The following is a 72,089-nucleotide window of genomic DNA, read 5'->3' as shown; positions in this document are numbered from 1 at the left end:
AAATAGCAATTTCTATGCCGAAAAGGGTAAGCCAATAAATCCCACCCTCATAACTCCTGTTACAAGTCAGCCTTGGGCTGCAAATGTGGATTAGCAGTAGAGTGATTACCTAGATTGCACGAAGTACTGGGTTCGATTCCTCAGTAATACAGAAACAGAAAAAGCCAAAAGTGGCACTGTAGCTAGCCTTGAGCAAAAGAAGCTAAGGAACATGCCCAGACCCTGAGTTCAAGCCTGATGACTGGCCAAAAAAAAAAAAAAAAGTGAGCCTGGTGAGACATATTCTTCTGGGACTCAGGAGGTCCGAGGTGAGAGGTAAGAGGTAGAGGGCAGCTGCTGGTGGCTCACCCCTGTAATCTCAGCTATTCAGGAGGCTGAGATCTGAGGATCACAATTACAAGCAGGAAAGTCTATATGAGACACTTTTGTCCAATTAAACACCTAAAAAACCAGAAGTAGAGCTGTGGTTCAAGTAGTAGACTGCTAACTTTGAGCAGAAAAGCTAACGGATAGCATCCAGGCCATGAATTCAAACCCCAGAACTCACACACACACACACACACACACACCAAGATAGAGCATTTGCCAGTAAGCCTGCACAAGTTCCACCTCTAGAGAGAGAAAGGAAGGAAAGATTTGCTCCAAGAGGTGATATAACCAGTGCCAAAATTCCACAGGAGTTCTAAGGCTTGGAAGAAGACAGAGAGCCTTAGACAGAAGGTACAGAATGGGCAAAGGTCCTGAGGTGTGGTGTAGAGCAGGTGGTGTGTGTGGAATGAAGGTTCTGTGGCTTCAGACAAGTCTGGCAGGACATTCAAGGATGGGTCAAGATTTGTACTTGAGTCACAGGTATGAAAGAGGGTGGAGTCCCAGAATGGGGCCCAGAGAGAAGATTAGCTTTTCTTTTCACCATGGAACCCAGCCATCTCCTGTGGCTGGAAGCCTATTTTTCACAGCTCCTGACCCTTAGGCCTCCTTTGCATTGAGGAGTCAAGGCAAATGCAGGGACCAATACTTGCTTAAGTAAAGCTTCTGGGCTAGGAAGGTAGCTTAGTGGTAGAGTGCTTGCCTTGCATGCATGAGGCTCTGGGTTCGATTCCTCAGCACCACATATGCAAAAAGAATAAAACAGGAAGAGGTATTGTGACTCAAGTGTTAGAGCACTAGTCTTGAGCTGAAGAGCTGAGGGACAGCGCCCAGGCACAGAGTTCAGGCCCATGACTGGACCCACCCCCACCCCCCAAAAAAAGAAAGAAAAGAAAAGCTTCTAACCCAATGCCATCAGTGGCTCAACGCCTTTAAATCCTAGCTTCTCAGGAGACTGGGATCAGAGACCGCGGACCAAAGCCAGCTCAGGGAAGGAAAGTTAGTGAAACTCTTCTTACCAGTGAACTACCAAAAGCCAGAAATGGCGCTGTGGCTCAAGTGGTAGAGTGCCAGCCTTGAGGGAAAAAGTTAAGTGACTGGAGCCCAGACCCTGAGTTCAAGGCCAGTAATTGCATTAAAAAAAGCTTTCAGGAGCTCCTTGTCCACTGTGGTGAATGGCTAGATGAGCTGGGCATCAGTGGCTCAAGCCTGTCCCCCTAGCTCCTCAGGAGGCTGAGATCTGAGGAGCATGGATCAAAGCCAGCCCGGGCAGGAGAGTCCGGGAGATTCTGATCTCCAAGGAACCACCAGAAAACTGGAAGTGATGCTCTAGCTCAAGCAATAAGCTGAAGAGCTGAGGGGACAGCGCCCAGGCCCAGAGTTCCAGTCCCATGACCAACTCCCCTGGCCTGCTTGGAACTCACTTTTTGGCTCTAGCCAGAGTACTTTCCAGTGGGCCCCTGAGTTTCTCCCAATGTCTAGGTGTCCTACAAGTCTTGAGAGCAGCCCATTTGGAGGCCTTTGCTTACAGAGTGGGCCATATTATCAGAGAAGTGTCTAGCCTTGGGGAACGGAGGTCATCAGAATGGCAACTCTCATGGGTGCAGTGTGGATCTGAGAGGTAAATCAACTTCTTGGACCACGGTTTGGGGCAAGGAGGGCCAGAAGCTGCAAGATGGCATGGCAGGTAATGCCAGCTCATGCAGTATCACAAGAGTGCAAATCTGTCAGGCACACCCCGAGCGGGTGTTGAGCTGGGCTCATGAAAGAATTGTGGCCTCACAAATCCACAGCCAGCTGGCTGCTGCTTGTAGCAGTTGCTATCCCAGGAGTCCCAGGGCTCAGAGCCCTGCTTTCCTTACCAGTGCTCAGGGGCAGATGAAGGTCTGCAATCGTTGGCCTACTATTAAGGAGCATCCGTAGTGTCCTTTCCCTTGGCCCTGTGGCCCCGTGCACGGATGGAGGGGCAGGTTCCATTGAACTTGCTGCCATGACGCAGACCCCTCAGCCCAAGAAGGAGTTAGGGAGAAACCACTTGAACTGGCTTAAGAGTTTACTACTACTATGCCTCAGGACTTCCCCCAGTTCCGGCTCAGCTCATCATTACCACCTTTCTGTGTGTGGGTGCATCTTGGTATTAGGGCTTGAACTTAGGGCCCAGGCTCTGTCCCTCAGGTTTTTTCATTGAAGGTTAGCACTCTACCACTTGAACCAGAGCTTTTCTTTCAGCTTTTGGGTGCTATTGGGAGAGGAGAGTCTCACACACTTTTCTAGCTGGGCTGCCTCTGAATGGCAATCCTCAGATCTCAGCCTTCTGAGTAGCTAGGAATATGAGAGCATGACCTATTAGCACCTGGCCACACTGTCCTTCTTGGCTAAAGACAGAGTGCCTCTCTCCCAGCCTAGCACCCATGTACAGTTACCCCTCCTACCCCACCCCTAATCCTCCAGGCTTCACAGGAATCATACCCTCCCCTGAGGACAAAGAAATAGGATCAGGTTTGAGCTTTTTGTTCTCCACATAGTCAGGGGATGCAGGGAGCTGATGTGTACTGTAGTTCAAGTGGTAGAGCACCAACCTTGTGCAAACCAACTAAAGGATACCACCTAGGCTCCAAGTTCAAGTTGGTAAACTCACACAAACACATGCACACATGAAAATATGCACACACACACACACACACACACACACACACACACAACACACACACAAATATCCTTAGCAGGGCCCAATGGCTCATACCAGCAATCCTAGCTAGTTAAGAAGCTGAGCTCTTAGGATGGCATCTTGAAGCCATCCCAGGCAGTAAAAATCCGTGAGACTCTTCTCTCCACTAAACTACTAAAAAAGATGAAAGTTGGGCTGTAGTTCAAGTGGTAGAGTGTCAGCTTTTAGCAGAGGAAGCTCAGATACTGTGCCTAGGCCCTGAGTTCCAGCTCTAAGATTTTTTAAGACACCCTTTGCCCCCACTCCACCCCCAATCAGGTCATAAATCCAGATTTTGGTCACCTTGGATCTCACTTTCATTCCTGCTCCTTTCACAGCACCGCCACAGTGGCCGGTGTGTGGCCAGCACTGGATTAAGAAGTGAACTTACAACAAGGGGGGCATAGCCAGGTCAAGGTTAATGTCCCAGAACATTGAGGTATTGGCCATACTAGTCTCTAATCCCCCCAGTTTCCTGGACCTAGAATTTAAAGTGTGTGCATCTGTATTCTGGGCATCCAGAATTGTCTAGAAGGACATGAGAGGCCAAGCTGGGTGGGAAAATAGACTTTGCTGCAACAAGGTACGTTGACATTTCCTAGACACCGACAGATACTTCCAAGCCACCTTTACCTCAAATCCCATGTAACCCTGGATCCTCCTTGCTTGGGCAGCCTTCAGTCAGCTATCAAGCTCGAGTTGGCCAGAGCCACCACAAATTCTACTTCCCCCACGCCACTGCCAGCATGCAGGGAGGGACATGAGCCAGAGGCCCAGCTGAGGAAAAGGACAGGACATCACATGACTAAGGCCCCCCCCAGAGGCAGGGGAGAACTTATGCCAGCCAGCCCTGCTGACCCAGAATCCCCTGGAGGCGCAAAAGATTTGGACAGGCCAGACTTGGGCCCCAAAGAAAAGCTGGAATCCAGGCCCCTGGCAATGTAGGACTCATTGTTGACCCTGATAGGGGGCTAAAGGGCAAGGTCAATGTGGAGGAGGAGCACCATCAGAGGTCAGAAAGAGGCAGCACAGGAAGGGGGCAGAGGAAGATGAGGGAAATACACACATACACACACACACACACACACACAAACACACACACACACACTCACACAGGTAGCCCAAGGCCTCAGCAGTCCCTGAGCACACTGAACATCCCACCCCCAAGAAGATGGCATTACTATCCTCACACAAACTGTAGACAAAACTCAGGGCCTCTCACAAGTCTGGAATGGCTCATAACATAGCTTGGCATTTCCTAAGTGTACACACCACTATGCAGAAATCTCAGCTACCTTATTTTTGGTTGTCAGTCATGGGGTTTGAACTCTGGGCCTGTGCGCAGTCCCTCAGCTCTTCAGCTGAAGCCACAGTGCCACTTCTGGCTTTCTGGTGGTTCATTGGAGATAAAGTCTCACAGATTTTCCTGCCCAAGCTGGCTTTGAACCGCGATACTCAGATCTCAGCCTCTACCATCTCACACCTGCTACCATTCATCCAGTCCCTGCCTGCCACAGGCCACGACCTCTGGAGTTCTTGGTAAAGCACTGCCCACTGTGCTGTGTCTTTATACTGCGGCAAACCTGGGGAGTTCTTAGAAATGTCTGTACAGTGAGGCCAGCACCTGTTCTCCCAACTACAGCACCCCTACTACTTTACCATCTCTTACAAATTTTCTTTCTTTCTTTCTTTCTTTCTTTCTTTATTTCTTTCTTTCTTTCTTTCTTTCTTTCTTTCTTTCTTTCTTTCTTTCTTTCTTTCTTTCTTTTTTTCTTTTGGGTTGAGGGGTTTGAACTCAGGGCTTGGGTACTGTCTCTGATGTCTATTTTTCCTCAAGGCCAGTGCTCTACCACTTGAGACACAGCTCCACTTCCAGTTATATTGGAGATGAGGCTCTCGTGACAATTTCCTGCCTGGGCTGGGAAATGAGATCCTCTGGATCTCAGCCTCCTGAGTGTTCAGGATGATAGGCGTGGGATGACAGGCATGAGCCACTGGCACACAGATTATGGTGTCTCATCCTTCAGAATTTCCACCTAGTCCTCCTCTAGACACTACCACCTAGACACTCCTCTACCTTCCTCAGGGACAGCAAAGGGAGACTGAGAATTTGGGTAGGGCCATAGGCTTTAAAGAGCCCCCTCCACATCACTAGCCCTCTCTAAATTCCCATCTGCCTCCTCTGGATGGACTGGTCGTCCAGGGAAGATCAGACCCACTAGTAGTTCTGGGGCCTGCCTTGTATCCCCTCGCCCCACTCAACAGGTACCTGCGGATTTCTGGGGCCAGCTGCTCCATATCCTGGTGGAAGACATTGGGAGGGTTGCTGATAACTGGGTCCAGGGGTGCCCAGGGAAGAAGAGTGTCCAGCTCCCCTCTGTCAAAGAAGGAGACACAAAGCATGGATGGATCTACTAAGAGCTTCAGGGCATAGCCATCCACATTTCACTAAGGTCCCTTGGAGAACTGTATCGGGGCAGTCTTGTACATCTATACCAAGACTCACACAACTGTACCAAGTCTCTCACCTGCAGCCCTGGCTGGAAATGAACATGCTCTGCTATGCTGTCCATCATCTGCAGCACCTTTGCTCTCTGTGTTTCCTGTCAGATCCTCCTTCTAAGGCGGGACCCCCTTTTCAAGTGCTACCTCCAAGAAGCCCATTACGATCACCTTGGCAGAGCTGGAGCCTCTCTGCTCTGCAGTCTGCCGGCTTTGTCACACTCTGCCTTCTGGCCAGTGTGGGTTGAGAGTGCACAAAGGGGCAGGACTGGGTTCCACTAATGGATTTCTGAAGGCCCTGATACACCACCCAGAGACAGGTGATTTATCACACTCCGCGTGAGGGCACTCGAAGCCCAGGCAGTCTGTGGTCATAAGACAGGGACATTTCTTTGTGTGAGCTTGCACTGAGGATCTGGGAGCAGACTCTCTGAGTTTTATTGCTCAAGGCTGGTGCTCTACCTCTTGATCCACAGCTCCACTTCTGGCTTTTTGGTGGTTCCATGGAGAGTAGATTCTCACGGGCTTTTCAGATTATGGCTGGGTTCAAATAGTGATCCTCAGATCTCAGCCTCCTGAGTAACCAGTATGACAGGGATGCGCCTGAGCCCCAGGTGACAGGCATCAAATTATTTTTTTTTGCTCCTGTTTATCTCCAGTCAACTAGGAAGCCCAAGTTAAAATAATCAGTTACTGGGGATCAAAATTCTCTCCTAGATCAGTTAATCCAAAGAACTAAAGTGTCTTTGGAAAAGGTTAGTCTGAGTTGGCAGGGGTATTTGTGTGTGTGTGTGTGTGTGTGTGTGTGTGTGTGTGTGTGTGTATGTGTGTGTGTGTGTGTGAGTGTCAGGGATACCTACCCTTATATCTGTGGTGCCTCATCCTCCCAGCAGGGAGTGCATCAGGATCCTGACCCCAAGGAAGGTGGATGGGCGAAGGTACTTAAGGTCATATCCAGGGGGATGATCCGAATTCTGTCCTGCAACCAAAGCCTGGACAGATAATGGAGAGAAGGAGAGGTTTAGGGGAACATCAAGGGAAGCCCCTTACCTTTGGGTAGAAGTACCAGCCAGCTAGAAGACTGAATCCATCTTTCTTGGTAGTCAGATAAAAGGTGTACACTGTTCATTTTATTATGATTGTGTGAACCCTAGGGCTTGGATCCAGGGCCTGGGTGTTATCCCTGAGCTTCTTTTGTTCAAGGCTGAGGCTCTACCACTTGAGCTACACCACCACATCTGGCTTTTTTGTGTGTGGGTTTGCGAGGGGGCGAGGTGGTTTATGAGAGATAAAAATCTCACGGACTTTTCTGCTCGGGCTGGCTTTGAGTCACGACCATCAGCCCTCAGACTCCTGAATAGCCAGGATGATGGGTGGGAGTCACAAGCTCCTGACGGCCACCATCCATTTATAATCCCTTAGGCCCAGGGCTGTGCCACCCACACTGCCCCTCCTTGTTGGGAGTGGGAAGCAGACATGAGTGTGTTTGATACTTCAACAGCCTACCTATCTTTGAGCATTGTTCCGGGTCAGTCTGATGGCGGCTTCCTCCTTATCCACAGCAATGACTTGGCTCTGTCACAAGAACAAATGTCCCCCAGGAGGTGTCAGGTCTGGGGTCTTTCCTCTGCAGCCCGCCCCCCTAACAGAAATGAGAGTCTTTCTTGCCCAAGCTGGCTTTGAGTTGAACCGTGATCCTCAGATTTCCACTCCTGAGTACTTAGGATGATAGCCTGGCCAAAGATACTTTTCCAAGCCTGTCATCCTATCCCCTCAGGAGACTGAGATCTGAGGACTGCAGTTGGATGCACCCTTCTCAGCAATGTCCATGAGAACTCTTATCTCTAAACACCCAAAAAAGTTGGAAGTGGAGCTGTAGCTCAAATGGTAGAGTGCTAGCTTTGAGCATAACACAAGGGATGGGACCCAGGCCCTAGTTATAAACTTTTTCTAGCATAGACCCACCCAAGAAAGGGAAGCAGGTGGGCACACGGGAGCTCAAAGCTCACACATAATACTCCAGACTCACAGAATAGACCCCCATTCTCTAGATTCTATGTCCTAGATTATGGCAGTCTTAGATGGGACTGACCATGCACCAAGTCAGGACGTTCAAGTACAATCTCATACTGAGGATCCCGTGACCTCATCAAGGACTCAAATCCTTCGACACTGGGCAGTCAGTTGAGGTCTAGTTATCCAGCCACAAGATATGGGATTGAAAGGATTTCTTGGCCAAGGGATGCAGACTGGAGGGCTGTAGGTCCCTCTCTCTCGGGAAAGAGAAAAGGCCTATCTATCCCAGGAATGTTCCTGGGTTATGAGTATCCTCAAGGAAACAACCCTGCTCAGAGCTCAGTACCTCTGGTTTTCCCACCAGCCTCTACCCAGCCCTGTCCCACCTTCAGTCAGCCCTCTCTGAATCCTAGATCTGCCATCTAGACTTAAGGTTGAGCCAGCAAAGGGTCCCACCTCTATCTCTGAGAATGGCAGTCATAGGGCCCTACAGTCCCCTAGAGGAAGTCTTGGGGCAACATGGGACTGATTTTCCCCCTCATTCTCTGGATGTCCTGTGTCAGTGGCAGGCTTATGTCTGTCTCTGGTCGAGGAATGAACACTGGGGGTGTCATCTTCAGATTGAGCCAACAAAAGTCCCAGTCCCCAAGGATGTACCACACAGGCATCCAGCAGTGGATGACAGCCAGCTGGTCAATGGTGAACCCAAAGTGCCAGGACTTTTAACAGCCATGTGGCTGGGTCAAAGTCTCAATCACTGATGGTCTAAGTTGTTAAGTGAGGTCATGGCTCCAATGGCCTGACACACCTGACCTGGGATTGTCCTCCCTCTTCATCTTCCTGCTTATCCCTTGCCACCCACCTCTTGACACTCCCTCAGCCTATACTTCCCTATCCCTTGGACAATTTCTTCTTATCTGACTAGAAAATAAACTCGGTGGGCCAGGGGAGACTGAAATTTGGTGACACACCCTGAGCCCTAGGGTCTCCCCAAGGCTGTTTCCCTCTGCAGTTGGCAACCACACAGCTCTGGATGTCATGAAGTTGCTGAGGGGTCAGTGGCTTGGTCTTACATACTGGCTTTAGGCTCTGAAACTGTCCCCACAGAGACTGTGAATGGCTGGCTCCCTTGATTCAAGGACTCCAAACCAAGGCTTGCATGTTCCGTTCTTCCTTCCTTTCCTCCTTTACTCCCTCCATCCTACCCTCCTCTTTCTCTTTCCTTTCTTTATGTCACTCCTGGGCCTTGAACTCAGAGCCTGGGTGCTGTCCTTGAGCCTTTTTACTCAAGGCCAACTCAAGGCTTGAGCCACTCATCCAATTCTGGTGTTTACTTTTTGGTAGTTTGTTGGAGATAAGAGTTTTACAGGCTTTTCTTCCTGGGACTTAAGCCTCAGTCTTCCTATCTCAGCCTCCTAAGTAGCTAGGATGACAGGTGTGAAGCACCTGCATCCAGCTCAAACCAAGATTTCTTCATGTGCTGTGGAACCAGCACTGGAACCTTTCATTGTCTATGACCGCCTGGACCTGGCACTCACTGTAATGGTTTGTTGGATAAATAAATGAGCATCTCTCTATGACAATATTACAGAAAACTCCCATCCAACTCAGGTAAGCATCCTGGGGGTGGAGGTGTTGGTGGGGAAGGTGTCGAAGCCTGAAGTAGCTCTTCCACAGTTCTCCCTCTTCCCTCGTCCTGCCCTCCTGGTGCCACTGCACTTAACTCTTTTGGCTCTGAGGATGTGAGCCACGATGTACTCGCTGGATTCTGGGGCCTCTGCGATGCCTCTCTTCTCAAAAAAATTTGTCCAGAGGCTAATCCACAGTTTGGCACTCAATTCTGCCCTCAGGTCTGAATGAGGCACGTGAGGTGAAAGCCTGGCTCAAGGGGCCTCCTCTCCTCCCCCTGGGGCCAGATAGGATGGTCCACCACATCCGGCCCCCAAGTTTCATGTTGCAGAGAAAGGATCCTTGAGGCATCCCGGTTCTCTGAATCTCCCAGATTCTAGTGCAGGTGCTGTGAATCATCTCTGTTCACATCTGGCAGGCTGGGGATGGCAAGGTCACTATCTCTGCTCCCCATGATGTCCTTGACTGTGGTGGTCACCCTAGAGAGAACCAGAGGAGAATCAGCAGCTGCTGGAGGAAGGTAGTCAAAGCAGGATGTTCATGACAGGAGACGATCTGGCTTGGGAACTCTGCCTGTGCCGCGTTGAACATTATTGTTTGGCAGCTGAAATGGTCCATCTAATTTGACCCAGAATCCCACTCATTAGTAGTAATTGCCAGCTTAAAGAAAAATTCCTGGAAAAACTGGCATTTCAGTTAAAGGCTTCCAAAGTCAGTGGTTCCCTTTTCCTTCCAGACAGCCTACAGCAGGTTTCAGAAACTGGCATTCAGCCAGCACTAGCTAACTGACATGGCCTGATACCGTGCAGGCTTCAGCAGGGGAACGCACTTGCCTACCACTGACCAGCTGGAAACAGCCCAGGCGGGACACAGATTGGAGTCTACAGGACTCCAGGGAGGACTGCCCACCAGTGCACTACCCTAGGAAGGAATCCATGCCACCAGTGGGGGCCTGGAGCCCCCTGCCCAGATGCCCAGGGACACCGCCAAAGCACTGGGTAAGGTTCCCCTCTCATCCTTGTTTGTGGTGAACCATCTGCCATATCACACCATTCGCCACCCATCAGACCCTCCTAGCTTCACATCTTCTGCTCTACTCCCCCCATCTCATTCTCTAATTATGTTTGGCAGACACATTCCCAATCCTTGAATTAACTCCAACTCTACACACCAGAGCAGGGTGTCTGGCTGTATGAGTGTGGCTGTGGTCACACTTGCCTCACCAGCCTGAAGACAGAAGGACATGTGTCCACACTGGTCTGTGATTCACACAGACCTCCAAGGGGAGACCCACACAGGCCCAGCAGCTACTGTGAGCTACAGGAAAGGAGAAGAGAGAGGTGGAAAGAGGTGGGAAGGAACATCTACTGAAACCTTCATGTAACAGTGAAGGAGAAAACGAAAATTGTGGCTGGGATCATACTTGGCATTGATGACAAAAGAACAATACACATACACACAAATAAAATGCTTTTGCTCTTTTTAGACATGGTGACTTAAATATGTTTCCATTGTTCTCATCTCCCTGCTCTCCCAACACATACACACACACACACACACACACACACACACACACACACACATACACACACACAAAACACAAACACACACACAAATCCAGACCTGTGACAGAAGACTGGTCCATGCAGCACCTGCAATTTGCCAACTGATGGCTCACCTGAGCACAGTCATGCTGTACAAGATGAAAGATGATCTCTCTTCCTCCCTCCCTCCCTCCCACCCTCCCTCCCTCCCTCCCTCCCTCCCTCTCTCTCTCTCTCTTTTTCTCTCTCTCTCTCTCATACACACACACACAAACTCAGAGCAGTGCCTCTCCTGAGTTTGTCAGTTCCTCATCTGGCACAATGTACAAGCTGGGGCATGGGGTTCCCTTGTCAGAACCAGGGGATCCCACCAAAGCGGAGCACCACTCTAATAACAAAGAACCACCCTGACTCTCCCTTTCTCCAGGGCCAGAATCTTCCTCTTGGGAACAACAAACCTTAACTCCACATAAATCAAAACCCTAGGCCAGGATGCTGGATAAAGGAGCCCTGAGACAGGTGGCTCCTCAGAGCCAGGGCAGATAACAAGCAGGGGTTTATGGTGCCCCCAGAGGGGTGTCTGACCTGGGGTGGGGGTGGTGTTGGGGAAATGGATGGGGTCCTAAATGTTACATACATGGATGGACTTCCTACTTCCAGCCTGCATGCTTCTGGGCAACTTGGCGCATTCTTGGGGAGGATGAGGAGACCAGATGGACCGGGAGCACCAGCAGATTCTGGCAGAGCTGGGAAATGTGATCACCCTGTGAGAACTGACAGCTGGGGTGGGGAGAATAGGCTGGGTGTGTGGGGGAAGGGGTGTGTTCCTCCCAGATATTCATTTTCTATCTGACCCCCAGTGCCCTCACATCCCTAGTGCACTCTTCTGGGACCCTCCTCAGGTGAAAGGGTGACCAAGCATAGAGGACAAGGGCTCACACAGCGAGGGGGTCTATCTTCTGCATCCAACACCACCACCCCCAGAGAAAAGGAAAAGACCTGAGAAGGCAGGTTTGGAGATGCTGCTCCCCACCTCTGACTGAACCCACCATGTTCCCACCAAGGTGAGGAAGGGTGCAGATGGGTGGCTGTGTGGCTCCATTACTCCAGGCCAGGAGCTCTCTGGCGCCCCCTCCTAACCCAACCCTCCATCTCCCCGTTTCCTTGGACACTGACCACTAGGGACATGAGAGGGATCCTCTGGTTGCCACCCACACCCACCCCCCATCCCTGGGGTGCATTTGCGGCACTGTGGGATGCAGGGGAGGCACAGGTGGGACAGGAGAGGGGAGGCGGGAGGCACGGGTCCGGGTCCGCAGAATGGGGGAGGCTGTGAGGAGGGGTTGAGGGGTTCGCTGGGCAATGGGGTGCCAGGGTGTGGGCCCGCAGGGTGACCACTCATGTGTGCTGCTGGGAGAAGCTTAGGCAGTGGCTCCAGGTGTGGCAGGCCCCGAGTCCAAGGACCAGGGACCTGGACTGGGTCACTGAGACAAGCCGGCCAGGGGTGCATTATCTCAGCCGGGCAACTAAGAGAGGCTCCCCGGGTCTAGGCCAGCAGTGCCATTTTTGAAACGCGGCACCTTGGCGAGGGTCAGGGAGGGAGGGGCGGGGTCTGAGGGCGTATGGTAGGGTGAGCGCGACCTCTCGTGCCCCTCAGCTGCAGACAACTCAGCTCCTGCTTCATACACAGCCAGACCTATTTCCGCCGATGCCGACATCACCCCTGCCACTGCTGCCGCCAAGGCTGCCTCTTCAGCTGCCTCTCTCTGAGCTCAGCTGCTCATTGGAGGTGATGTGCAGCTCATAGGTGGCTCTGAGTTCCTGCTGCTGGGCCAGGGACTGCTCTTGCCAATCCTGCAGCTCCCAAGCTGCTTGGCTTTCTCTCTCAGCCACCTCTTTCCATTCCTCTATCTTCTCCTCTGTGTGGTCCAGCTGTTCCCACAGATGTTTCTTCACCTGCTTCTCTGAATCCAAGATGCTGGCTAGCTTCTCCTTCTCACTGCTCACCATGTGGAGAGCGTCCCGCAGCAGGGCCAGCTGTTCCTCCATCTGTCTGTTGCACATATGCGCATCGTGGGATCTTGCAGATCTCCTGCTGATCCTTGGCCTTCTCCTCCAGTCTCCACAGTTGCTTCTGCTGCTCCGTGTTCTGGAAACGGAGACTTTGGTTTTCCTGGACCTGGATGTGAATTTGTTCCTCCAGGTTTTTCAACTCCATCTGCGTGCAGTAGGTCTGGGCTTGCACCTGCCTCTTGGACGGAGATGGTCCCGAAGGGGGCCATGTCTCTGCCAGCTTCCTTCTCAGTTTCCCCAGCTCCTTCTCTAGGTCAAATACCTGCCTTGCCACTCGATTCTTCTCCTCTGTCAGATGGTTCACCCACTGGGTCAGCCGCCGGGCTTTCTCCTTCTGCATGGACCTCTCAATGCTCAGGTCTTCTGTGAAGGTGTCTCACAGCTCAGGTTATCCAGTAGTCCCTTTAGTACCTCACGCCGCGCCAGCGCTTGTTGGAACTTGCAGATTCTGCTCTTCATGTTGCTCCACTGTGTCCAGTGTGCTTCCAGCTTCTCCTGCAACTCAGTGTTCACTTGCTCCAAGTCATTGAAGCTTCTGATTTTTTCCTCCAGCTGAAGGGTCACATCGTTCAGCTGTTCGAAGAACATTTCAGTCTCATTCTGTGATCAATGACCACAGAAGCCACCATCTCCAGCTCTGCCATATGCTACTCTGCGGTCTGCAGGCAGCTGGTGAGAGCTTCATGCTCCCTTTCTCTGTCATCGGTCGCCTGCTGCACGTGGGCTGATGAACATTGTAAATCACTTTCTGCCAAAACCAACCTCTGTATGGGTGCCTTGTGATCTCTAGCTCCCTTTTCATTGCTACATGCAATTGGGCTATCTTCTCCCTCTCTTACTCCCGTTCATCCTGCAGGTCTGTCTTTTCCTGCTTCAGTGGTTGGATCTTGGCACAGAGCACCTCTTTTCTTCTTTTGCTGGGATCCAGGGTGGGCACCACATGTCAGTACACCTCTGCAGATCCTTGGTGTTATCGGGACCATTGACACTCTGGACCCTAGTGGCTGTGACTGTATCCAAAGGCAGGGGAGGCCTATGGTCAGCATCACATTTGGCTGGACTCTCCTTTGAATCACACTCCCCAGTGGCGTTTGTCTTGGGGATTCTTCACTTTTTCATGTTCTTAGTTTTCTTGAATGTTGCAGATGTGTTAGGAGGATTCTTCTGCCAGTGTTCTTGTGGTAATTTCTTGCCCACAGCTCTCTCATGGAGTCCGGTTGTTTCAGACATCTGAGCGTTGGGACAGGAAAGATGGGCTGGCCACTTTCCCAAGGTCTGGGAAATACTCTATTCACCCACTCACTGTCAAGGACCTCAATTTCTTACTCTACTCCAATGTGGCCTCGAGTATCTTGCTCACCACTCAGCCACCTCTACCTTCCTCAACAGCTAGTAGTGGTGTCATCCAACTGAGGGAATCCAGGTGCTACGGGGTAGCATGGAATGTGGGCATGGCCACCATTCCTGTTTCCCATTGGTGAGAAAGAACCATGAAAGAATGGGGGTGTGGACGGAATCCTGTGATGCAAGCAAAATGGGCAGAGTCAAGATGACAGCAGCCCCTTTCACATCAAACTCTGTCCAGTCCAGTTGGGGACAAGAGGGTGACCTGCTTTAGCTGGATGGCTGCACAGATTGTTGTGTATGTCTGTTTGTTGCCAGTCCCTGACCTTGTCAGGATCTGGGCACAGTCCTTGAGCTGCTTTTGCTCAAGGCTAGCCTTCAACTAGTGAAGCCACATGGCTCTCCTTCTGGCTTTGTTGGCACTGAAGTTGGACAGGGGTCTCAAGGACTTTCCTGCCTAGGGTGAATTTGACCATGATCCTCCTATCACAGCCTTGTAAGTATCAAGGAGGACTGCTGAGAGCCATTGGTGCCTGCCTAATCATTGGTCTTGCTGATGTTCTTGGACAGACCAGTGATTTCCTTATCCTCAGGTTTAAGAGCTGGAGCCCACATCCTGGTCCTGCCACCTCTAAATGTCAGGTGATCCTAAAAAACTCAATCCTATCCATATGAATATCAATGCCATGTGATATATGTGATTGAATGGGCAATTCTTGAATGATTCTAGGATAAAATTATGCACGATTATATTATAGGACACTGATCAATTTTAATTAATACTTTATGAAGCATTTAAACAATCACATTCATTAAATGGAGGCAGAATGAAATACCTAAGAATTGGACATCACATAGTATACAGCTGCCATTTTTTCTGTCAGGACTGGAATCGGAACTCATGGTCTGGGTAACTCTTTTGCACTGTGTGGAAAGGGGAAGCTCCCCTCCTTGAAGTCATGAAATTCAAATCTGTTCCTTAGACCTGAAATCGATCCCCAGCACTAGAAAACATCTTATTCATGTACATTTTAAATATATGATTTCTATTTATATACATAGGTTGACTCCATATAGCATTCAGTGCATTCATTTTTATTTTTTGTTTTATTCATGTATTGGCCATTTATTTTATTGACAATTATAGCACATAGAACATTGATTCCATAGGATATAGGTCTGCATATGTGTTCAACTTCATACCTGACTCCCAGGACTTTCACAAAAAAGGAAAACGTTTGTCACCATCAGCTTCTTACTCCACGATTCATTTTTTGGGAGTGCTGGCATCTGAACTCACGGCCTACAAGGCCCAATTCATGAATGGGTGAGTGTCAACACACCATCCTGGGGCAAATTGAGCTGTCAGGCAGTTCCTAGACAGTTCCTAGATCGAGCCCCAGGGTTTGACAAAATAACAACAGAGTAACACCCAGATGGTAGTATGCTAATAAATATATATCTTTATAGAGTGCCAGACATGTCTACACATTATTCAGTTATGTAGACTATATTCCTACCAATTCTTGTGTATTTATTATGCCTCCATGTAATTAATGTTATTGTTTTCATCCTTAAAAAACTATTAAGTAAATCAGTGTCCTGAAATTATTGTGTCTCTCTAAGGAATAGTATTCTTTTAATGCTTCATATTAAATAAAATCAGTCTACTGAAATCATGCTGTCTAATTTTACACGAGTAGTAGTCACGGTCAGCTCATTCAACCGTGCCATTGATAACATTCCATCATTATTACTATATAAACATACTGTTTATATACATTATAAAGATAGGATTTCTACTTACCTATAGATATTCAGTCCATATTGTGGTTATTGATTGTATTTTTGTTTTATTCATTTATTTACTGTTTATTGACTGTGATGACACACATTCCATTTATTATATTGATGACATCCCATCACATAGTATCTAAATTTGTAGACGTGTTCTCCATCATGTCTGACACCAAGGACTCTCAGAGAAAAGGAAAACAGGTGTCACACTCGGCTTCTTACTCCATGATCCAATTGTTTGCAGTGCTGGGATCTGAACTCAAGGCCTAGCAGACCCAATTCATGAATGGGTGTGTCAACACAGCAACCTCTAGCCAAGGAAGCTGCCAGTCAGTTCACAGACCCTGAGATTGAGCCGCAGAGGTGGACAAAATAGCCATACATGGATAGGCAGGAGGTATATATCAATAAATATGTGAATAAATATGGGAACAAGTCTCTTAGGATGTCTGTCATCTGGAAGTGTCATTACTGGGATTCAACACTAGGCCTACATTGCCATGCGAGACTATGGCTTCCCCAATAGCCCACCATCCTTCAGCAATGCAAGGTGAAGTACCCTTTGGAGCCCTGTTATTCAGACCCAAATGGTCACAGTGCAAAGGAATAAAATGTAAAAACGCAATCCTGCCACTTTTTTTGGGGGGGGTGGCGTCAGTCATAGGGCTTGAACTCTGGGCCTGGGCGCTGTGCCTGTGGTCTTCAGCTAAAGGCAAGCACTCTACTGCTTGAGTCACAGTGCCACTTCCAGTTTTCTAGGGGTTTTTTGGAGACAAGTGTATCATGGACTTTCCTGGCTTTGACCCAAGATACTCAGATCTCAGCCTCCTGAGTAGCTAGGATTACAGGTGTGAGCCATCGGCGCCCAGCTCTGCCACTTTTTTTCTGTGCATATTTTTTCCCAGCACAAGGCCTGGAGGTCTAGGATCCCAGGATCGGCTGTGGCTCCAGTGGCTGCACCACAGCCTAGGGTGATAGAAGCTGAGGCAGAGTGCCATGATCTGAGTTTAAGACCTTGCTTTACAAAACAAAACAAAACAAAAAACCCCTTCCCCCACACACAAATTTAGTCCCTGGCTTGCAATTCTCGCCATCTTTTCTAATTTGGATTTGAGCTCAGGATCTGGGAAACTCTGCAGCACTGTGGATAAAGGGGAAGCTCACCATGTTTGAAGACAAGAAAGTCGGGCCTGATCCCTAGGCCTGAATTCAAGCCCCAGCCCTGGAAAACATACTGTTTATATACATTATAAAGATAGGATTTGTACTTACATATAGATGTTCAGTCCATATTGTGGTTATTGATTGTATTTTTGTTTTATTCATTTATTTACTGTTTATTGACTGTGATGACACACATTCCATTTATTATATTGATGACATCCCATCACATAGTATCTAAATTTGTAGACGTGTTCTCCATCATGTCTGACACCAAGGACCCTCAGAGAAAAGGAAAACAGGTGTCACATTCGGCTTCTTACTCCATGATCCAATTGTTTGCAGTGCTGGGATCTGAACTCAAGGCCTAGCAGACCCAATTCATGAATGGGTGTGTCAACACAGCAACCTCTAGCCAAGGAAGCTGCCAGTCAGTTCCCAGACCCTGAGATTGAGCCGCAGGGGTGGACAAAATAGCCGTACATGGATAGGAAGGTGGTATATATCAATAAATATATATTTGTATAGAATTCCAGTGTCATCTACCTAGGATTCAATGACATCAACTACATTCTTACCAACTCTTAGGTATTTATTATGACTCCATTGAAGGAATAGTATTGGTTTCATGCTTAATAAATCATTCATTAAAATCAATCAACATCCTAGGATCATTGCATATAATTTTAGACTAGAATGATGCCCGCAGAAACTTCTCATTTAATCATAAGTTTGCTCACATCCCATAGTTATTTCCATGCATATGAACGAGTCTCTTGGGAAGTTCCCCCATTGGTAGGTATCAGGACCAGGATTCAAAATCAGGGCTTATGATGACATACAGGCCTGTGGCTTCCCCAATAGTCTGCTAGCCGCGGCCAATGCAAAGTGAAGTACCCTTTGTAGCCATGTAATTTGGATCCAGGTTGGTCATCATGCAATGGAAGAAAATGTAAAAAATCCATCCTGTAGCTATTTTTCTGTGTGGGTTTTTTTTTTTTTTTTTTTTACTCCTGCAAGGCTTCAGGGCCTAGGATCATAGGGTCGACTCTGGGCCTGTAGCAGCTCACCAGCCTAAAGTGATCAAAGCTGAGGCAGGGTTGCCATGAAGTGAGTTCAAATCCTTTGATTAGCAAAAAAAAAACAAAAAAAAAAACCTAAAAACTAATAAAGCACCCTAGTTCAGAATTTGCACCATTTTTCTGCCACAGCTCAGATTCCAACTCAGGTCTAGGTAACACTATAGCACTGTGGGGAAGGGGAAGCTTACCATCCTTGAAGACTACAAGGTCAGGCCTGCTCCCAGGGACTAAATTGAAGCCCCAGCACTGGCAAAAATCATATGCCTATCTATTTTAAACATAGGATCTCTAGTCACATACATTTGTTCAGTACAATTATTCTTTTTATTGTGTGTCTTAGTCATGGATGCATTTTTTTTATTGAGCATGATGACAGATATAACTGTGCTAGCATGGATGACAATCTATTCCCATGTCTATAGAGTTGCTTAAGCATTCTCCATCCTAGCTGAGACCCAGAACTCTCACAGACAGGAAACAGGTGGACGGATTGGATTCTCACACCTGCATTCCTATTTTGGCAGTGTTGGGATTTGAACTCAGAGCCTAGCAGGCTCAATTTGAGAAAGGGTCAAGGTGAGGACACCATGATGTGAGCATCTAAGGAACTAGGCTGTTCCCAGGACCTGAGATTGAGCCCTGGGGGTAGGGCAGGTGGAGAGCACAATAGTCATCCATTCATAAGCTGAAGATAGTGTGCATATTTGTTTAGAGTCGGAGAGATGGCGACCTGTGATGGAATCCACTCTACCTTGTGAGTATTGATTCTTGGATCTTTCCCGATGCCTCCATTTCATGACTGTGATGATTATGATCACGCTTCATCAATTCTTCATTAAAAATAATAGATACCTCAGGAATCTTGCCTATCATTTCCCACTCACATCCTGCAAGAACTACTCATTCAAGGATGAGATTGATCACATTCCACAACTCTTCCTAGATCTGGAAACAAGTATCTCAGGATCTCACGCCAATCCCTCAATGTAGGGGAGATGACCGGGATTCGACCTCTGGGCCTTTTTGCCTGGATGGCCTGGGGCTTCCCCAACAGCTGCAGGCCTTCAGCCACTCCAGGTAGCCTTCACTCTATAGGTCGCCGGGTTCAGATGCACCATGGTCACCGTACAAAGGAAAATGAACGTAAAAGCACCAGGTGGAACTTCCCACCACTGTTTTTGCCCTCACAGCTTTCTTTTTTCCTGTAAGCCCTTGGGTCCTAGGATTCGAGGATGGGCTGTAGGTCCAGAGGCCACAGCATAGGATGGTCAGAGGTAAGGCATATATATATATATATATATATATATATATATATATATATATATGAATGTGTGTGTATATATATATACACATTCATATATATATATGAATGTGTATATATACACACACACACACACACACACACACGAATGAAGCATCCTAGTGCAGAATTCGCACCATTTTACTGCCAGAGCTGAGATTTGAACTCAGGTCTGGGTAACTCTATTGCACTGTTGGGGAAGGGGAAGCTAACCATCTTTGGAGACTACAAGGTCAGAACTGGTCCCAGGGCCTGAATTGAAGCCCCAGCACTGCCAAAAATCATATGCCCAACTATTTTACACATCGGGTCTCTATTTACATACATGTGTGGAATGCATCATAGTTTTTTTAATTGTGTATCTTAGCCAGGGATGCATTTTGTATTTTATTGAGTATGATGACAGATATAACTGTGCTGACATGGATGACAACCTATTCCCATGTCCATGGAGTTGCCTATGTCTTCTCCATGCCAGCTGAAACTAAGGACTTTCACAGGACAGGAAAACAGGTGGACCTATAGGTTTTCACATCAGGATTCTGCTTTTGGCAGTGTTGAGATTTGAACTGAGAGCCTAGCAGGCCCAATTGGTGAAAGAGTCAAGGTGAGGACACCAGCATGTGAGCAATTGAGGAGCTAGGCCATTCCTAGGACCTGACAATGAGCCCCAGGGAGGGCCAGGATAGGCATAAATTCATACTTGAAACATAGGATCTGTATTGACATATATGTGTGGGAAGCATCTTGCATTCGGTGCATTTCTTCTCCTTAATTTGTGTCTAATTCATGATGGTATTGTGAATTTTACTGAGTATGGTGACAGATACAACTGTACTGATATGGATGACAACCTGTTCCCATGGTTATAGGATTGCCTATGCTTTCATTCTCCATCCTAGCTGAGACCCAGGGCTTCCACATTAGAGGAAATCAGGCACAATAACTGGCTTCTGACATCAGGATGAATTTTTTGTCAGGTCTGGGATTTGAACTCAGATCTGAGTAACCCCGTTGCCCTGTGGGGGAAGGGGAAGCTCATTATCCCTGAAGACTAGAATGTCAGGCCTGGTCCAGGGGCTGATTTGAAGCCCCAGCACTGGACAAAATAACAAGCCTACCTCTTTTAAACATAGGATCTCTATTTACGTACAGGTGTGGTATGCATCTTGCTTTTAATTTTGAGTCTGATTCATGGATGTATTTTGTATTTTATTGAGTATGGTGGCAGGTATATCTGTGCTGCTATGGATGACAACCTATTCCCATGGCTATAGAGTTGCCTATATAGCATTCTCCATCCTCGATGAGGCCCAGGACCTTCACAGGACAGAAAATCATGTGGATCCATTGGTTTCTCACATCAGGATGAATCTCTTGGCTCTGCTGGGGTTTGAACTCAGAGCTTAGCAAGCAGAATTAGGGAATGGGTCAAGGTGAGCACACCAGCCTGTGAGCCCCTAAGGTGCTAGGCCGTTCACAGGACCTGAGCTCATGCCCCGCGGGCATCAATATACTCATGAATTCATAATTTAAAGACAGGAGCTATATTTCCATACATGGGTGGGCGGCATCTTGCATTCAGTGTACTCATTCTCTTGATTTCGTGTCTTATTCATGGATGCAATATGTATTTTACTAAGTGTGATAACAGTTATAACTATCCTGACATGGCTAGCAACCAATTCCCACGAGTATAGAGTTGCCTATATGACATACTCCATTCTAGTTGAGACCCAGGACTTTCATAGCATAGGAAAACAGGTGCAACCATTGGCTTCTCATATCAGGATGAATCTTTTGGTAGTGCTGGGATTTGAACTCAAGGCCTAGCAGGCTCAAGTGGTGGATGAGTCATGGTGAGCACACCAGCACATGAGCCACTAAGCATCTAGGTCTTTCCTGGGACCTGAGATCAAGCCCCGGTGGGCACTATAGTAGTCATAAATTCAGAATTTAAACAGAGGATCTCTAGTTCCATACATGGGTGGGCGGCATCTTGGGTTCGGTGTAGTCATTGTCTTTATCTGGTGTCTTACTCATTGATGTATTGTGTATTTTCTTGAGTATAGGATGACAGATATAACTGTGGTGAACTGGATAACAAGCTATTCTCATTAGTATAGAGTTGCCTATGCATTTTCCATCCTAGCTGCGACCCAGAACTTGCACAGCACAGAAGAACAGGTGCACCGAATGGTTTCTCACATCAGGGTGAATTTTTGGAAGTGCTGTGATTCGAACTCGGGGCCTAGGAGGCCCAACTGCCCAATGGGTACACATGAACAAACCAGCCTGTGAGCCACTAAGGAGCTGGGCTGTTCCCAGGAGCTGAGATCAAGCCCCAGGGAGGCCACAAGAGTCCTCAATGCATCATTGAATCATGGGATGTATATTCACATCCGTGTGTGGACTGCCTCATGAATTGAGCGTAGTTATCCTCTCTATGTTGCATGACATTCATGGATGTATTATGTATGTTCTTGAGTATATATGACAGGTGTAACTGGGTTGACATGGATGACAACCTTTTCCCATGGCCACAGGGTGGCCTATGAATTCTCCATCCTAGCTGAAACCCAGGACTCACACAGGAAAGGAAAACAGGTACAACGTCTGGCTTCTGACAGGATGAATATTTTGGCACTGCTGGGATCTGAACTTAGCACCTAGCAGGCCCAATAGGCAAATGGGTAAGCACACCAGCCTGTGAGCCACTAAGGAGCTAAGCCATTCCCAGGACCTGAGATCGAGTCCCAGGGGTAAGGCAGGGGAAGCACAATAGTCATCCATTCATAAGCTGAAGGTAGTAAGCAAATAAGTACCTATCTGTATAGAGTAGGAGAAATGGTGACCTATGATGGAATCCAATCTACCCTGTGACTACAGATTCTTGGATCTTCCCCAATGCCTCTATTTAATGACTGTGATGATTATGGTCACGCTTCATCAATTCTTCACTAAAAATAATCAATACCCCATGAATCTTGACTATCATTTCCTACTCGAATCTTCAGGAACTACTCATTCAAGGAAGAGATTGATCACATTTCACGGCTCTTCCTAGGTCAGGAATTGAGTATCTCAGGAACTCCTGCCATTCCCTCAATGTAGGATGGCTGACCAGGATTCGACATCGGGGCCTCCGTTGCCCGGTCGTCCTGTGGCTCCCCCGATAGCCAGCAGGCCTTCAGCCACACCAGGTCACCTTCAATCTGCAGTCCACCGGGTTCGGTCTCACCATGGTCAACATTCAAATGAAAATAAACCTAAAAGCGCCAGGTGGAACTTCCCGCCGCTTTTTTCTCCTCCAGCTTTTTATTTTTTCCTACAAACCCTGGGGTCCTAGGATCCGAGAATGGGCTGTGGGTCCAGAGGCTGCAGCCTAGGATGATCAGACCTGAGGCAGAGTTGCCACAACTTGAGTTCAAGCCCCAAGTCTGGCAAAAAATAAAAAATTGAAAAATGATGAATGAAGCACCCTAGCTAAGAATTTTACTGCCAGAGCTGGGATGTGAATTCAGGTCTGGGGAATTCTGTTGCACTGTGGAGGAAGGAGAAGCTCATTATCGTTGAAAACTACAAAGTCAGGCCTGGTCCCAGGGCCTGAATTGAAGCCCCAGCTCAGGCAAAAATCATATGCCCACCTATGTTACACATAGGATCTCTATTCACATACATGTGTGGAATGCATCATGTTTTCAGTGTAGTTATTCTTTTTATTGTGTGTCTTATTCAGGGATGCATTTTGTATTTTATTGCATATGATGACAGATATAACTGTGCTGACATGGATGCCAACCTGTTCCCATATTTATAGAGTTTCCTACACCTTCTCCATCCTAGCTGAGACTCAGGACATTCTCCGGACAGGAAAACAGGTGGATCAATGGGCTTCTCACATCAGGATTCATGTTTTGGCAGTGTTGGGATTTGAACTGAGAGCCTAGCAGGCCCAATTGGCGAAAGAGTCAAGGTGAGGGCACTGGCCTGTGAGTAACTAAGGAGCTAAGTAATAAACAGGCATAAATTCATAATTGAAGCATAGGATATGTATTGACATATATGTGTGGATAGCATCTTACGTTAGGTGCAATCCTTCTCCTTATTTTGTGTCTAATACATGGAGGTATTGTGTTTTTTACTGAGTATGGTGACAGGTATAACTCTGCTGACATGTATGATGACCTGTTCCCATGGTTATAGGGTTGCCTATGCTTTCATTCTCCATCCTAGCTGAGACCCAGGACTTCCATAGGAGAGGAAAACAGGGGTAAAGACTGGCTTCTGACATCATGATGAATCTTTTGTCAGGCTTGGGATTTGAACTCAGATCTGGGTAACCCCGTTGCACTGTGGGGGAAGGGGAAGCTCATCATCCCTGAAGACTAGAATGTGAGGCCTGGTCCAGGGCCTGATTTGAAGCCCCAGCAGTGGACAAAATATGAAGCCTACCTCTTTTAAACATAGGATCTTTTTCTATATACAGGTGTGGTATGCATCTTGCTTTCAATGTAGTTATTTTTTAATTTTGAGTTTTATTCATGGATGTATTTTGTATTTTATTGAGTATGGTGGCATGTATATCTGTGCTGCCATGGATGACAACCTATTCCCATGGCTATGGAATTGCTTATATAGCATTCTCCATCCTTGATGAGGCCCAGGACTTTCACAGGACAGGAAAACAGCTGTAAGGATTAGTTTCTCACATCAGGATGAACCTTTTGGCATTGCTGGGAGTTGAACTCCAGGCCTAGCAGGCCTATCTTTCTAATGGTTCCATATGAGCATACCATCTTTTGAGCTATTAAGTATCTAGGCCCTACCCAGGACCTGATATTGAGCTCCGGGGTGGGGTTTGTGCACCATATTCATCCATTCAAAAGCTGAAGCTAGTATGCTAATAAATACCTACTTGTATAGAGAAGATGTGGCAAGCTTTGTTGGAATTCTATCTGCCATGTGACTAACAATTCTTGGATCTTTCCCAATGCCTCAATTTCCTGAATGTAATTATTATTGTCACATTTCGTGAAGTCTTAATGAAAAATAATTGTTGTGCCAGAGGTCTTGCCTATCATTTCCTATGTGAATCATGCATGAACTTCTCAACTCTTTCCTAGGCCTGAATTCAAGCACCAGCCCGAAAAATGTAACATTTATAGACATTTTAAATATGTGATTTATATTTACATCTATATATTCAGTCTGTATCGTGTTTGTTGGAGTGATATATTATTATTGATTGATTGAATTAACCTTTATTTTATGGACTGTGAGTACACCTATATCATTTATTACATTTATTCCAATCTATTCCGTAACATGTAGCTTTGCACACATATTATGTACACCATACCTGACACCCAGCATTTACACAGAAATGGAAAAAACAGGTGTCTCACTTGGAATCTTACTCCGAGATGAAATTTTTGGCAATGCTGGTACCTGAACTGAGGGCCAAGAAGTCCCAATTCATGAATGGGTGAGTGTCAGCATGGCAGCCACTAGCTCATTCAGCTGCCAAATGGATCCCAGCACCTAGGATGGAGCCACAGGTTTGGCCAAAATAGCAGTACCTTTCTATGCACATGATGGTATACAGATAAATATATATTTAGATATTTTGATACTGCCAGTGATGTCTATGTGGAATTAAATGACATATACTATGTTCATACAGATTCTCAGGTCTTTAGTGAGGACTCCATTTAATGAATAGTATTCTTTTAATGCATAATAAACTATGAATTAAAATCAATCTGTGTTCTGTGATTATTGGGTCTAAATTTATACTAGACTGATTGATGAACTACTCATCCAACCATGACAATGATCACATTTCTCTGGTGTTCCTATTGACAGGCAATAGTTTCTTAGGCTCTCCAGCCCTTTGTAAGTAGCATGACTGGGATTCAAACTCAGGGCCTAGGTGTGCAGGTTGGCCTATGGCTTAGCTGACAGCCTGCCAGCCTTCAGCAATGCCAGATGACCTACAGGTTGCAGCAGTGTTATTTGGACCCAGGATGGTCACCATGCAAGGAAGGAAAACCAAGAAACTGCCATCTGTGGGTGGTTCCTGGTTCTTTTTGGTGCCATTTTTATTTTGTTTTCCTGTCAGCCCCCGAGGCCTAGTATCCCAGGATGGGCTGTGTGTCCAGAGGCTGCACCATCCCAGCCTAGGGTGATGTTAGCTGAGGCAGAGTTGTCATGATATCAGTTCAAGCGTCATGCTGAGCAAAAAATAAAAATAAATAAATAAATAAATAATTTAAAAATATTTAAAATAGCCTGGCACCGGCTATGGTTCACGCCTGTAACCTTAGCAATTCAGGACGCTGAGATCTGAACATCACAGTTCAAAGCCCTCGGGAAGGAAAGTCTGTGAGACACTTATCTCCAATAAACCACTAGAAAACCAGAAGTGGTGCTGTGGCTCAAGCATTATAGCGCTCGCCTTGAGATGAAGAGCACAAGGACAGCTCTCAAGGCCAGAGTTCAAGTCCCATGATATATATATATATATATATATATATATATATACATACATACATACATACATACATACATATATGCATACATACAATACTAATGAAGCTCCCTGGCTTGGAATTCGTGCCCTTTTTTTCTGCCAGGCCTGGGAATTGAACTCAGAGTCTGGGTAACTCTAATTCACTGGGGGTGGTGGGGATGGGGAAACTCACCCTCTTGGAAGACAAGCAATTCAGGCCTGTTCCCTAAGCCTGAATTCAATCCCCAGCCCTGTTAATGTAATATTCATCCACATTTGAAATAATGATTAATATCTACATACTTATGTTTATTGTAATTTTCTTTGAGTGTATTTATTTTATTTTTGTATTATTCATTCATTATTTTATTGACTATTATTACACTTATAACATGTATTAAATTGATTACATCTCAATAGAACTGTAGAGATTTGCATATGTATTATATATCTTACTTCAGACCCAAGACATTCATTGAAATACTATAGTAGATCATCCCATGCTTAGAAAAACAGAAAGAATACATCAACCAAATTAATTTATCCCTAGGCACCCCAATGGCTCACATCTGTAATCCCAACTACTCAGGAGGTGAGAACTAGAAGACGAAGTTTCAAAGCCAATCCAGGCAGAAAAGCCTGAGAGATGACATCTCCAATTAACTGGCAAAAAGCCAGTCTACAGGTATGGCTGAAGTGGTAGAAAATCAGCTACAAACTACCAAGCCAAGAAAGAGCAAGCTGAGTTCAAGTGCGGGGAGAGGGGGGTAGGGGGATAAAGGGGAGAGAAATCCTCCAAAAACAGAGAACAAAACAACAGTACACAATTCCCACCTAATTTATGGTACCAACAAACTGAAAAAAATATCAAGCTTGTGCATTTGTATGATTTTACATGAGCACATATGTTCTTAGGTACACTTCAAAGCTATGTTTTTAATAATGTGTATATATAAATTAATAATGTATATATATATAAATAAACTAAGAAACTAGCCAATGAAAAAATACTTCTGAATTAGTGCCTTAACCATGGCACTAATGGAGACTCTTACCTCCAATAAATTATTTGTACAAAAGTATGTTCGAAGTTTCTTTCTTTAGAATCAATCTTAAAATGTTTGTTCACGCACCAGGCGTCAGTGGCTCACACCTAAAATCCTACTTACTCAGGAGACTGAGATCTGAGGATGGCGGTTCAAGGCAAGCCTGGGTAGGAAAGTCCAGGAGACTCTTACTTCCAATAAACCTCTAGAAAACCAGAAGTGGCAATGTGGCTCACGCTGTAAAGTTCTCGCAAAGAGCTGAAGAGCGCAGGGATAATGCCAATCCCAGAGTTCAAGCCCCACCACCGACAAAAAAAAAAAAAGGAAAGAAGTTTGTTCATGCAAAATTGTAACATTCTAAGCTTTAGGAAACTTTTCTTCCAGGGTCTTATGTTCTTTAGGCAACTATTCCACTGCTGAGCTACATCTTAGTACCAATGTTTTTGTTTTTCATTTTATAATCCAGTTTCTTCCCAAAATGCTTACAAGTACTTACTGTCCTCACAGAAGTGAGTGTTTATTCAGAAACTCAACCTTTGGTGGTATGAGGACTCCCCTAGTCTATTTCGTGGTAGGCACTGAGGAAAACTCACAGGACACAATTGCAGACATTTTATAATTATTAAAATAACTCTAAATAGAAATAACATCAACTGCCGGGCATGGGTGGCTCATGCCTATAATCCTAGCTACTCAGGAGGCTGAGATTTGAGGAAGGCGACTCAAGGCCAGCCAGGGAGGAAAGTCTGAGACTCTTACCTCCAATAAACCTCTGGAAAACTGGAAGTGGGTGCTGTGGCTCAAGTGCTTGAAAGCTTGCCTTGAGCTGAAGAGCACAGGGACAGCACCCAAGCCCAGAGTTCAAGCCCCACAACCGACAAAAAAAAGAAAAAGAAAAAAGAAGAAATAACATCAACTGTCCCAACCTTCTAGGGAGAAATGATATCCTCATTTTCATTCTCACTCTTTATGGCAGATGGTCAAAAACACCAATGTGCTATTCTGAAATGTAAAAGTTTAAACCTCTTTTTTGAAAAACTCTCATTTTATAAAATCAAAATGTTTCAAATAAAGGCAAAGTGAACTTTAAAAAAAATATTAAAAATGCTAATGAATCCCCTTGGCTTGGAATGTGCGATTTTTTGTCTGCAACGCCTTGGATTTGAACTTAGGGACTGGGTAACTATGTTGCACTGTTGGGGAAGAGGAAGCTCAGTATGCTTGAAGACCAGAAATTCAGGCCTGTTTCCTAGGCCTGAATTCATGCCCCAGTCATACACCTTATATATATTTTAAAAATAGGATTGAACTTCCATAGAGATGTTCAGTCTATATCATGTTTGGTGTGGTTATTCATTGTATTTGTTGTTTTGTTCATTTATTTACCCTTTATTTTACCGACTGTGAGGACACCTAAACATACTATCACATAGCAGCGAGATTTGTAGACTTGTTCTCCATCACGCCTGACACCTAGAACTCTCCCAGAAAAGGAAAACAGGTGTCACACTTGGCTTCTTACTCCAGGATGAAATTCTTGGCAGGCACTGAGATCAAGCCCCAGAGGTGGCCAAAATAGCCATAAATGGATAGGCAGGTGGTAGTATGCCAATAAATGCGTATTAGTAGAGAGTGACAAAGCCATGTATCTGGTATTCAATGATATTTACTATGTTCCTATGAAGTTTTAGGCATTTAGAGAGCCTAGATATTATAGAGGAAGAACATACAAACATCCAAGAAAAGTCCAAGAAATATGATAGATCTATTCAACATTTGGAAGACACCATCAGAAGGCCTAATCTGAGAATAATGGGTGTAGAGGAGCACCTAGAAACAGAAGTTAATGTTCTAGGAAATTTATTTAACAGGATCCTAGCAGAGAACTTCCCAAACATGCAAAAGGATAAGCCTATTCAGATACAAGAAGCTTTTAGAACTCCAAATAGACCAGACCAGAACAGGACAACCCAGCATCACATTATAATCCTCACAGGAACAATTCAGACCAAGGAAAAGAACCTTAAAGCTGTCAAAGAGAAAAGATCAATCATCTATAAAGGGAAACCAGTTAGAATCACCTCAGATTTCTCAGCAGTGACAATCAAAACAAGAAGAGCCTGGAATGATGTATGCCATGCCATTAAGACAAACAACAATCAATCAAGAAAACTGTACACAGCTAAACTCTCCTTCATAAATGAAGGTCAAATAAAAACCTTCCATAGCAAAGAAAAACTGAAACACTATATCTCCACCAAACAAGCCCTACAAAAGATTCTTAAAGATGTCTTACACATAGAAAACCAACAAGACCTCAAAAAGGCCAAGAAACCGTATCCAAACTGAAAATCCAAGAACCATAGAAAGAATCCCACTGCCACAGCCCCCAAGAAGGTGGATAAAATAGCAGGAACTCCCAAATACTTCTCAGTTCTATCTCTCAACATTAACGGACTTAACTCTCCAAATAAGAGACATAGACTGTCTAGTTGGATTAAAAAGCAAGAACCTTCTATCTGCTGCCTTCAGTAGTCACATCTTGCCCATAAAAACAAACACAATTTCAATGTGAAAGGCTGGAACAAAATCTACCAAGCAAACGGTCCCCATAAACAGGCACGAGTTGCAATCCTAATATCAGATAAAATAGAACCTCAAACTAGCTGCAATGCTTGATAAGAAATGTACGCATTTTCCTGCCCATGAAATTGTAACCCCTCTGTAAAGTATGTTCACAAAAATAAAATAAAATATAAAAAAATAAATAAATAAAAATATAAAAAAATAGACCTCAAACTAAAATTATTTACAAAGGATAAAGATGGTAGCTACATACTAATTAAGGGAGCTCTCTTTCAGGAGGATATTACAATTCTAAATATCTATTCACCAAACAATGTAGCACTCAAATTTATCCAAGAAACCCAACTTTCCCTCAAATCCCACATAGATCCAAAGACATTAATTGTTGGGGACTTTAACACACCACTATTCCCACTAGATAGATCAACTTGGCAAAAACTCAACAAAGAACCTGCATATCTGAACAACTGCATAGATCAACTAGTTTTAACAGACATCTATCGAAGATTTCACCCAGCAGCATCAGAATACACGTTTTTCTCAGCAGCATATGGAATATTTTCCAAAATAGACCACATTTTAGGCCACAAAGCAAACTTGTCCAAATTCAGATACATTGAAGTTATACCTTGCATTCTCTCAGACCACAAGGGATTAAAAGTAGGAGTCAACACCAAAAGCCACTAAAGAAAGTCGTGTAACACATGGAGGATGAACAACACACTGCTGAATCATGAGTCCATCATGGAAGAGTTTAGAAATGAAATTCAAATGTTCATGATATTCAACAAAAATGAGCACACAAATTACCAGCTCCTCTGGGACACAGCAAAGGCAGTAGTCAGAGGCAGGTTTATAGCTCTGAGTTCCTACATCAACAAATTGGAGAGATCTTAAACCAACAATTTAATGAGACATCTGAGCCTCCCTGAAAAAGAGCAGCAGGATAAACCCCTACCCAATGGACAGAAAGAAATAATTAAAATTTAATCCGAAATAAATGAATTAGAATCCAAAAAAAGCCATAGAAAGAATCAACAAAACATTGGTTCTTCGAAAAAATTAACAAAATTGACAGACCCTTAGCAAATCTTATCAGAAAAAGAAAAGAACACACCCAAATAAATAAACTCAGAGATGAGAATGGAAACATCACCAGAGAAACAACCAAGATTCAGAACACTATAAGGAAATACTTCTCAAAACTTTATGCTAATAAGATTGAGAACTTGGCAGAAATGGACCTTTTCCTAGCAAATACTGACATTCCAAAACTAAACCAAGGTAAGTTAAATCACCTTAACAGGCCCATATCAAGCATTGAAATATAAACAATAATAAGAGATCTCCCATCTAAGAAAAGCCCAGGTCCAGATGGTTTCACTGCGGAATTCTACAAGGTCTTCAAAGCAGAACTCACACTAATAACCCTCCAACTCTTCAATGAAATTGAAAGAGAAAGTTCACTACCGAACTCATTCTATGAAGTCATCATAACTCTCATCCCAAAACCAGGCAGGGTCTTATCAAAGAAAGAGAACCATAGACCTATTTCTTGAATGAACATTCATGAAAAACTTCTCAACAAAATTTTGGCCAATCGACTTCAACAATTCATCCAAAAAATCATACACCAAGATCAAACAGGATTCATTTCAGGGATGCAAAGCTGGTTCAATATACGGAAATCAATTAGTATAATTCATCACATCAACAGGAGCAGGGATAAGAACCACATGGCTATCTCAATAGATGCAGAAAAAGCATTTGACAAGATCCAACACCCCTTTATGATGAAGGTTCTGGAAAAATTAGGAATCCATGGACCATTCCTCAATACAATAAAGACTGTATATGACAAACCAACAGCCAGCATTCTAATTAATGGTGAAAAACTGAAACTATTTCCTCTTAACTCAGGAACGAGACAAGGACGTCCACTCTCTCCACTTCTCTTCAATCTAGTATTAGAATGCCTAGCTACAAATAAGACTAGATGCAAACATAAAGGGGATCCAAATAGGGAAAGAAGAAGTAAAACTCTCCCTCTTTGCACATGACATGATCTTGTATTTAAAGAATCCCACAGACCCCACTCTCAAATTACTCAAGCTGATTCAAAATTTTGGCAAAGTAGCAGGGTATAAAATTAACCCTCAAAAATGGCTTTTCTGTATGCCAACAATGAGAAAGTGGGGCTGAAATTAGGAAAGCAACTCCATTCGGATTAGCCCCACAAAAAATAAAATACCTAGAAATTAACTTAACCAAAGAAGTGAAGGACATCTATGATGAAAACTTTGAAAACCTGAAAAAGGAAATCAAAACAGAACTTAGGAAGTGGCAAAAACTTCCATGCTCCTGGATTTGAAAGATCAAGATCGTGAAAATGGCCATACTTCCGAGGGCTATCTCCAAATGCAATACCTATCAATATTCCAACCTCATTCTTCAAGGAATTAGAAGAGGCAATCCAAAAATATATATGGTACAGTAAAAGACCCCGAATAGCAAAAACAATCCTCAACAGAAAGAACAAGACTGGAGGAATATCAATACCAAATTTCAAACTCCACTACAAAGCCATATTAATCAAAACAGCATTGTACTGGCACAAGAACAGACCTCAGGACCAATGGAACTGAATTGAAAACCCAGAAATGAACATACAGACCTATAGCCAACTAATCTTCGATAACAGAGCTCAAAAAATAGAATGGAAGAAAGACAGCCTCTTCAGTATATGGTGCTGGCAAAATTGGTTAACTACTTGTAGAAAATGAAAGCTAGATTCTTATATATCATTCTGCACCAGAATAAACTCCAAATGGATCAAAGACCTCGGAGTCAAAGTAGACAATCTGAAAACATTACTGGATGGAATAAGAGAAACCCTAGGTCTCCTTGGCACAGGACGAAATTTTCTTAATAGAGACCCAGAAACACCACAAATCAAAGAAAGGTTGAACAAATGGGATTGCACAAAATTGCAGAGCTTCTGCATGGCCAAGCACATAGCTAGCACAATTCATAAACCCCACAGATTGGCAAAAGATCTTCACTAGCCATACAATGGATAAGGGCCTCATATCTAAAATATACCTGGAACTCAAAAAATTAAATCCCCCAATAACAAATCTCCAAAGAAACAACTGCACAATAAATACGTGGGCTAAAGACTTACAGAGAAACTTCTCTGAAGAGAAAAGAAGGATTGCCAATAGACACATGAAGAAATGCTCAACCTCTCTAGCCATAAAAGAAATGCAAATCAAAACAACATAGAGATACAACCTCACCCCAGTTAGAATGGCAATAATCAAGAACTCTAATAACAACAGATGCTCGAGGGGATGTGGAGAGAAGTGAACATTATTACATTGTTGGTGGGAGTGTAAACTTGTTCAGCCACTTTGGAAAGCAATATGGAGGTTCTTTAAAAGACTCCACAAAGAGCTCCCCTATTTCCCAGCAATCCCACTTTTGGGCATTTACCCAAATGATCACAAACAAGACCACACTAAAGCTACCAGCACGACTATGTTTATTATTGCAGCATTATTTACCATAGCTAAGATATGGAACCAACCCAGATGTCTCTCAGTAGAGGACTGGATCAAGAAAATGTAGTATATATACACAATGGAATTCTATGCCTCCATCAGAAAGAATGACATTACTCCATTTGTTAGGAAATGGAAAGGCTTGGAAAAAATTATATTCAGTGTACTTATTAGATTGGTAGTTAAATAAATGAAATTATTGTTAATATGAATTTTAATGCAATTTCAGGGAACTCTCCTGTCTCTGACCTCGTAACACTTGTATTTTGGGATTTGTCTCTGGACATCTAGGATTTAGCAGGACTCAAAATAAACCAAGATCTTGCCCATGTAGTTGTAATTCCTTTGTGTGGTATTCTCACAGTTATAAAAAAAATAAAATAAGCAGAGAGTATTTGAATTCTACTATTAAGGTTTAATGATAGATCTCTACTGATCTTTTTCTTAAGTGTGTTGGAGAAAACAAAGCAGAAATTAACTTGGACTTTTGTGGTGGATGTAAATGTCTTAACTACCATTTCTGGTAGTAGGTACCATTAAATTTCAATTAGCCATCACAGGCTCAAGCCTGTAATCCTAGTTACTCAGGAGGCTGAGATCTGAGGATCGTTATTCAAAGCCAGCTCGGATAAGAAAATCCATGGGACTTGAACTCCAGTTGACTGCCAAAAAGACTAGAAGTGGAGATGTGTCTCAAGTGGTAGAGTGCTAGCCTTGAGGGACAAAGCCCAGGTTCTGAGTTCAAGCCTAGATACTGACCACCAATTAACAAATTCAGAGGTTCCACTGTGAGTGCTATATTCTTTTAGAGACTGAAGTATTTTTTTTTCGCATAGTCTTTCAAACATCAGCATCTCTAATGGAGAATCATTCTAGATCCTTCTTTTCCACTTGAATAATTGTTATTCTCCAGGAGTAGAGTGGCCAAGAGGCTTGCAGATCAAGAGCTCAGACATTAAATTGGCTAAAAAGAGATCAAATTAAAATGTATTCCTTGGTTGCAAATACCACATTTTTGGTATGTGTTTGCTAGCTCTGGCACTTGAACTGAGGACCTGGGTGCTGTTCCTGAGCTTTTGTGTCCAAGACTATTGCTCTACCACTTGAATCACAACTCTACTTCGGGCTTATTGGTGGTTAATTGGAGATAAAAGTCTCACAGACATTCTGGACCTGGGTGGCTTCAAACTAGAACACTGAGTAGCCAGGATTACAGGTATATGCCACCAGCATCTGGCTCAAATACCACCTATAATGTTAAAAGTCAAGGATATCTGTTAACATCTATCTCTGACAGATGTACAATGTTTTACTCCTCACTGAATGAATGTTCCTTTGAACAGTATTGCATCAAATGGAGCGGACTCAAGTTAGGTCTTGAACACCAACAATCTGGTTTGTTGGAAGTGGCCTTGTTTATCTACACCTTTGTTTTATCATTGGAAGACAAAATAGGTACTGGTAACTTACTAGCATTTGCTTATGTGCCTTAAACAACTTTGGATTTAGTAAGTACTCTGTGTGTGTGTGTGTGTGTGTGTGTGTGTGTGTGTGTGTGTGTGTGTGTGGTATGTGCTGGGTACTGGGGCTTGAACTTATGGCTTTTGCATTCTTGCTTGGCTGATTTTTCCTACAGTAAGTAGTTTTTCTCAACAGATTTAAATTAACTTAAGTTATCAAGAAATGCTGACATGCTGCTTTAGAATATTATTCTCATTTAGTCTTGAATTCCTGACAATGTCACAAGCTTGGTAAAGAAGAAAAATATACTGTTAGAATCAAAGATGACATATATCATATTGATAAACAAAAGCAAAAACAGACAATTGTCATATTTATTAGTATTTTAGTGAAAATAGTAGGATGGGATATTGTTCATTTTAGTATTTTTAATTTTCATGTGCCAGTACTGGGGCTAGAATGCATGGCCTGAGCACTATCTCTTAACTTTTGCATTCAAGGCTGATACTCTACCACTTGTGCCATAGCTCCAATTCTGTTTTTGCTGGTTTATTGGAGATGAGTCTCACAGAGTTTTCAGGCTGGGCTGGATTTTAACCACAATCCTCAGATATCAATATTCCTAGTAGCCGGGATTACAGGTGTTTGACCATGTTATTATATTTTTTTAACTCTGTACATGCTTAAAATTAGACTCAAAGACTATGGGTGGAAGAACTTAAAGCCATGAATTGATGGGAAGAAATAAAGTAGGTTGTTATATGCAAGGAAGAAAAATGGAGGAAAGAGCAAACAAAATTGATAAAAATCCTGTGCTGGATAGCACAAAGACAAATTTTCCTACTTCAATATTTTATAATAAGCAGGTTCCTGAAGCCATGAATATAATTATCTTGGCTGGAATTCCTGTGCTAGAGTAAACAGAAATTTGAGCACATCAACATATTATTTAATCAAACAGAGTGGGTGGCAGTGTGAAGGCGAAATTAAAATGTTCACTAAGATAATGTGAAACTGGCACTGGTGGCTCACACCTGTCATCCTAACTACTCAGGAGGCTGAGGTATGAGGAACCTAGTTTGAAGCCAGCTCAGGCAGGAAAGGCCAAGAGACTCTATCCCTAATTAACCAGCGAAAAGCCAGACGTGTATATGTAGCTCAAGTGATGGAGCACTAGTTGGATCAAAAAAGCCAAGCAAAAGCATGAGGCCCTAAGTTCAAGCTTGAGTACTGGTAACAACAACAACAACAAAAGACAATGTGTGAAAAGCTTCAATAGGGATAGAGTAAAGAAAGACAAACACTCATATATACATAAGTATATACATATACACACAGATATGTATATATACATATATGCAAAATTGTTTTTTTGAGCACCAACTTAATCAGAAGAAAATGAAACAAAAATAAGCTTAGGAAAATGAAATTATATTACCGAAGAAAATATACACATTTGCATCAATCTGTTGAATTTTAACAATTTTTTGTGTATGCCACTACTGGGGCTTGAACTCCAGGCCTAAGCATTCTCCCTTAGCTTAGTGCTCAAGGCTAGCACTCTGCCACTTGAGCCACAGCTCCATTTTCAGATTTTTGCTGATTAATTGGAGATAAAAGTCTCATGGACTTTCCTACCTGGTCTAGTTTTGAACCTTGATCTGCAGATCTCAGCCTGCTGAGTAGCTGGGATTAGAAGTCTGAATCACTGGTGTCCAGGTGAGTCTTCTTGCTAAGTTGGAGCCTGGGGTCATTGGAAATAGCATTAAGACCTTGGCGCAGGAAGAAGCCAGGATTAGGAGTCCCTGTGTCTCTACATGCCAGAAATAAGGGCACAGGTATCTGGGGGAAATCAGGAAGGCAAGTTAGCAAGCTAAGTGCTACCAGTACAAAGTTAGGAAGTACCAAAAGAAAATAAATATACTGTACTCCAAATTCAGAGCTTCTTATTCTTGCTTGGCTTTTTCACTGAAGGCTGATGCTCTACCAATTGAACCACAGCTCTACTTCCCTTTTTCATTTTTTGCTGGTTCACTGGAGATAGGAATTTCACAGACTTTCTAGCCTTGGCTGGCTTTGAACAAGAGTCCTCAGACCTTAGCCTCCTGAGTAGTTAGTATTACAAGTATGAGAACTTGGTAGTTTTCTTTTCTTTTCCTTCCTTCCTTCTTTCTTCTTTCTCCTTCCTTCCTTCCTTCCTTCTCCTTCCTTCCTTCCTTCCCTCTCCTTCCTTCCTTCCTTCCCTCTCTCCCTCCCTTCCTCCTTCCCTTCTTTCTTTCTTTCTTTCTTCCCTCCTTCCTTCCTTCCTTCCTTCCTTCCTTCCTTCCTTCCTTCCTTCCTTCCTTCCTTCCTTCCCCTTCCTTCCTTCCCCTTCCTCCCTCCCTCCCTTCTCCTCTCTCTTGCTTGCTTGCTTGCTTTTACCTATATCTTTTTAATATATTGCTCTTTCTGTCTCTCTCAGTCTCTCTGTCTCTGTCTCTCTCTTTATCCCTGTCATGAGGCTTGAACTCAGGGCCTGGGCACAGCCCCAAGCTCATTTCCTCAAGGCTAGTGCTCTACCACTTTGAGCCAGATAGCCACTTCAGTGATTAATTGAACATAAGATTTTATGGACTTTCTTGCCTGAGCTGGATTTGAATCACGATCCTCAGATCTCAACCCTCTGAGTAGCTAGGATTACAGTTGCTAGCCACTGGTGCCAGTTTTTTCTCTAATTTTTTATTTCACTTTTCAAGCTTTCATAATGAACTAAGTTGTGTCATTCTCCTTTCTTTTAAAAAATTATAAACATTTCTGTCCCTTGCAATATCTAATGATATCATGCTTTTCCACAATAATTGAACTATATTCTTGCACAAGAATGGTTCCTTATTTTTAACTCTTACACAAATAAATTTTGTTTGTCTAACCCCTTCCTATAGCATATAGTTCCTTTCCCATAGTTATGGGAACACTAGTTCCTTTCCCATAGTTATGACCAGTTGTACGAATAATGTATTCTATTACATATAGAATATGTACAATGTCAGATATGTATCTGGCATTGCAAATAATGGTACTTGGTATTGAATTGGGGACTTTGTTATACCCAAGCCAGTGGTGAGAAATGACACATAAACCGTGCCACAACCCAAACCTGCCAAGTCAGACAGAATAATTCCATGGAAAGTTGTTAGATAACTGAAACTCCAAACCAGAAATGACAACAAATTTCAGATGAGCAAAGTTCAGTACAAAGAGCACACAAATTATACAAATGAAAGGCAATTAGAGGCATCAAAAAGTAAGTGATATTATAACAAAGGCTCTGCATGATAGTAAGGGGATGGAACCTCACACACTGAGATCAACCAGGAGAATGATGATAAGAACATTTAATGAGAGAAAAGAAGGTATGTATAAACACTTCAGTGAAATCCAAGAGAAGATAAATAAATACCTAATTGAATCCAAAGGGAATATAAATGAATAATTAAATGAGCTGAAAAAAGGATACAAATGGGGGCTGGGAATGTAGCTTAGTGGTAGAGTGCTTGCCTAGCATGCATGAGGCCCTGGGTTCGATTCCTCAGCACTACATAAGTAGAAAAAGCTGGAAGTGGTGCTATGGCTCAAGTGGAAGAACACTAGTCTTGAGCTGAAGATCTGAGGGACAGCGCCCAGACCCAGAGTTCAAGCCCCACAACTGACAAAAAAAGGAGCAAATAAACCCATAAATAAATGCAAAGAAGATGCAAATTAAGAGCACAAGAAACAAGAAAGATATGACAAATAATTTTACTAAAGTTGGAATTATTGAAAAATCAAACTGAAATCCTGAATATGAAAACTATACATGACAAATAAAAAGAAAGTTGAGCTGGACACTGAGCATCATGCCTGTCATCCGAACTACTCAAGAGGCTGAGAACTGAGAATCACAGGACAGATGGCTGGCAGAGATTCTTATCTCCAATTAACCACCCAAAAGCTAGAAGTAGATGTGTGGTTCAAGGGGTAGAGCTCCAGCCTTTAGTGGAAAGCAAGATTTCAAGGCCCTAAGTTCAAGTTTCAGTACCATAGCAAGGGCTGGGAGAGACTGGGGGAACCCCTATTCCTGGGCTGCAAGGTCCCCACATAATCTCCTCTAGCTCTAGGTCCTAGAGTCTGAGCCTCAGGCCACAGTGGGGGTCTAAGGCCTCAGGGCACCCTCAGCACCCCCTCCCCCCAGCAGTCTCTGGCCCACTTCCTCCTGGACTATTTTTGAGCCTCAGATCCCCAGGCCAATACCCTGTTATGGAACCCCCTCATCTTCAAGCTCTCATGGTTCCAGACTGGAGTGCAAATACCCCAGGCCCCCCTACCACCTGCTACCCACACAGCACCAGGTCCTGGGGGAGCCCCAGCTGAGGCCCCCACTTCTGTACCCACCAGCTGTGTAGCCAAGGCCTGCAAAGCTTTTCCCGTGAGCTCTTCTCACAGTGACTAAAACAGAGAAATGTGAATTCCATGGATTTTGAGAAGTGAAGAACATGCCTAAGTGTTTAATATGCAAATAATGTTTGTATGTTAATAGATGCAAACACATGTATTGGAAGACTACAATCTAAAAAACCACTGTAAGTCACAACATGGTCAGAAGTACAGAGAGTACAGAGCAGAATCAGTGCCATCCTCAGTGAACAAAGCAGGGCCTCGAGTGTCAGCAGGGGTGAAAGAGAACACCTTGGGCATGAACACTTCACAACAGATCACAAGTGTGGATAAGAGTTGCAACTCACGACTGAGACTGACTGAGTGTCATGGGTATTTGCATAAGGCCATGAGTTCACGATTGGCCTAAGGCTTTCCAGACCTCTGTGGCTGGCAGAGTCCCATCACATGACCTTTGCCACCACTGCACTTTTACCAGCCACTGAGGTATTTTACTTTAATGCATTTTTTACTGCTATTTTAAAGGTGATGTACAGGTGGGCTTACAGTCACATAAGTCCAGTAATGAGTCCATTTCTTTTTGGACAATGTCCCCCCTTCCCTCACTCTCTCTCAGTTTTTCCTCCCATGCCCAACCACAAGCTGTAGAGTTTATTTTCCACAGTGTCCAGTGAACACCACGGCTGCATTTGTTTCTCCTTTGTCCCTCCATTTCTATGTCCCTGCATGCCCTCCAAAAGACAGATACATGGACAAGAAAAAATAAAACAAAAACAGCAATGAGAAAAAACCTCTTGTTTCATTTTTCTGGAGTTCATTTGGATAAATATCATTTTGTATGATCAGAGGTGCATAGGCATAGTGCCTTTGTGTTCCTCTCCTAAGATATCCTCCTTTGGTCTTACTGTGTGTGATTGCCTAGAGATGTGTCTAATTTATCATGTCCTAGTGAATTGCGTTTTTTTTAAAACATCCAGTGTGTTTACTTACAGATTTATAGGCACATTCTAGCTCCCACAAATGAGGGTAACCACACAGCCTATGTTTCTTTGTATTAGTTTCTCTTCAGATGTATAAATCTTTTGCCTTTCACTTCATTTGATTTTTTTGTGAGAATCTTGAGGTGACTGAATAACTCTCCTTGGTGGCAGGATCTCCACTGGAATATGGCTTCCTTGTTGTGGATTGAGACAAACCAAGCATCCTCGTGCTAGGCAGGTTTCTTAAGTGCAGCTGCACAGGGTGGCAGTGACCTCAGAATCTGTCACTCTATGCGGTATCAGGTAGGGTCAGGTCATTAGGCAGTGAGACATGTCACGGATGCCTTTGACACAAATCTCTGTGCTTCAGCCATGCATCAGTTAACGTGACTTGAAACATGGCCCAGAATCTCCAAGACCTGCTTGTGTCAGAAATCCCCGTTGTTGAACTTGGGTCATTTCAGATCACACAAATGCCACGCCTTGGTCCTCCTGAACTCTGGCTACCACTGCAGGACTGTGCACAGATGGCACCTTGAATGTGTGGGTCCTATTCCTGCCACTGCAATGTATAATCGAGTTCTTTCCTCTGCTGTAGTTGCTTTCTGGACTTCCAGGACCACCCCTCTTACGTGAGCCAACACTGGCCTTTCTCCTTTGTCAGCCCATGTTCCACTGTGTGACTCAGGCCCCAAATGGCAGCAGTAGGGTGCTTATTCTTGAGCACTGTTCTTTTGGAAGCCAGGAGGAAAAAAAAGAATTATGACACAGTAAGATTTTATCATTTTTAAGCACAGACAGAATGTTTATTTCCTGTTTAAATTAGTCTTCACTTACTATATTTTCAGTTATTAGGAACAGAAAATATATCGTAACTTGTACATAGCAAAAGCAAATGGGTGCAATCATTCAAACATTAAAATTGTAATCAAATATGTACAACAGATAAATAAACGTATATCTCTAAGAGTTATCTTATACAAAAAAAGCTAGCACAAAAATGCACACATTTATTGCCCAAAGTCACAAGTTCACTTCCAATTCTACTTTGTCCATCCATCTCAGTCACAACTTGAAGCTTCATGACACTGCACAGGCTTAGATAGACAAATATTTTTTAAAATAGGCAGGGTTCATAGGAAATAGCCAAACGGCTATGAAGAACTTTCTAAACATTGGAAATAATATGCAGAAATTAATTAATAGGAAGAAAATATATCAAATGGGTCTAAAGAGTACCTGACATTATACTGATGTAGTCTAAGGAAAACAGACAGGTGAGTATTTGACCTTTTTGTAAAAAGAAGCAATGACAGTAACCAACAATGCAAAACCCTGTCATAACTGCTCATAACAACTCTGGAGAAACTAAGTGAACAAAGATTTGGGCTTTAATACGTACAATATTTCTATTTTCCAGTTGGTATTTTATACAATTTTGAATTTAAATTTAAAGCATAAGAGGACACCTCTTATGCTTATAGGAGGTGTCCTCTTATGCTTTAAATTTAAATTCAAAATTGTATTCAGACTTATTTGCAATAACTAGTATATGTCTGAATGATGATTTTAAATATTCACATTTCTCTCCCCATTCAATGATAGATTTATCTCTTCTTTCAATCAGAATATTTTGGATGATTATTAAAGTAATTATTGGCTTGATAAGAAATGTACTCATTATCTTGCCCAAGTAATTGTAACCCCTCTATATGGTATTTTCACAATAGAAAAAGAAAAAGAAAAGTTAAGAAAAGAAAATCATTATTCATAGAATTATACAAATGCTTGAGGAAAAATTATGTCAATATCATTTTTTTGAATCTTAAATGTAAGAAAGGTTCCAAATCTGGATATATCATTAGAACATAAATATGTATCATTCTAAAAGCAATGCTGAAAGTGGTAAAATATTTTTCCCAGCATAAACACTATTTAATGAAAATAGTAAATATTTTCAAAGTAACCTAATTGCTATAGCAGTTCCAACTTCAGCTCCAACTACTTCAGTCAAAAATAAACAGATATTTAGGTGCAGAAAGCAACTGAGTTATGAGCTTTTTGGTGGGGAGTGGGGGAGTGCTGGTACTGGGGCTTGAACTTAGGGTCTCATATTCTCACTTAGCTGTTATATTCATGATGAAGCTCTGCCACTTGAGCTACACCTGGATAATCTGAGATAAGAGTCTCAAGGACTTTCCTGCCCAGGCTGGCTTTGAACCTCCCTCCTCAAATCTCAGCCTCCTGAGTAGCTGATAGTACAGGTATGAACATCAGCACCCAGCTTTTTAATTCATTCTTTAAGGATCAGATATTCCAATGATAAGAAACATTTTTAAATAAACAAGTCCTAGAATAAAGAATGAAGTGTATTTTCTAGAATATTGTACAAATATAAATTTCTTTTGCTCACTTGGCCAGTTTTTCCTCTCATCATCATTATGGGCACAGAGTCTTAGAATACAGCTAGACACAGCACCCCCCCCCCCCCCCCAGGACAATTCAAGGGACCGCGTCTCTAAGGTGTCACGTAGTTACAAATGCTAGAAACTTGAGACAAATTTTGTGGAAGATAAATAACTAAAACATCAAGTGTTCACTTAACATGTTCCAAATGTTGTAAGGCAGAGTTTTAATCCTGCCAATCTGGGTGGCAATTGCTCACCTGTCATCTCTCTTAACTATTCAGGAGGTTGACATGTGAGGATTTAGATTTGAAGCCAGCCTGAACAAGAAAGTCTGTGAAACTATCAAAATCCCAGAAGTGGAGGTGCGGCTCAACTGGTAGAGCACCAGTCTTGAGGGAAAAAGCTAAGAAGAGATAGTGGCTAGGCCCTGAGTTCAAGCCCTAGTACACAGAAACACACAGACACACAGACACACATGAGTCTCAACTGGCCTCCCCCACACACACCATTTTTAATCTTTCCAAAGTTCTATGAGAAATCACAATGAGTGTCTTCATGTTGAGAATGAAGGAGTCTAGATACAGAATAATTCATGCTTCAGGCTGAGGAATTAAAAAGTGGCAGATCAAGGTTAGACTTAACCATTACTTTACATTGTCAACTATCTTTAAACCAACCAATAGAACCAATAACTCAGTGTGATTAATTTTATTTCAAGAAGCCAGAGAACTGTAAAATAACCTGCTCAAGGTTATTTAGAAGATTAAGTGTCAGTGCAAGGGTTTAAACCTGAGTCAGGTTGACTACAAAGCCACCTTCCTCCTGCTTTGCTGCTTTATATCAGAGTTGAGACCAAATTCCGTACCATACATTGGCATCTGGAACTTGGTAGAGTCTTGACATGTGGTCATGGGTCCTTTGAAGGTGCTGATTCAGTCACTGGAGTTGGGGAAAAGAAAAATCCACAGAAACTCACACTAAGCAGGAACTGATGGTTCACATCTGTAATCCCAGCTACTCAGGAAGCTGAGATCTGAGGTTTGTGGTTCAAAGTCAGCTCAGTTAGGAAAGTCCATGAGACTCTTATTTTCAATTAACCAGCAGAAAGCTAGAAGTAGAGCTGTGGCTCAAATGGTAGAGTACTAGCCTTAAGCTGAAGAGCTGAGGGACAGCTCCCAGGACCAGAGTTCAGGGTCCATGACCACCACCACCACCAACAACAAAGTCAAACTAGATATATCAATGGTAATAAAAAACGTATATAATATTAGAATCTTTAAGAACTAGTAATATAACTTATGTAACATAATAATATATAATATAAAATGTAATATTAGAGTTTCTAAGAATTACATGAATTTTAAGAAATACATTTGAATACATACATACAAATAGAATATTGTCACATAGAAACAGGCTTTTAATCAATTTACCATTATAGGATTAGCAACCAGCAGAAAAGCCAGAAGTGGAGCTGTGGCTCAAGTGGTAGAGCACCAGACATGAGGGAAAAAAATCTTAGGGACAGTGCACAGGCCCTAATACTAGCACACTCAAAAATAGCAGCAACAACAAAAACCAAAGAAAAAGCATAATGTGAATAATGTTATACATATACACTATATTAAAAGGATATATACACTATTATTAAAATAGCTAAAAGGTTATATATATATATATACTATTATTAAAATAAGGTTATGTATACTATATTATTTTAAAAAGTAGCCAAGTTTGGTAATGCATGTCTATAATTCCTGCACTCTGGACGCAGGAGGATTAAGAGATCAAGGCAGTCTGGGCTGTATTACAAGACCCTGTCACGAAAAGAAAACCCAAAACTAAAAGCACTAAAACTAAGCCAAAACCAAAACAAGATATCATTCTTCCATTATTATTATTATTATTATTATTATTATTATTCCTGAATGCTATTACATATAGAAGTCTGCTTCCTTTTTTTGCCAATCCTTGGGCTTGAACTCGGTCTGGACATTTTGTTTCTTTCCTTCTTTTAAATACATTTTTTGTAAAAATACTGTACAGAGGGGTTACAGTTTCAGAAGCAAGGTATTGAGCATTGTTACCTCCTCCTTTGATTTTCTTCTACCATCCCTTCCCTCCCCATCTCCCCAACTACACTCTCTCCCTCCCCCCTTCCCCGCCTAAATTGTAAACTTCATTTTTCAACATAGTGTTTTGTACATCTCATTGTTACAATGGGTCAATCTGTATACCTATTTAAGAATTTTGCTTTTTCCCTTCCCCTCCCCAAGCTAGAGAAGTGTATATATAAGATGCAGGGAACCACGTCAAGTACAGTGAAAATGGGTTATACCATGGGGGAGGAACATACAAAGAAACAAAAAAAATCACGTTTCTTTGGGCCTGGCTTACTTCACTTAATATAATTTTTCCAAGTCTTTTCATTTCCTAACAAATGTGGCAATGTCATTCTTTCTGATGGAGGCATAGAATTCCATTGTGTATATATACCACATTTTCTTGATTCATTCATCTACTGAGGGGCATCTGGGTTGGTTCCATATCTTAGCTATGGTAAATAATGCTGCAATAATAAATATAGTCGTGCTGGTAACTTTAGTGTGGTCTTGTTTGTGAATATTTGTGTAAATGCCCCAAAGTGGGATGGCTGGGTCTTAGTGGAACACTATGTGGAGTCTTTTGAGGAATCTCCATATTGTCTTCCAAAGTGGTTGAACACTCCCACCAACAATGAAGTAAGGTTCCCTTCTGTCCTTATTTGCAATAACTAGTATATTTCTGAGTCAAGCAGAAAAGGTCAGGTAAGTTGATGTTAGGGAAATGAACCCTAAAATATGTATTCAAATGTATTATTCTTACATGTGATTATCTCTAACACATTTACAAGATTATTTCTTTGTTGCTTTGTATGTCCCTCCCCCACAGTATAACCCCTGTTTTCACTGTATTTGATGCTGGTATAATTTGTGGAGGGGAAGGGAAAAAACAAATTGGTTAAATAGGGATACAGGTGGACCCATTGCAACAATGAGATGTATAAGTCGTTATGTCGAAAAGGAGCTTTACAACTTTTGGAGGGGGAGAGGAGGATTGGGTGGGGGGGCCGGGGAAGGATGGGAAGGGATGGGGAGGGGAAACAAAGGAGGAGGCTACAATGCTTGATAAGAAAGGTACTCATTATCTCACCCATGTAATTGTAACCCCTCTGTACAGTATTTTTACAATAAAATAAAAAATGGAAAAAAATCACATAGTACATTATTAATTCGTTAGGAACAATAGCAAGAAAGAAAGAAAAAACGTGTCCCTATCTTGGGGTTCATTTCGCTTAGACTCCACATACAGCTTCCCTATGACCTGGCAATCCCACTTTTGGGTATTTACCCAAATGATCACAAACAAGACCATTCTAATGCTACCAGCACAAATACGTTTATTGAAGCTAAGATATGGAACCAACCCAGATGCCCCTGAGTAGATGAATGGATCAAGAAAATGTGGTATAAATATATAATGAAATTCTATGCCTCAATCAGAAAGTTATGAAATGGAAACTCTTGGAAAAAACTATATTAAGTGAATTCAGCCAGGCCCAAAGAAACATAATAGGTCCCATGGTTTCCCTTATTTGCAATAACTAGTACATGTATAGGATAAGCAGAAAAGGTCAAAAGCTCTGTACATAGGACCAGATAAGATGATGTTAAGCAAAATGGACACTTTCTGAGCTTCTTTTGCTCAAGGTGATCACTCTATCACTTGAGCCACAGTGCCATTTTTGACTTTTTTGAGTAGTTAATTAGAGATAAGAGTCTCAAAGAGTTAACTGCCTAGACAGGCTGTAAATCATGGTTCCCAGATCTCAGCCTCCTGAGTAGCTAGGATTACAGGCATGAGTCATCTGCACCCAGCTGATTATTCCTTTAAAATGATACCTGAGAGAGTGTGGATATTCCACATGCACATGCAAGTTTTAGAATTGTTTAATTGGGAATGTGGAATGGGAATGGGAAGAAAATTTTTGGAATTATTAGAAATGTATTTCTTCCAATGGATCTTTCTCCCCCTCCTCTCCTTTTTCTCTCTTTCTCTCTCCCTCCCTCCCTCCCTTCCTTCCTCCTCCCTCTCTCTCATTCCTTCCTTCCTTCCTTCCCTCCTTCCTTCATCCCTGCCTTCCTTTCTTTCTTTCTTTCTTCCTTCCTTCCTTTCTTTCTTTCTTCCTTTCTTCCTTCCTTCCTTCCTTCCTTTCTTTCTTTCTTCCTTTCTTTCTTTCTTTCTTTCTTTCTTTCTTTCTTTCTTTCTTTCTTTCTTTCTTTCTTTCTTTCTTTCTTTCTTTCTTTCTTTCTTTCTTTCTCTTTCTTTCTTTCTTTCTTTTTCTCTTTCTTTCTTCCTTTCTTTCTTTCGTTCTTTCTCTCTCTCTGTGCCTCTGCCTCTGTCTCTCTGTCCCTCTCTCTCCTCTCTCTCTCTCTCTTTCTCTTTCTTTTTGCAAGTCCTGAGGCTTGAACTCAGGGTCTGAGCACTGCCCCTGAGCATCTTTTGCTCAAGGCTCTACCACGTGAGCCACAGTGTTACTTCCAGCTTTTTCTGTGTATGTGGTACTGAGGCATTGAACCGAGGGTTTCACGCATGCTAGGCAAGCACACTACCACTGAGCCACATTCCCAGCCCTCTTTGCTTTCTTTTTTTTTTTTTTTGGTGAGTGGACAGCCCTTTTTCGCTTTTTCAAAAAGGCCACAGAGATGAAATGCTGGAAGTATTAGAGAAATTATTAGAGAAAATGCTGGGTAGAAAGAGTGCTCCAAATGGGAAGTGCTTTGATGAACCCCATGACCTTTCAGGGTTACTAAGGAAATTCTTGTAGCAGGTTTTTTTTTGCTTCCCCGCCCCCCCCCCCCCATCAGTGAAATAGTCAGCAAATGAAGCAATGCATCTGAGCATGCTCAAGTGCTAGGAAAAAAAAATCTGCTGTTTAAAGGACTTCTCTAATAAGAAGCAGAAGACAGATGACAGAGCTGGGTTGTGTTCTGTTCCCTTGGGGGACATTCTTTGGTGATGAACTTTTCCAAGAGCCCAGGGCTGATAAACTTCTCACCTCAGGAGCTCCTGCCAAGCCTGTGGACATTAAAAACCAGACACAGAGCAGAGACAAGTCCCACTGGCTCAGCCAGGTCTACCCTCCTTTAGCGATGGGGAAGAGACTGCAGGGCAACAAATACAGATCCAGTGTGATTTAGGGACTTTTTAAACACCTTTAAGTCTAAAGAACTGGTGACTATTCCTGAAGAAATAACCCCAACTTCTTTCATGATATGAAATGACTATAATTTAAAAAAACGCACCATTTTCCCTACTGAGGAATCAATATTATTTCAATTAGTTTAAATATGTCTTTATTCTGGCAAAAAAAAAAAAACAAAAACAAACCCTCAATGTCAATAAAATGTGACATGCTAGGTGGGAAAGTTGAAATATAGAAATAAAAATGTAAGTAAAACTACTACAGTCTGACTACAGGGTACATGAATGCAGGGCTTCCAAGATGTATTAATTTACCATTCCCTTGTAAGTCTCTACTCTACTAAAATTGCTGCCATCTGTTTTTATGGGTACAGTTAGTGCTAGAGTTTGGGTTTGGAGTCATTTAGTTTGCTTTTTTTTCTCCCACTACCCTCCTAGCTTTGCATATCAAGAAAATCCAATTAGGTTAATGTAGAGAGTTACCTGTTTGAGAAAGTTTATGATGCTCAACCATTAAGGAGTATGTCTTATATGAGATTCATCTAACCACAGCCCAAGTTCTCTAAGCAACAAAAGAAAAGACTGATGAAATTCAAGGAAGATTCTGGAAGGATGACTCAATGGATTGTTAAAGCTACTAAGTGATTCATTATTGTAGTTAGGAGGTAAGTCTTCCGTTCATGGATACCATGGAACAAGTTCAGGTTTTATACAAACAAGAGGTTCTATTTGCTCTGAAATAAAAGATCTTATATCTCAAGTCCTAGAAAAGAATGGTGTGAAACATGCTCTCAGGAAAAACAACAACAAAAAAGACACCATGCTTCTGTTTAGCCATGCTGTGAATAAATTAAAGGTTTTATACCATTGGTAAAAAGAGTTTTAACAAAGTTGTTTATTTTAGAGACTGGAAATTTGATGATGCGGGAGGTGGAGAGCATGATGTGACTCATCCTGTCTGGCGTTTATTTCTTCCTCTGATTCTTTTTACTCTCTCTCCTACCCAGCATCTTATAAATTGAAAAATTCTTATTTGTATTGCAGTGGTTCTTATTTTTTAATCTCTGTATAAAAATTTGAGCATCTTTCTTGCTTTGACCATTGAAAGAAATAAGAGTTCCATTTCTGTCTGCTTTGCTTAACTTTTCTTTTAGACTTTTGTGTAGGACTTTTGTTTGCAAGAGAGCTATAGCTTTGGGTCATTTTAACTACTTTATACCTACAAGTGATCCCTAGATACCTATGTATCTTAATGCTCAGACATTTACTTATAGTTTGATAGTTTTAAAATATTTAATTATATTAAGGAGAGAAATATCTAGTACTAAATTTTTGTTTTTGCTTTAGTTTTTTTTTTAAGTAGTAGCCAAAGTTAAATGTATTGAAAAGGGATGGGGGTAGAAAAGTAGTGTCATGGCTTGTTTATCTAGAAATATTATTTACATTAAACTCCCTTTCCTGTGAATAAAACAAGAAAAGAAAATGCAGGAGAGGTCAAGTTCAAAGTGAAGTTGGGTTGCTTTCATATTTGTCTTTTGTTTTTGTTATTATTTCTTAATTAGAGAAGTAACATAATTGCAGCAACACCTTGACAAGCGTTCCCTTAAGTCACACAATTCCTAAGACCCATGAACCTCTCTTTCTTCCCTCTGCCCCACCAGTCCCTCCCTCTCTCCTCCTTCCTCCCTCTCTCTTTGTCTCTCCTGGTACAATGGCTTGGGTATAGTCTCTTAGCTTTTTCACTCATGGCTGGCACTCTAACACTTGAATCACAGTTCTACTGCCTGTTTTTTGTGGTTAATTATCAAGAATGTCATAGACTTTGATGCCTGGGCTAACTTTGAACTTTGATTTTCACAATCTCAACCTCCTGAGTAGCTAGGATGATTGGCTTGAGTCACCAGGGTCCAGCTAGATTTATATATTTATGTATTTATGTATGTATTTATTTATTGGAATTCCATACAATTTTATCTGAACCCTAGTTATGGAACTCAAATATTATGATTGTGGTAAATTGGGTCTGAGGTAGTGCTTTCTCCCCTTATATCCACAGAATTTATGTCTGTATTATGCATTTTGAATATTTGATGTCTTGAATGCTAAGATGGTCGTTCCTATAGTTCTAAGATCTCGGTCTTCAGGCTCTGTCTCAGAATCCAGGCTACCATCTCTAGTTTAGGCTTTAGAATTTTATATAAATATAATTTTAATAAAGAATAGTTAATACTGTATCTTTTTCCATTTATTGTTTTATTTTTTGTGCTGGTACTGTAGCATGAACTCAGAGTTTTATCACTCAAGCCTTAGCACCCTATCACTTGAGGCACATCTTTACTTCCAAATATTTTGGTAGGGAATTAGAGATAAGAGTCTCATGGACTTTCCTATCAGGGATGGCTTTGAAGTGGGATCCTTGGATTTCAGTCTCTTGAGTAGCTAGGATTACAGGCATGAGTCACCGAGGCCTGGCCTTATTATTTATTTTTATTATGAGGGGACCTTTTTTAAAAAAGTTACAAAAAAGTTTCAATTCAACATGGCTGTTCATTAGTTCAATGCATCTAGATCAACATCATCTAGTACTGTATTCTTTTGTCCTCAATTATTTAATTTGCAGAATATGACATTGCAAAGGAAAGTCGACTGAAACTGGACATGCAATTCATGGAGGCACTTCCTGTGGCTGAGATATAAATAGGAGAACATCTTTTGTGAACCACTGTGATAGCTTGCACACTTCAAAGCCACTTTCTTTGAGAAAGCTTGGTGATGAAAGTTCTAAACAAAACTGAGGCCAAACGGCCTGGGGCAAGCTGAATTAGGGAACAAGGATTTTAGGGGTTTCATTAAAAGTAAAATTGCAAGCCGGGCGCTGGTGGCTCATGCCTGTAATCCTAGCTACTCAGGAGGCTGAGATCTGAGGATCACGGTTCAAAGCCAGCCCGGGCAGGAAAGACTGTAGGACTCTTATCTCCAATAAACCACCAGAAAACCAGAAGTGGCGCTGTAGCTCAAGTGGTAGAGTGCTCACCTTGAGCTGAAGAGCTGAAGGACAGCACCCAGGCCCAAAATTCAAGCCCCACGACGGACAAAAAAAAAAAGTAAAATTGCAGTTTCAGTGCTTGCCCTAATGAAGGTGTTAAAGAAAGCTTAGCCATTATCACTATATTTTTATATTTTATTTATTGCTTCTGTTTTATATTATAGACATTTATATTTTGCTTTACATATAATCAGAGGCTTACTATTGTTCAATTTTTCATGATCGGCTCTAATGTCATACAGGAATCATTTTATCTAAAGGAAAGGGAAGAGAATGCATGTCTTTTCTACTCCCACTCTGTCCTGCTGCCTGCCAGTCCTGGTGTGAGGTCCCTGAGCATTTTTCCTTCTTCTTATTTCTCTCCTCTCCTCTCCCCCTGCTCTCTCTTTCTTTTTGTTTCTTTCTTCCTTGCCAGTCCTGGGGCTTAATGCTGGACACTATCCCTGAGCTTCTTTTGCTCAAGGATAGTGCTCCACCACTTGAGCCACAGCGCCACTTCCAGCTTTTTCTGTGTATGTGGTACTGAGGAATCAAACCCAGAGCTTCCTGCAGGCTAAGCGAGCACTCTACCACTTAAGCACCAGCTCCACTTCTGGATATTTAGTGGTTAATTGGACATAAGTTTCTCTGACTTGTCTGCCTAGATGGACCTGTGATCCTCAGATCTCAGCCTTCTGAGTAGCAAGGATTACAAGCATGAGCCATAAGTACCCAGCTAACATAAAGAATTTAAACCATTAATTAATTATGAAGAACAAATCATAAGGTTATCTCTATATGATAATAGTGCGACCGTGACACTTCCCTTCCCTTCCCTTCTTTATTTTCTCTTCATTTCCCCTCCTTTCTTTTCCCTTCTTCCTTTCCCTCCTCTCCCTGACTCTGATCTCCACAGTAAAACAACATGACCACCTAGTGCCTTCTCATACAAGCAGCATATTTACAATGAACCACAGACTGCATCTTTCTAAAAGATTTATTTTAGCCAAGCATCCACGGTTCAATCCTGTAATCTTACTACTCAGGAAGCTGAGATCTAAGGATTAAGTTTCCAATGCCAGCCCTGGTGGGAAAAATCCATGAGACTCATATCCAACAAGCCACCAAAATGGTGAAAATAGATGTGTAACTTAAGTGATAGAGTGCCAGACTTGAGCACAAATCTAAGAACATGAAGCCCTGATTTCAAGCCCAAGTACTGGAACAAAAGTATCTTTCAGTTAAGACTGATTTATTTTTATATATATATATAATAGATTATTATATTTCTTTATAATTACAAAATACTTATAGTTTATTTTGCAGTATATTTATCATAGATTATATCTATATTATATTAAATATTATATCTGTAGTAATTATATTCTTATGTAACTATATTATATTATTAATTACATTATGGATTGTATCTATAATATCAATATTATATCTATATATGTCATAGGTTATATCTATGATATATAATAGTATATAACATATACTATATATTATACATGATAAATAACACTATATAATCTATATCAGATTATATCTATAATATATAATTTATATCATAGCTTATATATGGCATAAAATAATATAGATTTTATCTATGATATTTAATATATTATAGATTATCATAGATTATATCTATGATATATTATAGTATAATTGTGTATACATAGTATATACTATAATATATATAATATATAACATGAGAGAGCTTTTTTGCAAAGATAATACTTTTTGTTATTTAAAGCTTCAGTGTTTCAAAAAATCATGTGTTTCTTGGGGCTAGGAAGGTGGCTCAGTGCTAGAGTGCTTGCCTTGCTTGCTTGAGGCCCTGGGTTCGATTCTTCAGTACCACATAAGCAAAAAGAAAAAAAACCAGAAGTGGTGCTGTGGCTCAAGTGGTAGAGCGCTAGCCTTGAACTGAAGAGCTGAGGGACAGTGCCCAGGCCCAGAGTTCAGGCCCATTACCGGACCACCAAATAAAGAAAAATCATGTGCTTCTTTAACTACAGGCATATAGTAATAATAATAATATTTAATTTTGTAATGAAAACCTGGTGAGGTGAGAATTGGGAGTCAGTGGAATGCTTTACATTGTTCTTAGGAATGGAAGTTGCAACATCATTAAGTTCTAGAAACATGGTTCTCACTATTTGCCAAAGGGAAAATGCGTGTAAGATGTTCACTAAAAATATCTACAAGAATGTTTATAGAGCACTATTCAGAACAGCTAGGAATTAAGTACCACCCAAATATCAATTACATTACAATGGGTGAGTAGAACAATTACATAAATGAATAGTACACTGCAATCAGATTATATAAACCACCACAACACACAGCAATATAGGTGATCTCAGAAATTTAACTTTGAACAAAACAAGGGCTGATGATGTAGTGATGTTTATATATGACTAAAAAACTGACCAAGCTCTTTTATTGGAACCTTATGCCTATAATCCTACCAACTCAAGAGGCTGAGGTCTGAGGATGTGTGTGAAGCCAGTCTGGGAAGAAAAGTCCATGAAACTTTTTTTCTGATTGTTTGCTTTTTTTCTGCCTAGTCCTGGGGCTTAAACTCTAGTCACTTCACATTTTTTTTCTGTGATTAATTGGAACTAAGGATCTCACAGACTTTGCTGCCTGGGGCTGGCTTTGAACCATGAGCCTCAAAGCTTAGCCTCCTGAGTACCTACCATGTACTTGGCTCCGTAAAACTTATCTTAAGTACCATAAAAGTCAGAAATGGAGCTATGACATGGCAATCAATGAAAAGAAAACAATAAAGAAGGAGAATTTTCTTACAATGAGACTTTAGCCAGAAGCTGGTGGTTTATACCTGTAATCCTAGCTACTTAGGAGGCTGAGCTCAGGATGGCAGTTCAAAGCCTGGACAGTGTTAGGCCCTGAGTTCAAGCCACATGAATGACAAAAAGAAAGAAAAGAAGAAAGAAAGAAAGAAAGAAAGAGGTCAACTATAATAATATAATTATAATCTTTTCCAGTTGAATATGTTATGAAGGTGTTTAAATAGTTAATAACCATGTAAAGATGGGAGCACTATTCTAAGTAGAAATTGTTTACTTTTCTGTGTCTTAACCAGTTTGTGTTTTAAAGATCTACACCACTGACATAATCTACGGTGTGTCACAAGAAGTTATCTTACATGCAATTAACAAGGTTGAATGGTATAAAGGAGAGAAAATCATACTGCAATGAGAGTGGGTTCCTTAAGTATACACCACGACACTGGGCCTGGCTGGAAATGCCTTGGGTAGGAAAGTAAAGTGGTAAGTGATCACAGATGAAAGAGATCTTAGAAACTGACAAATTGGATGGATACCCTGTGCAAAACTACCTAAAGATTAAATAAGATGAAAATAAAACAATAAGAAAGGAATACCAACCATCCTTTTGGCAAGTGAGAATGCCAAGACTGAATAATATTAGGGTTATGTTTGCTAGTAAAACAATGGAGTTTCAAGTTAGTTTCTTGTGATGTATTAATGTGAATATATTTCTGGACCTGGATTGTTTGTTTTGGCCCTATATAGAAGCACTTATTTATTTAGAGAGGTATCAAATAAAACACTTAGGGTGATCAGAGCTTATTAGCAATAAACTCTCAAATGGACTTAGGAAAATTAAAACGTCTGCATCATTTCTATCAATTTTCTCAAATTGTTTAAAATAACCAATTTAAAAAAGATAATATATTGTAAGAAGCAAAATGAATATAATAAAGATCAACTGTGTGTGTGTGTGTATATGTGTGTGGGGGTGTAGGGGGTGGGTGGGTGCGCGCACGCGTGCGTGCATGCCTGGGGCTTGAACCTCAGAGGTCTAGGTGCTGTCCTTGAGCTTTCCACCCCATCTTAAGTCTACTGCACCATCACTTGAGCCTGAACTCCATTTCTGGCTTTTTGTTGATTAATTAGAGATGAGTCTCCTGGACTTTTCCCGCCTAAGCTATATATGAACTACAATTCTTAGATTTCAGCCTCCTAGTTAGAATTATAGGTGTGAACCAGCTGCACATAGCTAAAATCAATTATTTTAATTAAACTTGTGCTTTCCATTTGAAACTAATGTACAGCAAGTATATAGATATATTTCAGACAAATGAAATAAATAGCATCAGAAAATAGGAGAATGGGAGAACCAGCTGAACATTCAATAAGGGTCTAATATCCAGAAATGAAGGGTTTATGAAATTATAAGTCAAAGAATTAATAACCCAATAAATAAATGGGCAAAAGAACTAAATACAGATTTCTTAAGAAGAGAAGTAAAAAAGGTCAATAAACACATCAAGAAATGCTCAACATCTCTGGTCATGAAATAAATGCAAATCAGAAAAAGTGAGACTCCATTTCACCCCAGTGAGAATGGTCATCATCAAAATTACAAACAACAAATGCTGGTGAGGATGCATTATTTGTGAGAATATAAACTGGTGTAGAAATTATGGAAGGCAGTTTAGGGATTTTGTTTTTTGGGGGGATCCAGTAGTGGGGCCTGAACTCTGGGCCTGGATGCTAACCCTCAGCTCTTCAGCTCAAGGCTAATGCTCTACCACTTGAGCCACAGCGCCACTTCCGGCTTTTTTCTTTTTGCTTATGTGGTGCTGAGGAATCGAACCCAGGGCCTCAGGCTTGTAAGGCAAGTGCTCTACCACTGAGCCACCTTCCGAGCCCCAGTTTAGGGATTCTTAAAATAACCAACATAGGATTATCCAGCCATACCATTCTTGGGAATCTATTCAAATGTTTACAAGTCATGATATGGTAAAGATATTTGCACACCCATGTTCATTGTTGCACTATTCACTGTAGCCAAGTTAGGAATCAGCCTAGATGCCTTCAAATGGATCAAGAAAGTGTGGTATAGATCCACAATGGAATTTAACTCATCCATCAGGAAGAATATTATTGCATCATTTTAAGGAAATGGATGGACAAAATCATGTTAAGAGAAGTAGGTCTAGACCAGAGATACAAGGAACATGTTTTCTTTCACATATGGACGTTAGATTTAAAGTATACACATTTGTGAAAACACATACAGGGTCATATGCATTTCTATACAAGCTGAATAATTACAGTATAGCATATACACGGGAGGATTGCAGTGGTGTAACTCTTTTGAGTAATTTTTACAATTTAAGAAAATAAATATCAGGAAGATGGAACATGTGTTGTTGGTGAGGAGTGGTGGCAGGATGAAGTCAAGGGAAAGGAGCAAAGGCATGGAGAAAGGAAGAGTGGATAAATACAATCATTATACTCAATGTACATATTTTAAAAGGAGCAAGGTAGATTGAGGTGATATATGAGATTGAAAGAAATGTGATCCCAGCAGTGGCAGAAGCTGGGCAATAAAAATTAAAATGCTTGCTACAGTAAATTTCAAATCTTGCCTGGTAATTAATGTCTGATAGGAAAATATAGCATATGCCTAGAGACTGAATTTACATTTCAATCTTCCATGCCTAACTAGTTAACATATGTGTGTCTGGGCATGTAAACACACGTGTGTGTGTGTGTGTGTGTGTGTGTGTGTGTGTGTGTGTGTGTGTGTGGTGTGCGTGCGCGCATGCTAGTACTGATGCTGAAATGGAGGCTCTGTGTACTATCCCTAAGCTCAAAGCCAGAGATCTACCAATTGCAGATTTTTCATGATTAGTTGTACTTATGAGTTTTACAGGAATTTTCTGGACAGTCTGGTTTCATACTCTGAGTCTAACATCTCAACCTCCTGAGGAGGTAGGATTATAGGTATGTGTAACCAGTGTGGAGCTTTAGTAGTCCTTGATATTGACTTATTGACCAAATTTGTTGTGCTTGTTGCTAGTTACCAAACCATAATCTAAATCCACATGGATCCAATGGATGATACTACTTTCCCCAGTTCCCTTTAGACAATTATTAACACACTATCACAGAAATCAGCTTTCACTGACATGAGCATGTGCCATAGGGAGGTCATATCTGGAAAAGATCCTCTGATTTAGAACAGAGAGAATCTGCATAGTCTAATTGCTTATAGTGTGGACCAGCCCAGATGCCACAAGAGAGTATACATTGACCTTCTGCGTTGTCAGGCGTGGATGCTGAGGAGAGTACATTGGTGAAGCTGGTGGAGTGAGGGGTGAGTCTAAGGCCTAGCTTCCACTTAGATATGATAAGCCATTGCTACCATGTCTAGAGGACATAAAGGGTCCACTCAATGGCCCAAAGATGTTGGATACTCCCAGGTATGGCTCTGCCACCAGCATAGGGTACATCTTGACTTTGCACTTGCTAGCTATAGTCCCAACAAGTCCTCATACATTCATATATGCAAGGAGAGCCTTTAGGCTGGATCTTCCCTTTCTTAGACAAAATGAATCCTTTGTTTTCTTCATCTTGGCTCCAAAGATTTCTTCCATTTCTCCCTCCCCTGTTGGTCTTCCTTCCAGCCCAAGGATGTCATTCCAGTCCCATTGCTTCCACTTCAGCATGTATAGGTGTGTAGGGTTGCACAGTTAGAGCCTGGTAGTCCAGCCTCTAGTCTAGTCCTGGGGGCATGGGATCATATCCAGGCAGCCACAGATTCCAGTAGGACTACCTGCTAAGTGGAAAGTGACAGTTTTCTATGGTGGCCAAGGGGGTACCCACCTAGCAACCAGCACAGGGCTGCATAGCAGGTAATCATTCACAAGCAGCTTGAATTAGAGGACAATCTGGTTCAGGATGTCACAATATCAACACAGGACGGTGAGGTATTGGTTCCTTTTTCTGGACACAACTTTTCCCTTTATGCTGTAAGAAAAACAATTCATCTTATAACTCTCTAGTAAAAAAAAAAAAAAGAAGAAGTACTTTCTTCCATATTATTCTCCATGCTTTCCAGGTAACCCTGGGGACTATCAGGTGATTGCCACCATGTAAGAGCAGTGTTTAAGGGCTGCAAACTTAGACTTCTTCCATCATCCAGCTAGCCTCTCCTCTTCCCACATTCAGAAAGGATTCTACCCATGTCCGCTCTCATTGCTGAAGTTAGGCACACTTCATTTATAGGCAAAGTAAGAGTCGCTATCAAAACACAGTCTCCAAGGGTAGTTTGGAACATCCACATCCTAAATTGTCCTGAAATCTCCACAGTAGACATGTTTTTGCTGCTAACATTTTTGTGCCTGAGCTAGGGATTAAACTCAGGCCCTGAATGCTCCTGAGCTTTTTTTTTTTGTTCAGGGATTACACCCTATCTCTTAAGTCACAGCTCCACATCCAGAATTCTGGTGGTTAATTTGAGATAGGAGTGTGGTGGACATTACTGCATAGGCTGGTTTCCAACTGTAGTCCATATAGCCTAAGTAGCTAGGATTAGAGGCATAAGCTACCAGTGCCTGGCTGTTGCTACTGTTTTTATGTTACCCATAGTGAGGTCTCAAATAACAATTAACAACTGAGTCCACCATCACTTTTCTTGGTTTCCAAACCCTTGAGAGAGACGACCTCTAATGGAACTTCTTCCTCCATCCCATTTAAGTTTGAAGCTAACCTATTAAGGCCACAATTCTGACATAAGACCATTTCTCTCATGTGTTCCTAGCCTGCTGTCAGAATGGCTTCTCCCAGAACAAACCTATCCAGATTAGAGAAGCCTCCTGTGATATTGTTTGGGGACATTTATTCATACAATTCTAAGGATTCATGATTCCAGTCACAGAAAAAGTAAAAAAAAATCCAAAAGAAGGTGACATTATAATGAATCTTGATAAATAAATACCACCAGGGTATTGAGTACTGCCTCAAAAGATGGCATGAGAATTTCATCCTTTTGGTATTAGAACAGGGTTTGAAGTCTTTGGAGTTGCAAATTTCTAACACCTTTTGGTTCATGTGTTATGTATTACATAACTCTGATAATAGAAAGGGTGTTAGAGTGGAGTGTTTGTCATTATCTATTATATTGCACACACACACACATACACACACACACACACACACACACACACACACACACATCTTTCAGTTCCTTTGGTTATCAAAAGATATTCATTCCATTCCTTTATGTTCTTTGTATTTTCTCAGAAATTTCAGGTAAGTGTTCTTTAGAGCTGAGACTCTACATGATTTATATTGTTCTTGGCATCCTGAATAGCTTCCGGGTTTCAGAAAGGACCAAGTGGGCTCAGAAAGACCAAGGGTTGGAAGATGAGAGATGACAGGAGCTGTTATATGTTCATGTGTGCTGATATTTTCAGAGAAGGCGAATGAAGAACCAGCCCATTGCTGATAGGAAGTGCTGCCATCAGAGTTTTTTTTTTCTTTTACTCAATGGAAAAGTTGAGAAATCATCTCTCAAATGAGGGAAGTGTCTCATGAGTCAGCTAAATGTGGACAGGTGGTGGCCAGATTCAGAGGGTTTGTGATCTGGTGAGGTAATAAGATCTCTCTCTACACAGCATCTGAAATCACTACCTGTGAATTTAAATCCACTACAAAAGTCACGAGAGCCTCAGTCTCCAGCTCATCTGCTCAGCAAGCTGCAGTGAATGGAAACCCTTCAACTGTGAGAACAGTGCTCTGCCCCTAATAGCCCCACCTAGCCAACTCCTGCTACTTTCCTTAGCCCTGTCCCTCTCTGACTTGCCTAGCCAACAGGAGCCACTTTAATGAGGCTCTGTTCCCTTCCTTCCAGAATGCTTCATTTTTACCAGGGCTTCACTCCTCTCAATGTCCACCCCCTGTGTGACTTTAGCAAGGCTTCACTCTTTTTCCTATCTTGTAAAATTCAAGATGTACTCATATCATGCTACTCAACTGTTTTGTGGTTAATGTTACTTTCTTTCTTTTTCCCTTCTTTTTTTAAAAAAATATAATGTCATAACTCGTAGACACATTTGTTTACACCAAAATTGATGAGCTTCTCTGTGGTTTGAATTTAAAACCATTTCCTTTTTTTAACTTTGGCCTGTAGAGCCAGTTATCTCAGAACTCCCTCAAAACAATTTACCTTGGACCTTCCTAGTCAGGCAGTAGGGTCAGATCAGTTTGGTAGATTTTAGGCTCACATCACCACTACTGTTGATAAAAGTTTTTCCTTTTAACAAACAGCAAAATTAATAATTATGTCCTTTAACACAGGTTTACATTAGTTACATTAAATGAAAAAGCAAATAATTTTAGAGCATGATAACAATTTTTATCCATTACAATGAAAGTACTTTAAACATGTTTAAACACACACACACTTTTGCACAAAATTTTTTTTTTAATTTAATTTTATTTTATTTGAGAACATACTGTACAGAGGGGTTACAATTATATGGGCAGGATAATGCATACATTTCTTACCAAGCATTGCAGCCTCCTCCTTTGTTTACCCTTCACCTCCCTTCCCAGACTCCCCCCTCCCTCCCACCCAATCATACCCCCCCCACCGACATTGTAAAGCTGGTTTTGACATGACATTTTGTACTTCTCATTGTTGCAACAGGTCCACCTGAATCCTTAAACGACTTGTTTGTCCCCATCTCCTCCACATGTTATACTTACATCAAATATAGTGAAAGCGGGGGTTACACTGTGGGGGAGGGACATACAAAGCAACAAAGAAATAATCTTATAAATGCGTTAGAAACACATGCATGAAAGAAACAAAAACATTAAAATACATATTTGAGGGTTCGTTTTCCTAACATCACATTATCTGACTTTTTCCGCTTGACTCATACCTATACTAGATATTGCAAATAAGGGAAACCATGGGACCTATGTTTCTTTGGGCCTGGCTTACTTCACTTAATATAATTTTTTCCAAGCCTTTCCATTTCCTAACATATGGGGAAATGTCATTCTTTCTGATGGAGGCATAGAATTCCATTGTGTATATATACCACATCTTCTTGATCCATTCATCTACTGAGGGGCATCTGGGTTGGTTCCATGTCTTAGCTATGGTAAATAATGCTGCAATAAACATAGTTGTGCTGGTAGCTTTAGTGTGGCCTTGTTTGTGATCATTTGGGTAAATGCCCAAAAGTGGGATTGCTGGGTCATTGGGGAGCTCTATGTGGAGTCTTCTGAGGAACCTCCATACTGCTTTCCAAAGTGGTTGAACAAGTTTACATTCCCACCAACAATGAAGTAAGGTTCCTTTCTGTCCACATCCCCTCCAGCATCTGTTGTTGTTAGAGTTCTTGATTTTTGCTGTTCTAACTGGAGTGAGGTGATATCTCAATGTTGTTTTGATTTGCATTTCTTTTATGGCTAGGGATGTTGAACATTTCTTCATGTGTCTATTGGCCATCCTTCTTTCTTCTTCAGAGAAGCTTCTCTTTAAGTCTTTCGCCCACTTACTTATTGGGCAGTTGTTTCTTTGAGGATTTGTTGTTGGGTGGTTTAATTTTTTGAGTTCCAAGTATATTTTAGATATGAGACCCTTGTCCGTTGTATGGCTAGTAAAGATCTTCTCCCAGTCCGTGGGCTTTCTATTGATCTTGCTAGCTATGTCATTTGCCCTGCAGAAGCTCTGCAACCTTATACAATCCCATTTGTCCAGCCTTTCTTTGATTTGTTGTGTTTCCGGGTCTCTATTCAGAAAATTTCGGCCTGAGCCAAGGAGACCCAGGGTTTCTCCTATTCCACCCTGTAATGTTTTCAGAGTGTCTGCTTTGAGTTCAAGGTCTTTGATCCATTTGGAGTTGATTCTGGTGCAGGGTGATATATAAGGATCTAGCTTTAGTTTTCTACATGTAGTTAACCAGTTTTGCCAGCACCATTTACTGAAGAGGCTGTCTGTCTTCCATTCTATTGTTTTAGCTCCCTTATCGAAGATTAGATGGCTATAGGTCTGTAGGTTCATTTCTGGGTTTTCAATTCTATTCCATTGGTCCTGAGGTCTGTTCTTATGCCAATACCAAGCTGTTTTGATTACTATGGCTTTATAGTAGAGTTTGAAATTTGATATTGATATTCCTCCAGCAGTGTTCTTTCCATTGAGGAGCGTTTTTGCTATTCGAGGTCTTTTATTGTTCCATATGAATTTTTGGATTGCCTCTTCTATTTCCTTGAAGAATGAGGGTGGAATTTTGATAGGTATTGCGTTGAATTTGTAGATAGCCTTGGGAAGTATTGCCATTTTCACAATGTTAATCTTTCCAATCCAGGAGCATGGGAGGTTTTGCCATTTTTTAAGTTCTGTGTTGATTTCCTTTTTCAAGATTTTAAAGTTTTCATCATAGAGGTCCTTCACTTCTTTAGTTAAGTTAATTCCGAGGTATTTTATTTTTTGTGGGGCTATTACAAATGGAGTTGCTTTCCTAATTTCAGCCACACTTTTCTCATTGTTGGCATACAGAAAAGCCATTGATTTTTGGGGGTTAATTTTATAACCTGCTACTTTGCCAAAGTTTTGAATCAGCTTGAGTAATTTGGGAGTGGAGTTTATGGGATTCTTTAAATACAAGATCATGTCATCTGCAAAGAGGGAGAGTTTTATTTCTTCTTTCCCTATTTGGATCCCCTTTATGTCTGCATCTTGTCTTATTGCTGTAGCTAGGCATTCTAATACTAGATTGAAGAGGAGTGGAGAGAGTGGGCATCCTTGTCTTGTTCCTGAGTTAAGAGGAAACGGCTTTAGTTTTTCACCATTGAGTATAATGCTGGCTGTAGGTTTGTCATATATAGACTTTATTGTATTGAGGAATGTTCCATGGATTCCTAATTTTTCCAAAACCTTCATCATAAAGGGGTGTTGGATCTTGTCGAATGCTTTTTCTGCATCTATTGAGATAACCATGTGGTTCTTATTCTTGCTCCTGTTGATATGATGAATAATATTAATTGATTTGCGTATATTGAACCAGCTTTGCATCCCTGAAATGAATCCTGTTTGATCGTGGTGTATGATTTTTTGGATGAAATGTTGAAGTCGGTTGGCCAAAATTTTGTTGAGAAGTTTTGCATCAATGTTCATCAAAGAAATGGGTCTATAGTTCTCTTTCTTTGATGAGTCCCTGCCTGGTTTTGGGATGAGGGTTATGATGGCTTCATAGAATGTGTTCGGTAGTGAGCTTTCTCTTTCGATTTCATTGAAGAGTTGGAGGAGAATTGGTGTGAGCTCTGCTTTGAAGGCCTTGTAAAATTCCGCTGTGAAACCATCTGGTCCTGGACTTTTCTTAGCTGGGAGGTCTCTTATTGCTGTTTCTATTTCAATGCTTGATATGGGCCTGTTAAGATAGTTTAACTCATCTTGGTTTAGTTTTGGCATGTCAATATTTGCTAGGAAGAGGTCCATTTCTGTCAAGTTCTCAAACTTATTAGCATAAAGTTTTGAGAAGTATTCCCTTATAATGTTCTGAATCTTGGTTGTTTCCGTGGTGATGTTTCCATTCTCATCTCTGAGTTTATTAATTTGGGTGTGTTCTCTTCTTTTTCTGAAAAGATTTGCTAAGGGTCTGTCAATTTTGTTAAGTTTTTCGAAGAACCAACTCTTTGTTTTGTTGATTCTTTCTATAGTTTTTTTGGATTCTAATTCATTTAATTCTGATTTAATTTTGATTATTTCTTTCTGTCTACTGGATTGGGGTTTATGTTGCTGCTCTTTTTCAAGGAGGTTTAGATGTGTCATTAAATTGTTAGTTTCAGATCTCTCCAATTTGTTGATGTAGGAGCTCAGAGCTATAAACTTGCCTCTGAGTACTGCCTTTGCTGTGTCCCAGAGGAGCTGGTATTTTGTGTGTTCATTTTTGTTGAATAGCATGAACATTTGAATTTCCTTTCTAATCTCTTCCATGACCCACTCATGATTCAGCAGTGTGTTGTTCAGCCTCCATGTGATACCGGACTTTCTTTGGTGGCTTTTGGTGTTGAGTTCTAACTTTATTCCCTTTTGGTCAGAGAGAATGCAAGGTATAACTTCAATGTTTCTGAATTTAGACAAGTTTGCTTTGTGGCCTAAAATGTGGTCTATTTTAGAAAACGTTCCATGTGCTGCTGAGAAAAACGTGTATTCTGATGCTGCTGGGTGAAATGTTCGGTAAATGTCTGTTAAGTCTAGTTGATCTATGCAGCTGTTTAGATCTGCGGGTTCACTGTTGAGTTTTTGCCGAGTTGATCTATCTAGTGGGGAGAGTGGTGTGTTAAAATCCCCAACAATTAATGTCTTTGGATCTATATGGGATTTGAGGGAAAGTAGTGTTTCTTTGATAAATTTGGGTGCTCCATTGTTTGGCGAATAGATATTTAGAATTGTAATATCCTCCTGAAGGAGAGATCCTTTAATTAGTATGTAGCGACCTTCTTTATCTCTTTTCACGAATTTTAATTTGAAGTCTATTTTATCTGATATTAGGATTGCAACTCCCGCCTGTTTATGGGGGCCGTTTGCTTGGTAGATTTTGTTCCAGCCTTTAACATTGAAAATGTGTTTGTTTTTACGGGCAAGATGTGACTCCTGCAGGCAGCAGATAGAAGGGTCTTGTTTTTTAATCCAACTAGACAGTCTATGTCGCTTAATTGGAGAGTTCAGTCCGTTAACATTAAGAGATAGGACTGAGAGGTATTTGGGAGTTCCTGCCATGTTATCTACCTTCTTGGGGGCTGCGAAAACTGGGTTCTTCCTATGGTTCTTGGATTCTCAGTTTGGGTGCAGTTTCTTGGCCTTTATTGCGGTCTTGCTGGTTTTCTATGTGTAGGACATCTTTAAGAATCTTTTGTAGGGCTGGTTTGGTGGAGATGTATTGTTTCAATTTTTCTTTGCTATGGAAGGTTTTTATTTGGCCTTCAGTTATGAAGGAGAGTTTAGCTGGGTACAGTATTCTTGGTTGATAGTTGTTTGTTTTTAGGGCATGGCATACATCATTCCAGGCTCTTCTTGCTTTGATTGTCTCTGCTGAGAAATCTGAGGTGATTCTAATTGGTTTCCCTTTATAGGTGATTACCCTTTTCTCCTTGACAGCTTTAAGGATCTTTTCCTTGTTCTGAGTTGATCCTGTGTGGATTATAATGTGACGGTGGGATGTCCTATTCTGGTCTGGTCTATTTGGGGTTCTAAAGGCTTCTTGTATCTGGACAGGCCTATCTTTTTGCATGTTTGGGAAGTTCTCTGCTAGGATCCTGTTAAACAGATTTCCTAGACCATTAACTTCTGTTTCTAGGTGCTCCTCTACACCCATTATCCTTAGATTAGGCCTTCTGATGGTGTCTTCCAGGTGTTGGATAGATCTATCATATTTCTTGGACTTGTCTTGGATGGTTGTATGTTCTTTCTCTATAATATCTAGGCTGTCTTCAATCCCTGAGATTCGATCTTCTGCATGGTCTAACCTGCTGTCAAGACTCTCTACTTTGTTTTTTATCTCTTTTCCTTCTATTTGGTCAGCTTTGATGGCTTCAAGTTCTTTGTTGAAGCTCTGTTTTAGGTCTTGTATGAATTTCTTTACTTCCTTAATTTGGTGTTCAGTGTTTGTCCTCAAATCACTTAGTTGATTGGTTATGGTTTCTTTGGGCTCCCATTCCTTCTGTTGGGTTCCATTCAGCATTCCCTTTGTGGTCTCCCTGACTTCCTTCAGCTCTTTGTTAATGGATTCCATGAATGCCTTTAGTGATTTTTTGTGTGTTCTCTACCTGGTCTCTCAATTCCTGTATTACTCTTTGATTAGCTTCCTCCCGTTCGTGGGATTCTTGCAGATCTCTTTGAGTGTTCTCAGCCTGCTCACGCCATTCCTCTCTTTCTCTTTGAGTATTCTCAAGTTGTTCACGCAAATCCTGTATCAGTTTTTGAGTAGCTTCCTCACGCTTATGATATTCCTGTATAAACTTCTGGGATGCCTCCTCTCTCTCCCTATCACGCTCATACAGAGTCCTTTGTACGTTGTCAAACTTTTCATTTATCATGTTTGCCAGCAGTGTTTGTAGAGCTGTTTGGGAACTCTCCTCTGGATTATTCATTATCTGTTCTAACCCCTGATTATCAGGATTGGGAATTGAGATACCCGAATTTGCCATTTTTCTTGTGTTTTTCCGGCTTACTCTGCCCATTTGAGATGAAGATAGCACCAGTTTTGTGCTAGAACACTATCTTAAGGCAACTATCAACCAAACTTTGCATTTGTACAGTCAATAGTCTACAGATACAATCTAGTTCAACAGATACATCTATTCGACATCAAACAACTTTATGTTAAAGGACTTCGAACTGCAGAGAAGAATTTGGAAAACCAGAAATTATTAGGGTTAGGGAGAGATGGGAGTAAAAAATAGGAATAGATTGGTGTGGGGAGGCACAGGGAGAGTTAACTATGTCCTAATCACAATGCAGGAAATAGGTTGGGTAGGATGTAAGTAGAGAGAGAGAGAAAAAGAAGAAAGGGAAAGGGGAATGAAAAGAGACCAGAAAATAAAATAGAAACGTAAAAATTAATGTTATTTTAGAGATTAAAAGACCATCTATTTATAGAGGAATATGAATATGTTCAGAGAAAGGGAGGGACATAGAGGAGATGAGAAAAACTTTAAAAAATGCTTAAAATATTATATAGGTATAAAGAGGTAGTACTGCTATTAATGAATTTAAGTCTCAGAGGTTTTGAATTGAGTAATAAGTTTGTGGATTAAGTGTGTACACAATGGGGGATAGGGTCTACTGGTTAACTACGGGTTTATCTGAGGATGTGCAAGACAAGAGTTAAGTCACATAAAGATGAACAAAGAGGAAAAGATGGAAAGGATAGGAAAGTGAGAAGAAAAGATCAGAAGTTCAGTAGAGCTAGAAAAAAAAAACAAAAAGATAATTAAGAATGAGAGAAAAAGAGAAAGAAGACAAGAAAAGAAAAGAAAACACACATTCACGTATTCCTAAAATAAAAATTATAAGAGGAGAAAAAAAAAAAGTTAATGGAAAACAATTATTTTTTCAGAAGAGGCAAAAATTAAAGATTAATAAAAGTTTTAGAAAAGCAAAAAAAAATTTTATATATATATAAGGTAACAAAAAAATGAAAAAAAACAAAACAAGAAAAAGAAAAAAAAGAAAAGAAGAAGAAGAAAAAAAAGTTCTTTGATTTTTTTTTTTTTGGGAGGGGTGGGAAGAGTCCTGTATCTCCCTTTTGTCTGTAATCAGAGTCTGGTTGGAGTCTCTGGTCAGCTTGAGGTCCTGTGGCTTGATTGGTTTCTTAAGTCAGTTTGTTGGAACAGGCAGAAAAATGCTATGCTTTACCCAAGATTTTGAGATCCCCCTCCCAGGTTAGTTTACTGGGAGGGTGATCTGCTTTGAGAATCACAAAAGAGGGGGATGCAGTGATGAGGCTAGGTTCTGGGTAGAGTTGAGGCCTTTCAACGAACAGTAGCTTTTCCCTGGGGCTATTTTGTGAAAAAAAAACTCACAGCACCCAGCCTGGAGCCATTCTCAGGGTTTCTGTTTTTCAATTGATTGTGGTGGCTGCTAGAGGGCGGGGCAGCCTCTGGCTCTGTTTACCCGGTGAGGAGAGCCACTCCAATGGCTGGCGCCTGAGCTGGGTGACTTTTCCCTGGATGGAACTGAGTCTGTGAGGTCACTTCGCCGTTAAGTTCTTGTGACCTGCTAAATGACTCGTTTTATTCCAAGGCCTGAGCTGGAGCTAGCTGCTCCTCTGAGCTTTGTCGGTATCCAAGATGGAGATCACCGGTGCTGGGGTGGGAGGGGTGGCCTTCCCTCCTCTGCTACCTGAGAAGGAGTGAGGAAGTGGGGCTTCTACTCACGCGGAGTCTTGGATCCCGGGTCGTCTCTGGTCTGCAAAGTGCAGGATGAAGTTGTCCGCTCCTTGTCGGTTCTTGCTGGTGTTGAGTAGAATCCGCTCGTCCGCTGCGTCTGGCTCCTTCGTCCCGGACTGCGTCTCAGGTATGCCTCCGCGGCGGTGGTCGCTGCTCAGATGTGTCTGCTTGGCTTCCCCTCTCTTGACTAACTCTCTGTCCTGTGATGGCACACTTGGTGTGATTCTCTGGCTTGGGACTGTTCACTGGAACTCTGAAACTGTTTTCTATGCAAGAGCTTGTTCAGATTCCAGCTTCTCCTCCGCCATCTTCCCGGAACTCCGTCGAGCTGCCTGCACAAAAATTTTAAGGCATGATTATTTTTTAAAAAATGAAAATCGGGCATAAGTTCTTCAGAATTCTAGTGGCAAAATACATTTTGCCCATTTTATGATCAAACCATGGGCTCAATGCTAGAAAAACAGGCAACACCAAACAAAGTAAAAGTCAAACCTTTAAAACAATTTTAATAATAAGACACACTATCATATTAATTGACCTTTAAGTACTTGTTAAAAGTGTGGGGTTGTATAAAAACCAACCACATGGCCAAGATGGCAAAAAACATGTCAGGATGGTAAGAAAACTTGGTGGAACATTAAGTAAGTAAGCAAAGAGGAAGCAAGCAAACAGGAAGCAGACAAATAGGAATCAGACAAATATATAAACAAAAAGGCAGACAGATCACACAGTAACACAATGTGGATGTACTTGAGGAGAGAGAAAAAGTTATAGATAAGAGAATTTAAGCCAGGATGGCTTGCTTTGAGAAGGAATCTAGAGGAGGTTCCCTGAGACCCCGTCTGCACTTCACCTCTCAAGGGCACAAGCAGAGAGGCAAGCAGAAAGACAGAGAGAGAGAGAGAGAGAGAGAGAGAGAGAGAGAGAGAGAGAGAGAGAGGGAGGGAGGGAGGGAGGGAGGGAAGGAGGGAGGGAGAGGGAAAGGGAGAGGGAGAGGGAGAGGGAGAGGGAGAGGGAGAGGGAGAGGGAGAAGAAGAGAACACATAGTGGATTTCCTTCCATTTTCTCATGCACTCATGGAAATTACATACAGAGAGAGAAACACAAAATCCCGAACATTAAATATACAGGATGGAACTCTGTAATTCCCAATTACATATTGTACTGAAAGGGAAATTACAATTAAATCGAAAATTAGATCATTTTGCAAGGATTCCAAAAAAATTAGTTCTTACACATTCCTTGTTTGTTATCTTGATGTGTTTGTGACTAGTTGGGTCATCTGGTTTGCATTAGGATGAAAACACTATATTGTTCTTAAAATCCAAGGGAAAATTACAAGTGTGCAAATGAAAGAGGTATATGTATATTTAGATCAACCTTTATTTTCTTAGTTTTCAAACAATGTCATGGTCCCAAATAATAATGGATTTTGCACATGTAAAAAATTGTGTTGATATATTTCTTTTTTAAAATGTATTTCTTATGAACAGATAAGATGTGTTAAGTGAAATGAACCCCAAGATAGGGACACAGGTTATTTTCCCCCTTACTATTGTTTCTAACATATTTATAATGTACCATGTGATTTTTTTGTTTCTTTGTATGTTCCTTTCCTATGGTATTACCCCTATTTTCACTGTATTTGATGTCAGTGCCCTGTATCTTGTATATACACTTCTCTAATTTGGGGAGGGGAAGGGAAAAAGCAAAATGCTTAAATAGTGATTCAGGTTGACCCATTGTAACAATGAGATGTACAAGACACTATGTAGAAAAACGAACTTAACAATTTAGGGGGGGAGGGAGGAGGAGTGTAGTTGTAGAGGTGGGAGGGAATGGATGGTAGGGGAAAAACAAAGGAGGAGGCAACAATGCTTGATAAGAAATGTACTCATTACTTTGCTTATGTATCTGTAACACCTATATACAGTATTTTTACAGTAGAAATGTATTAAAATGTATTTCTTAAAAATAGAAATATTTTTAAGTTCTTATGCACATTTCCAATTAGGCAGTTCAGATGATGTAGATATGAAATTTTGTTAGTTAGAATTTTGTGTATATGTGTGGTGGTCATTGGGTTTGAAGTTTGGCCCTGGGTGGTGTCCTCTGTCCCCACCCCTAATTTTTGCTTTTCAAGGTTAGCACCTTCCCACTTGAGTTACATCTTCCAGCTTTTTGGTTTTCAGTTGGAGATAAGAGTCTCTCTCTTTCCTGCCTGAGCTGGTTTTAAACCATGATCCTCAGATCTCAGCCGCTTGAGTAAGTTACCACTTAAATTTATTGTTTTCCTTTTATTAACATATATTTTTATTGTAAAGATACAGTACAGAGGGATTACAGATACATGAGTAAGGTAATGACTACATTTCCTATGGAGCATTTTTACCCCTTCCATTGTTTTTCCCCTACCATCCCTTCCCTCAGACCTTCCTAACTCTTCCATCCCCTCCCCCACCTCCAACGTTGTAAAGTTCGTTTTCAACATAGTGTCTTGTACATCTCATTGTTACAATGGGTTAACCTGTATCCTTATTTAAGCATTTTGTTTTTTTCCCTTCCCCTACCCAAATTAGAAAAATGTATATGTAAGATGCAGGACACCAGAATCAATAGAGTGAAAACAGGGGTTATACCATGGGGGAAGAACATACAAAAGAAATAAAAAAAATCATAAAGTACATTATAAATATGTTTAAAACCATGGCAAGAAAGAAAACACCACGTGTGTACTCTCGGGGTTCATTTTGCTTAACATCATCTTATATGGTCATATGTACATAGCTTCGGACTTCTGCTTGTCCTAGATATATACCAGCTATTGCAAATAACAGAAAACATAGGACCTATGTTCCTTAGCGCCTGGCTTACTTCACTTAATATATTTTTTCCAAGTCTTTCTATTTCCTAACAAATGGGGCAATATCAGTATTTCTGATGGAGGCATAGAATTCCATTATATGTAGATTTATATATGCATGTATATTACATTATCTTAATCGATTTATCTACTGAGGGGAAACTGGGTTGGTTCCATATCTTAGCTATGGTGAATAATGCTGCAATAAGCATAGTTGTGCTGGTAGCTTTAGCCACTTACATTTAAATCAGGTGATCTACTGAGTGTTTCCCTGTTCTCTTTTGTGAAAATACACCTACCCAACAGCAAAGGTAAAAGAACAAGTTAAAAGTTGTTCTGATACCCCCAACCCAAAGAAGATACATGATATAATTATTTAAATGCTAAGATAAAAAATTTGGAGTTGAAAGACTGAGTTTCTTTAGTCACATTTTGGGAAAAGTGAATCAAATATTCAAAGTATTCCTAAAGAGAATAAAGTAGACCTGTTTTTTAAATAAGGAGTAATGAGAAGGAGAATAGTTTTTGTGTCATTACTGTAGCCTATTTGAAAGAGTTGGAAGGTACAGATGATCAGGTATATTTTCTGCCTAGCAATCACTTAATTCTAAAATTCTTAGTTTTCCTCTGCATTTTCAGTTTGTTCTCAACAGGTGGTTTATTTGAAACATACACCTTGGTACTAGGTGTTTCTGTAGTTATTTTACGTTTATGAAAGTAATTTTAGGTTTTCTAAAGCCAGAAAAGCTAATAATGATGTCATTCTCTGATATCCTTCACCAAGATCTCTACATTTCATTATATTTGTTTAATATGCTATCAGTATATTTATATGCTATAAAGTTTGGTTTTGCTTTTGGTTTTTGTGCTGGTATTGGGGTTTGAAGTCAATACATTGGTCTGTCACAAATGCCAGTCATTAATGGATCATGCCTGTAATTCTGGCTACTGGGAGGCTGAGATCTAAGGATCAAGGTTCAAAGCCAGCCTGGGTAGGAAACATTATGATACTCTTGTCTTCATGACTAAAAGGTGAAGTGTTGTTCAAGTGTCAGAGCACTGGCCTTGAGCAAAGAAGCAAAAGGGTAGCACCTAAAGGATAGTTCCCAAGTCCTGGGTTTAAGTACCTCTACCAACACACAAACCACACACACACACACACACACACACACACACACACACACACACACAATTTTCTTTCTCCCCAAAGCATGTGGTTCTTTGTGTGTGTGTGGGGGGTTCTTTTTTATGTGACCCTGAAATACACTTTGTTTTCTTTTTCATTTAGTTGGTGATTTTTGCACAGGGAGAGCAGATTATTGGTGTTACCTAAGTCCTGGGCGCCAGTGATTCCCCTGGATGACTGAGGTCTGACTTAGTGAGCAATGGGGCACCAGGAAAACTCTACGAAGCAAATGGATGGAAACATGGGAAGATATGCATTCAGGTAATTCTTAAGTCTATCTTCTTCCTCCCAATTGTCTTTCTCTCTCTGTGGGGTGAGTTCTTTTTCTTACCAGGTAAACCTGAACATTGTATGGCTTTGTGTGTATACCCATATGCGAATAAGGGTTTTGTAAAATGTCAGCCATCACAAACTTGCTCTTTTTTCTTCTCTTACTATTAGTGAGTTTGTTGGCAGCTTTCATTGTTCTGAGAAAAATGGAATGTTCTAGATATTTTCATGGGATATTTATAGAATTAGGTCCGA

This window comes from Dipodomys spectabilis, unplaced genomic scaffold (assembly GCF_019054845.1).
Source record: "Dipodomys spectabilis isolate Male_0828 unplaced genomic scaffold, ASM1905484v1 ptg000193l, whole genome shotgun sequence".
Classification (NCBI taxonomy): Eukaryota; Metazoa; Chordata; class Mammalia; order Rodentia; family Heteromyidae; genus Dipodomys; species Dipodomys spectabilis.
This window is presented reverse-complemented; position numbering follows the sequence as displayed.